The sequence below is a fragment of the Hyla sarda genome, chromosome 3, assembly GCF_029499605.1.
Source record: "Hyla sarda isolate aHylSar1 chromosome 3, aHylSar1.hap1, whole genome shotgun sequence".
NCBI classification, from domain to species: Eukaryota; Metazoa; Chordata; class Amphibia; order Anura; family Hylidae; genus Hyla; species Hyla sarda.
The window spans coordinates 325,878,624-325,950,712 of record NC_079191.1 but is presented as its reverse complement, the minus strand read 5'-3'; positions in this window follow the sequence as shown (position 1 = coordinate 325,950,712).

The window sequence follows — 72,089 nt, the reverse complement described above, 5'->3', positions numbered from 1 at the left end:
GTAGCCATCAGACAGTGAGGGTGGTGTACTAGAGCCACTTATAGCCAGGGGATAGCAGTCAGTGGTGGATTAGTGATACTTGTAGTCGGGCCTTGTGATGCCACTCCATGTGCTTACAGTTAGCTGTAATTCCTAAATTGCGCCCTTGCCTTGCCTTACTTTCTCTTTGCATATATGGCACTGTTCCTGGTTTTCGCCATCTGCTAAGGTAGAAAAGAATTTCAAAATAGAAATTCACCACTACTCAACTGTGCTACTCCTCGGAAAGTTTTTTTTTTTCAAGCCTACAAATACAGCAGTGTTGTCATCACCTGCTTCTGAGCTCATGATACTAGCAGGCCTAAATGTGATATGTTTGACAAATATTCTGGCCCTACCTATGCTCAGCTTTTCATCACTGACAGTACCATTACCCTCCTGCTCTGAGCATGTCATCTCCTCGTCCCCTGGTTTCCATGTCCTGTCCAAAACTGCATTATCGTCACTCATCCTCAGCATCCCTGCTACTCTTCTGATGTCTGAATATGGGCTGCTTGCTCCCCCTAAGCATATTCACCATGACGCATTACAATATCACTGGCACTACTACCACCAACAGTTTCACTAGTGTTAAGCTAGGCCATTATTTCTACTTCCACCCATCTTCTGTTGCTCCAGATGCTCCTGCTCTTTCTACTTCAAGTCAGTCATTCCACCAGCAATCCATCGGCAAAGCCATGTCCAAGAGACAACAGTATTCGCCCACTCATCCAACGGGGCAGAAGCTGAATGTGCTTCTGTCCAAGTTGCTGGTGCTGCAGTCCCTCCCTTTTCATGTGGTGGACTCTGCACCTTTCAGAGAACTGATGGCTTGTGCCGAGCCGGGGTGGAGAGATCCAAGCCGTCATTTCTTTGTGAAGAAGGCAGTACCAGCCCTGCACAATTTTGTGGAAGAGAAGGTGGGCCAGTCCTTGAGCACCTCAGTGTGTACCAAAGTGCATGGCAGTGCTGACGTGTGGAGCTGAAATTATGGTCAGGGACAATACATGTCCTTTACGGCCCACTGGGTAAATGTGGTTCCTGCACAGCCACAACAGCAACTTGGACAGGTCACGCCGATTCTACCTCCAAGGTCTCAGGCCGTTGGTCCTGTGACAGTGTGGGACTCCTCCTCCTCATCCTCCATCGAGTCCTAAGCCTCCACTGCACAGACAACTCTCAGTGCCCCTCCAGGATACCATGTGTGCAGGGCACGGCGGTGTCACACTGTTCCTCACATGGTTTGCCTTGGCGAACGGAGTCACACAGGGGAGGAACTGCTAAAAGTTATTCATCAAGAAATCGAATCATGGCTTACTCCACGAAAAATGGAAATGAGAACCATGGTGATCGACAACAGCATCTTGTCTACCCTGCTAAAGGAAGCCTGAGCCATAAGCCCTGCATGGCACATGTGTTCAATCCAGTTGTCAAGCGGTTCCTGAAGTGTTCCCCCCATCTGCAAGACATCCTAACAATAGAAAGGAAACTTTGCATGCACTTCAGCCACTCGTACATTGCAAAGCACACCCTTCTTGAGCTCCAGCGTCAGAGCAGCATCCCCCAATTGTTAGGATTCGGCTAGCTGGATGTGGATCCTCTGTGTCAGCGAAGGATTGGCGTGGACCTTGTCGGTGGACCGGTTCTAGGGTTGCTACTGGTTTGCATCAGAGCCCACCGCAAAGCGGGATGGTCTTGCTGCGGCGGTAGCAACCAGGTCATATCCACCGGCAACGGCTCAACCTCGCTGACTGCTCAGAAGGCGTGGGACAGAAGGACTAGGCAGAGGCAAGGTCAGACGTAGCAGAACGTCGGGGCAGGCAGCAAGGTTCGTAGTCAAAGAGGATAGCAGGAGATCTGGAACACAGGTTTGGACAACACTAAACGCTTTTACTAGCGCAAGGCAACAAGATCCGGCAAGGAAGTGCAGGGGAAGTGAGGTAATATGGACAGGGAGCAAGTGGAAGCTAATCAGGCTGATTGGGCCAGGCACCAATCATTGGTGCACTGGCCCTTTAAATCTTAGAGAACTGGCGCGCGCGCACCCTAAGGAGCTGAGCCGCGCGCGCCAGGACGTGACAGCTGGGGACCGGGACAGGTGAGAGACTTGGGATGCGATTCGCGAGCGGGCGCGTCCCGATATGTGGATTGCATCCCCGCCAGCAATGTCAGTGCAGCGCTCCCGGTCAGCGGGTCTGACCGGGGCGCTGCAGAGAGAGGAACGCCGCGAGCGCTCCGGGGAGGGGCAGGGACCCGGAGCGCTCGGCGTAACAGTACCTCCCCCTTAGGTCTCCCCCTTTTTTTGTCCGGTAATTGCTTCACGTGGGACGAGGACACTGGGAGCGATTGTAGGGTTTCCTCATCAAAGGCAGGTAGTTCAGAAGGAGTGGGAATGGGGAGGGAGGGCAGAGGGTGAAGCTTGGCACGGGGCAGAGTGTTACCAGGACGGGGGCTATGAGGAGGCAAAGCATAGTCCTGATAGGCCTTGGGGAGACCAGGTGTAGGAGGAGGCACTGAGGCTTGCCTGACGGGACTGGGAGCAGACGTGAGGCATTTCTTGCGGCAAGCAGGGCCCCAATTCTTGATCTTCCCGGTGGTCCAGTCAAGGGTGGGAGAATGATGCTGGAGCCATGGCAGACCGAGGAGGACTTCAGAGGTGCAGTTGGGAAGGACGAAAAATTCAATCTTTTTGTGATGGGGTCCAATGCACATTAAGAGTTGTTCTGTGCGGTAACGCACAGTACAGTCCAACTTCACTCCGTTGACCGAAGAAATGTAGAGCGGCTTGACGAGACGGGTCACCGGGATGCAGAACTTATTCACCAAAGAGTCCAGAATAAAATTTCCAGAAGCAGCCGAGTCCAAGCAGGCCACGGCTGAGAAGGAGGAGTTGGCAGAAGGAGAAATCCGCACGGGCACAGTGAGACGTGGAGAAGCAGACTTTGTACCAAGAGACGCCACACCCATGTGAGTTGGATGCGTGCGTTTCCCAGACGTGGAGGACGAATAGGGCAATCCACCAAGAAATGTTCGGTACTGGCGCAGTACAGACATAAATTTTTATCCCTACGGAGAGTCCTCTCTTCATGGGTCAGGCGAGACCGATCCACTTGCATAGCCTCCTTGGCGGGAGGCACAGGGGTAGATTGCAAAGGATACTGTGAGAGAGGTGCCCAGAGATCAAGGTCTTTTCCCTGGCGGAGCTCCTGGTGTCTCTCAGAAAAACGCATGTCAATGCGGGTGGCCAAATGGATAAGTTCTTGCAGGTTGGCAGGAATCTCTCGTGCGGCCAGCACATCCTTGATGTTACTGGATAGGCCTTTTTTAAAGGTCGCGCAGAGAGCCTCGTTATTCCAAGATAATTCGGAGGCGAGAAATTGGATGGCGTACTCGCCTACTGAAGAATTACCCTGGACCAGGTTCAGCACGGCAGTCTCGGCAGAAGAAGCTCGGGCTGGTTCCTCGAAGACACTACAGACTTCAGCGAAGAAGGACTGGACTGTGGCTGTGGCAGGATCATTGTGGTCCCAGAGCGGTGTAGCCCAAGACAAGGCCTTTCCAGACAGAAGACTCACTACGAACGCCACCTTAGACCGTTCTGTAGGAAATTGGTCCGACAACATCTCCATATGTAGGGAACATTGAGACAAGAAGCCACGGCAGAGTCTAGAGTCCCAATCAAATTTGTCCGGCAGGGACAGGCGGAGGCTAGGAGCGGCCACTCGCTGCGGAGGAGGTGCAGGAGCTGGCGGAGGAGATGGTTGCTGCTGTAGCAGTGGCAGAAGTTGCTGTAACGTGGCGGTCAACTGTGACAGCTGCTGTCCTTGTTGGGCAATTTGCTGCGATTGCTGGGCGACCACCGTGGGTAGGTCAGCGAGACTTGGCAGCGGCACCTCAGCGGGATCCATGGCCAGATCTACTGTTAGGATTCGGCTAGCTGGATGTCGATCCTCTGTGTCAGCGAAGGATTCGCGTGGACCGTGTCGGTGGACCGGTTCTAGGGTTGTTACTGGTTTTCACCAGAGCCCGCCGCAAAGCGGGATGGTCTTGCTGCGGCGGTAGCAACCAGGTCGTATAAACCGGCAACGGCTCAACCTCGCTGACTGCTGAGAAGGCGTGGGACAGAAGGACTAGGCAGAGGCAAGGTCAGACATAGCAGAAGGTCGGGGCAGGCGGCAAGGTTCGTAGTCAAAGAGGATAGCAGGAGATCTGGAACACAGGCTTTGGACAACACTAAACGCTTTCACTGGCACAAGGCAACAAGATCCGGCAAGGAAGTGCAGGGGAAGTGAGGTAATATGGACAGGGAGCAGGTGGAAGCTAATTAGGCTGATTGGGCCAGGCACCAATCATTGGTGCACTGGCCCTTTAAATCTTAGAGAGCTGGCACGCACGCCCTAAGGAGTGGAGCCACGCGCGCCAGGACGTGACAGCCGGGGACCGGGACAGGTGAGAGACTTGGGATGCGATTCGCGAGCGGGCGCGTCCCACTATGCGGATCGCATCCCCGCCGGCAATGTCAGTGCAGCGCTCCCGGTCAGCGGGTCTGACCGGGGTGCTGCAGAGAGAGGAACGCAGCGAGCGCTCCGGGGAGGAGCAGGGACCCGGAGCGCTCGGCGTAACACCAACATAGTCTGATTTGCGATGTTTCCACACATTGGAATTCCACCTTTTATATGCTGGACTGACTATTCGAACAGAGAAAAACCATCACCGAATTCTTGATGATCCAAGTGGATAGGGGGACTCCCCTGTGTAACCTCAATGTCAACCAGTGGCAGCTCATACGTAACATGACACCTGCCGTTTTCTCAGGCCGTTTGAGGAAGCCACATTATTAGTCAGTCACCAGGATTTCGGGATGAATGACATCATTCCATTGCTTCATTTACTACAACACGTGTTTGAAACGATGGCTGGTCAGGGCACTGTAGACATGGCGCCTACATCTCACGGCCACATGAGCCCTGTGGGGGCTGAACTGGAAGAGGAGGAGGAGGGGGGGACAGTGGAGTACAGTTTAGGTTTAGCAAAATGAGTGGTTTTTATAGTCATCTGACAGAAGAAGAGGAGCAGGAGCAGCCAGAGAAGTTAGAGTGTGATAAAGTAGATGAGACAGAGGACCCAGAAACACTGTGGCAGTATGCAGTGGAGATGGAGGCAGGGCGTCCCTCCAAGTCACTTGCACAAATGGCACGATGCATGCTCACGTGCTTGCATAGTGACCGCCAAATTGTCACCATTCGGCAGCAGAATGACTTCTGCACTCCAGCTTATTGGACCCTTGCTCCTGGCACAAAATGGGGCCTTTTTTACACCCACTGAGAGGGAGGACAAACTGACCTACTACAGAGACATCCAAGTAGTCAGTTGCCGTGGCCCCCGCGATCTCCTGTACGGGGCCGCGGCAATGTACAGGAAAGGGGGCGTTCCTTCCCCGCATGACGTGGCAGCCAGCACGCCCCTCCATGTATCTCTATGGGATTCACAGAGGGGTGTGCCAGCTGCCGCGTCATGTGGGGACGGAATGCCCCCTTTCCTGTACATTGCCATGGCCCCGTACAGGAGATCGTGCGGGGCTCCATCGCTCGGACCCCCCGCGATTTAAAACTTATCCCCTATCCTTCGGAAAGGGGATAAAGGTGAGAGCACTACAGATCTCCTTTAACTTTTCTTAGGATAAAACATATGGACCCCAATATTAAAACCGGATTCCTGTTACATGGCCCATCCAAGCATTGCGCCATTACTCATAAAGGGGTAGAAAAACCTATTAAGGTACTACCTATAGATCATGTTCCCAAGCACAGATCTAATAGATTTGAAATCTTAAAAAGACTGGATGTATTTTGGATATTCAAATTCAATTCACTCCAGCCCTCAGGACTCAATGAGGTCTTAGAAACCATTTTGGTGTAAACAGTAATCTAAGAAATAATGTCACTATTTACTATTGATAATAGTGTACTACAAGTGAATACCTCCCTCTTCAAAAACCACTAACACAAGTGACAACTCACTATACATATCCCCATAGTGTATATATATGATTTCCTCCCGTCTCTTTGGCCACCTGTGCGGTCCCTTCTCATAGATCCATCACACGACCTTGGGACCAGTCTCCGTTTTGCAGTCTCTATGTGCAGAAAAATGAACTGCCTCCTACTGCCCCAACTAAATACCGCTACTACTGTATAGCGATCCCAGCAGCTCTGCTCCAACTAAACACTGCTACTACTGCATAGCGATCCCAGCAGCTCTGCCCCATTTAAACACCGCTACTACTGTATAGCGATTCCAGCAGCTCCGCCCCAAGTAATCACCGCTACCACTGTATAGCGATTCCAGCAGCTCCACCCCAACTAAACCCCGCTACTGCTGTATAGCGATCCCAGCAGCGCTCAGTTGCAAGCACAAAAGAACTGAGTCTAGGACACAGCTCCGCTCCATTCTGACATTGTTACCCTGTATAGTGCAAACAGTGTCTACATTGTATTTAAAACAGTGTGCATAATACACTGTGTCTAAAACAGTGCGCATAATAGGAAGTTTTCATGTTATTAATTTTATTTAAATTTTCTAGTTCATAGTTGTCTTTTACAATACCAAACCTCCTCTCTTTTATTTGAATGTAAATAAGCGTGTTTTTTAATAGGAATTTTGTGTGTTTATTTTTGACCTACCTGTACTGGTTCCGGTGTAACAGCTGCAGAACCGGTCTGATTACAGCGGTCACATTGATTGCTGCCGAAGATTAACTTGACCTTTACAACCATATATTGAGTGTCTTAATTAATGTGACCTTTACAACCATGTACTGAGTGTATCTTAACTGCACTGTGCTGTCTTGTCACATATACCTTGCCTGACGAAGGGTCCGTTTCGGACCAGAAACGCGTAGCCTATGTATTCACAAATAAAGCCTTTCAAAGGAATGCGGATGTGTTCCTGATCTTCTTAATATTCAGAGTTCCAGCGCCAAAATTCATTTACTTCAAAAACCTGCTATTACGTTACACTGGGACAGCGTGCCTGCTACCAGAGGACTGAGGCTGCGGACCTGGGAATTGGTACCATACCACGCTCTTTAGGTGTTGTGCCCTGAGCGCAACGCCTTCTGGTGAGTTTAACCTTGAATACGTGTAAACTCAAATTCCTAAACGTACTTCACTAGGGGTGCAACTTCCCTCTTTCTTTTTTCCTCTCCCCTTATCTTCTTGCTGATGACAGCTCCAGGCTGTCTCATTCTGCCACCATATGTTATCCTCATTCTGATGCCAGCTTCAAACTGTCTCATTCTGCCACCAAATGTTATCTTCTTGCTGATGCCAGCTCCAGGCTGTCTCATTCTGCCACCTTATGTTCATCTCATGCCGACGTCAGCTCCAGGCTGTCTCATTCTTCCACCATATGTTCTCCTCAAACTGATGCCAGCTCAAGGCTGTCTCATTCTTCCACCATGTGTTCTCCTCAAGCTGATGCCTGCTCCAGGCTGTCTCATTCTGCCACAATATGTTCTCATCATGCTGATGCCAGCTACAAGCTCTTTCATTCTGCCCCCATATGTTCTCATCATGCTGCTGCATCCTCCAGGCTGTGTCAGTAAGCCACTATATGGTCTCCTCCTGCTTCCACCACCTCCAGGCTGTGTAATTCAGCCACTATATGGTCTCCACTTGCTGCTGCCATCTCGGGGCTGTGTCACTGTGCCTCCATGTTGTTTCCTTATGCTGCTGGCACATAAAATACAACTTTTTAGGTTCATCTATTTGAAATCTTCAATTTAAAGGTAAAAAAATATCTTTAATCTTTTCAATTGCAAGGCCCTATGGTCTCGTCAGGCTGTTGCCAACTCCAATTGTCACGATGCCGGCTGGCAGGAGGTGGATCCTCTGTGCCAGAGAGGGATTGGCGTGGACCGTGCTAGTGGACCGGTTCTAAGTCACTACTGGTATTCACCAGAGCCCGCCACAAAGCGGGATGGTCTTGCTGCGGCGGTAGTGACCAGGTCGTATCCACTAGCAACGGCTCAACCTCTCTGACTGCTGAAGATAGGCGCGGTACAAGGGAGTAGACAGAAGCAAGGTCGGACGTAGCAGAAGGTCGGGGCAGGCAGCAAGGATCGTAGTCAGGGGCAACGGCAGGAGGTCTGGAACACAGGCTAGGAACACACAAGGGAACGCTTTCACTAGGCACAAGGGCAACAAGATCCGGCCAGGGAGTGCAGGGGAAGTGAGGTATATATATGGAGTGCACAGGTGAACACACTAATTAGAACCACTGCGCCAATCAGCGGCGCAGTGGCCCTTTAAATCGCAGAGACCCGGCGCGCGCGCGCCCTAGGGAGCGGGGCCGCGCGCGCCGGGACAGGACCGACGGAGAGCGAGTCAGGTACGGGAGCCGGGGTGCGCATCGCGAGCGGGCGCCACCCGCATCGCGAATCGCATCCCGGCTGGAGGCGGTACCGCAGCGCACCCGGTCAGTGGATCTGACCGGGGCGCTGCAGTAACGAGGATGAGGCGAGCACTCCGGGGAGGAACGGGGACCCGGAGCGCTCGGCGTAACAGTACCCCCCCCCCTTGGGTCTCCCCCTCTTCTTGGGGCCAAAGAACCTGAGGACCAAAAACTCAATTTTTCCGTGATGAGGTCCGATGCACATTAGGAGGGGTTCCGTGCGGTAACGCACGGCACAGTCCAATCTTTCATTGTTAACACAATTGATGTAGAGGGGTCTGGCGAGACTGGTCACAGGGACGTTGAACCTGTTGATAAGAGAGGCCAAAAAAAAATTTCCTGCAGATCCGGAATCCAAGAAGGCCATAGTAGAGAAGGAGAAGGTAGAGGCAGATATCCGCACAGGCACAGTAAGGCGTGGAGAAGCAGAGTTGACATCAAGAACTGTGTCACCTTTGTGCGGAGTCAGCGTACGTCTTTCCAGGCGGGGAGGACGGATAGGACAATCCTTCAGGAAATGTTCGGTACCGGCATAGTACAGGCAAAGATTCTCCATGCGGCGTCGTGTCCTCTCTTGAGGTGTCAAGCGAGACCGGTCAACTTGCATAGCCTCCACGGCGGGAGGCACAGGAACGGATTGCAGAGGACCAGAGGAGAGAGGAGCCGGGGGGAAAAAACGCCTCGTGCGAACAAAGTCCATATCCAGGCGGAGCTCCAGACGCCATCCGGAAGAACGCATGTCAATGCGAGTGGCAAGATGAATGAGTTCATGTAGGTTAGCAGGAGTTTCTCGTGCGGCCAGAACATCTTTAATGTTGCTGGATAGGCCTTTTTTAAAGGTCGTGCAGAGGACCTCACTATTCCAGGACAACTCGGAAGCAAGAGCACGGAACTGAATGGCGTACTCGCCAACGGAAGAAACACCCTGGGCCAGGTTCAGCAGGGCAGTCTCGGCAGAAGAAGCTCGGGCAGGCTCCTCGAAGACACCACGGACCTCAGCGAAGAAGGACTGGACTGTGGCTGTGGCAGGATCATTGCGGTCCCAGAGCGGTGTGGCCCAAGACAAGGCCTTTCCAGAAAGGAGACCACGGCAGAGTCTAGAGTCTCCATCAAATTTGTCCGGCAGAGACAAGCAGGGGTTAGGAGCGGACGGACGCTGGGGAGGAGTTGCAGGAGCCGGCGGAGGAGATGGTTGTTCCAGTTGCAGCTGCTGTGTCTGTGACAGCAGCTGCTGTAACTGTGACTTCAGTTGCTGTGTCACGGTGGTCAAGTATGCCAGCTGGTGATTTCGTTGGGTGATCATCGTGGAAATGTCGGCAAGACTTGACAGCGGCACCTCAGCGGAATCCATGGCCGGATCTACTGTCACGATGCCGGCTGGCAGGAGGTGGATCCTCTGTGCCAGAGAGGGATTGGCGTGGACCGTGCTAGTGGACCGGTTCTAAGTCACTACTGGTATTCACCAGAGCCCGCCGCAAAGCGGGATGGTCTTGCTGCGGCGGTAGTGACCAGGTCGTATCCACTAGCAACGGCTCAACCTCTCTGACTGCTGAAGATAGGCGCGGTACAAGGGAGTAGACAGAAGCAAGGTCGGACGTAGCAGAAGGTCGGGGCAGGCAGCAAGGATCGTAGTCAGGGGCAACGGCAGGAGGTCTGGAACACAGGCTAGGAACACACAAGGGAACGCTTCCACTAGGCACAAGGGCAACAAGATCCGGCCAGGGAGTGCAGGGGAAGTGAGGTATATATATGGAGTGCACAGGTGAACACACTAATTAGAACCACTGCGCCAATCAGCGGCGCAGTGGCCCTTTAAATCGCAGAGACCCGGCGCGCGCGCGCCCTAGGGAGCGGGGCCGCGCGCGCCGGGACAGGACCGACGGAGAGCGAGTCAGGTACGGGAGCCGGGGTGCGCATCGCGAGCGGGCGCCACCCGCATCGCGAATCGCATCCCGGCTGGAGGCGGTACCGCAGCGCACCCGGTCAGTGGATCTGACCGGGGCGCTGCAGTAACGAGGATGAGGCGAGCGCTCCGGGGAGGAACGGGGACCCGGAGCGCTCGGCGCAACACCAATCTGTGTCAATCAGCCACTTTTTAGTCTCCTCTTGCTGCCAACAATTCCAGGCGGTGTCATTCTGTCAGATTATGGTCTCCTCATGCTGCTGCCACCTCCAGGCTGTGTCACTGTGCCACCATGTGGTCTCCTCATGCTGGCACATTAAATAAAACTTTTTTAGGTTCATCTATTTGAAATCTTTCATTTAAATGTTAAAAATATCTTTAATCTTTTCAATTGTATGTTCCTATGGTCTTGTCAGGCTATTGCCCCCTCCAGGCTGTGTCATTCAGCCACTATATGGTCTCCTCATGCTGCCGCTACCTCCACGCTGTGTCATTTTGCCGCCATATGGTCTCCTCATACTAATGCCACCTCCAGTCTCTGTCATTGTGCCGCTCTACTACAGCGATTCTATTAGTGACCCCTGTAATGTGCCTGTAATACTGAATAACAGTATTATTTCACTAACAGCACACTCCCTATGAGTGTTATGTCAAAGCAAAGTGTTCTACACCCCTATTGAGTGATTTTCTGCAAATAAATTCAGACTGAACCAAATTTTGGGGGGAAATTCGTCGAACCGGCCAAATGAAATTTAAAAAAAATCTGCTTATCTCTATTTATAGCCTATGCTGTTAAAGAATGAACAGACCGGAGTACTTCAGATGCATTGGTCATCTGTCAAATGATCCTATAATACTGTTAGACTGGGTTCACATGTGAATATAGGTGAACTCAGCCTAGATGTCCACGCAACTGATGCCATGACAAGTTGTCATCAGTTGTATGGCATCCGGCGTCCATGGTTTCTGGCGTGTCCAACCATCAGGCGTCAAAATTCAGACACTGGATGATTGTGAACTGTCCCATTTAAATGAATGGGATCAGTTCAAGCATTAGTTTTCCTCTGGTGGAAACTATGCCGGATGCCTGATATATGTGAAACCAGCCTTACTTCAACAGAAACCAAACAATAAGATTGCAAGTCATTGTTCAACTAGAATTTGTTGGTTTCACTACAGCATATTCCGTACGGAAGAGTATTTGGCAGTTATGGGTGCAGGATTCTGTTGCTTCACTTTGTTTGATCACAAGAAAAGTGGACTTTCAAATGGACTGGATTAAAACCCTCATGAAAAAGGAGAGACTAAGTAATTCTTCATCACATGAATATAAACCATCCATTGCCTCCCTTTGTCCATGTGCTCAAACTTCATAATTGCTTCCAATCAGGGCCTGTCCTCCAATAGGTCCTACTGGGTCCACGTCATAATCGGAAGATCCTCGCTGCTATAAGCAGCTGACATAGCTTCATAGTTCCATAGTTAGTATGGTCGAAAAAAGACATACGTCCATCAAGTTCAACCAGGGAATTGAAGGGTAGGGGTGTAGGGGTGTGGCGCGATATTGGGGAAGGGATGGGATTTTATATTTCTTCATAAGCATTAATGTTATTTTGTTCCAGGAATGTATCTAATCCTGTTTTAAAGCTGTTAATTGTTCCTGCTGTGACCAGTTCCTGAGGTAGACTGTTCCATAAGTTCACAGTTCTCATGGTAAAGAAGGCGTGTCGCCCCTTGAGACTAAACTTTTTCTTCTCCAGACGGAGGGAGTGCCCTCTCGTCCTTTGGGGGGGTTTAACCTGGAACAGTTTTTCTCCATATTTTTTGTATGGGCCATTACTTATATACTTATATATACTTATATACATTTATCATATCCCCCCTTAAACGTCTCTTCTCAAGACTAAACAATTGTAACTCCTTTAATCGACATCTGCCTGTAATGATCAAAATCAGAGCTGGCTCCGATGTCTGCCATTTAAATTGTTAAATGCCATGGTCAATAGCTATCACAGCATTTAAACATTAAATGCCGGTAATCCCGGGGGACTAGGGGACCCACCTGCAGCTCTGCAATCGCAGGCAGCAGATGAGTTGCTGGGGAAAATGGGAACTTACCCATCCTTCCCAGTTCTCCGGTGATCGGTTATTGCTTGAGGCTGCCAAAAACATAGATCAATTTAATGCAATTACATTGATCTATCCATCAAAATCCAAACGCCAAAATTACTACAATGGCATGGTACTTTTTTATGGGGGGGGGGGGGGAAGCATTTCACTCTTGGACCCTGGTAGCACAATGTCTTGGGCTGGCCCTGCTTCCGATTATGGATCAACTGATATAGATTTTGATACCAATACCGATAACCTGTGAGCTTTCAGGCTGATAGATAATAACTTATACCGATATTCCGAGCATTTTAATTCTCCCCCCCCCCCCTGGCGCTTAAAATCAATAAACTACAGCGGCTTTTGCTGGGCCAGAGACCACGGCCACTACCCGCTTCTCTCCCCCTGCCTGTCGTGGGGTCCAACAACTGCTGCTGCCAGAGACCGCCGCCGCCACCCGCTTCTCTCCCCTGCCTGTCTTGAGTCCAACCACCGACGCTGCCAGAGACCGCCATCCCATTGACTCCCCCATCCCCGATTTTATAATTACATGTTCCCAGGGTCCGCACTACTTCTGGCTCCGGTGGCGTCCTGAGCTGTCACTGTGCGCCGGACCACTGACGGTGACGTTGCGTTGAGGACATCACTTGTCATTCTGCAGCACACAGCAACAGCACAGGACGCTGCAGGAGCCAGAATTAGCGCAGACCCCAGGAACAGGTAATTATAAAACCGGGGATGGGGGAGGCAATAGGCGGTCTCTGGCAGCGGCAGTGGTTGGACTAAGGACAGGCAGGGAGAGAGAAGCAGTTGGCGGTGGTGGTCTCTGGCAGTGGCAGTGGTTGGACTCAGGACAGGCAGGGGGAGAGAAGCGGGTGGCGGTGGCGGTCTCTGGCAGCGGTGGTGGTTGAACTCAGGACCACAGGACAGGCAGGGGGAGTGAATCGGGTGGCGGCGGTCTCTGGCCCCGCAAAAGGGGCTGCAGTTCATCGATTTAAAGCGCCCACATTATCGGCATTTTCGGCAAGGTAATTGCCGATACCGATAACTTAGAAAATCGTGAATATCGTCCGATTATATCGGCCAAACCGATTATCGGTCGATCCCTACTTCCGATGCACTGAGCTGGTACATGAAGGAGTTGCTTATGGGCAGTTCTTCTATTCTACTATATGGAAGGGGAGTCCTTCTGATTTCTGTTTGGTTTTGTAGATGCCATGGTTAGGGGTAAGGGGAGGAGGGAGGAGTTTTTGGGTGTTGGGATTTCCTTAAAAAATTCAGTGCACCACTGTTTCTCTTTCACTGACTTATTATTTGTATTGCTATATTGGCAATTAATAAAAAGACAAGTATTTAAACTAATTTGGATATATAATATAAAAAAATTGTATTAATATTAATCATCAAAATTTGCTTTCTAACATTGTCTCAACCTGATAATGTAGGAAGGGTCAAATGGTTGACCCTTGGAATTATCACAGACAAAGTTATTTAGAAGCAATATTTGCATTCTAAAAAGTTCAAACTCTGCACAGAAATTAAATAACATAGTCTGCTATTATTACAATATATTCATGTCTGTGCATAACTGAAATGGTAATGCAGTTTCAAGTGCACTATTGACATATACTTCATTTAATGAAGGAAAACAATAGCGAGAATAGCTATTTTGCTCAAGTCAACATGCTGTCTCTAATAAACACACATTAGTTATTTCCACTCATACAGAACCCACTGACCTCAGTTACTTAGGTACTGTCATAGCTAAATGTGTATCAAAAATTGTTGGGGGATAAAAGCCATATTCCAAATTAGTAAAAAAAAAAAAAAAAAAATATATATATATATATATATATATATATATATATATATATACATTATTCTATTGAATCGAGGGGGGGGGGGGGCTGCATAGGAGCTTTCCATGTAAGGTCCTAAGAAAACAGGTAATACCTGCATATGTATGAGGAAAATGAGGACCAAAATGAGGCCTCTTATCCTACAAAAAACTTTCTAGTCCATTTCTGGCTTTTCATATCACCATCTGACACAGCAGGTTCAATCGTTGCAGAGGGGATTTACTGACATTGCAAGTTTCCTTTACCAGACATCTAACAGACTCCATGGGAACCACAGACAACCAAAGGCACTTTAGGTAGCATCAAAAATCCACCATGCACAGTAACTCTTCCATGTAAGCGCCACAGCCTTTACAAAGCAGGCAAAAACCCTTTCACAGAATCCCAATATATCTTCTATCCTTAGAGGATATCTTTTCACCTAAGACTCATGGAGAGGAGATGCATCTTTCTCAGGAGACTTGCTTAGCCAGATATCTCCAACCTGTTGCTCCAATGATCATGGGGACTGGGGAAGAAGTCCACCATCAAAAGAACTAATGATATAGTCTTCAAGGAAGTGGGTCAGGGAAAGACATCTACTCTTCTTCGATGGACTTGTATGGACTCCAGGTGTCATGTCCCACACACGCCAAACATTGGTAATGTTTATTTTGTAAACAGTAAAACAAGTGATGATGGCTCCTTGGCCTTTCACCAACTCATGTAGTAGTGAGTATGCTGAAAGGACACCCAATTACTGTTGTTGCTTGTAGAGACCAGAGGAAGACCATGGCTTTAAATAAAACCCTCAAATAAGAGGAAGCACATGATATACAATCTAGCCATTGTTTTGCCTTGCAGACAAAAGCCTTTAGGAATCTTAGAGTCTGAATTCCTGCTGACCCAGTGGAGGAATTTACAGTCATCCTTCCCCCAATGCTCCAAACTATCATACCTGATCTCACTTAAAGGGGCAATTAAAAAAAACTATGGCTAGGTAGGACATGTATTTTGAAGTGGAAAATTCTCCCTGAAAAATTTACTTCCCAGAGCTATTGTCGTTCCTAGAGCTTTCCTTGCCAAACTAGAGACAGTGCTGAGATGCTTCATATCAGCAAGAAATCCTTCCAAAATAGGTGAGAGCATACTAAGAAAAAAAAATTCTGAGAACCCACCCTACGTTTTTATAACTATGTTGCATCAGTCTTCAAACATTACCTCCCAAATACTAAAATATGCACCACAAATGGCCCTCAAGAAAAGGGGTAACTGACCAGGTCTAGAAGTGGTTAATATTTCCTTTATACAAGTAAAAAAACATAAAAAATATTTTTCCCCCTGTGGCAAATTGAACTGAAAACTACTATGTATTGTACCAATGGAGAATTATTTCTGTAACAATTGAAGTATGCTAAATTTATGTGAACTCTTTCACCTCACTATTCACTGAAGTACTTTAGATTTTAGGTGCTACCTAATATATGCAGGAGCATGTTTATGTATTTAATTGGAAGAGCGGAAAGAACACCAGTCTCCTGCTCCAAATTTTTGCATTTCAAAAGAGAAAACAATCTCGTCTTTTCAACAGTAACCTTTTTGTAGCTTAGCAAGCAATACAAAGGATATCATGCTTTTTATAAATGCAGTTCTGGATGTTTTATGACAGATATGTCATCAATTAAAGAACCTCTGTCATTTGATTAATTCATCAATACTTATCTGAAGTGTTTTGACTGGATTCACTATTGAGATTTAATTACATAGCTGCTTTTTTGTTTTGTTTGGCTTTTTATTAAATTAAGTATTAAATTTTTTATTAAGAAATAAAGAAGACACTACTGGTAGCAACTCAATATTTTAGCTGCTCTGGTATCTGACAAACTCCCATGACTGAATATGGGGGTTCAGAACTACAGTACATATAATGATAACTAAGAAGGCTCTGTTCCTAATTTATATTTTTATAATCTGCATTACAAGAATATCTTTTTAACATAAAATTTTTTAAAAAGTGATATACAGTACTATGCACTATTAGTGTACTTTATGTCAGTGTGGTACAATTTGACTGCAAATGTAACCCTGAGTTTGTAAAAAAATATGCCAAAAAATCCACACCCTAACCTCAAGTGTGCTAATTATGGTAAAAACTTGTGGATGTGGATTAGAACAACTGATCAGAAAAAAAAAAAGAATGATTGAAATCTGGGAAATAATCAAAAATGCATTGATTGTTAGATCAAGTAATAGTCTAACGTCTGAATGTTGTTTAGAAATAAGGTGCATCTTTTGGCTAGCTATTCCAACATTGCATCATTTATTTGCTTAGTTTTACATCAATATGTGCACCATAAACGAAACCAATTTTTGATGTATTAAGCCCCACCTCTTTTTTACCAAAACCATCTCTGCTCTTGGTAAGTCACAATTCCTAGGTGAGCCTTCAAAGTGTCTAAAACACATAAAAATTGTGGTGCACATCATGTTATACACACCGTTTGGAGGTAAACCATGCTAGTTTTAAAAGAGCATGGGGACTCAACTACAAAAATATACCGGCCCACACTTGATCCACTTCATTTTTCCCTAATGGGTCTTTCAAAGTTGGCCCTTACTGTTATTTAACTCTTTAAGGAAGCAGGGATTTATCATTTGTCCACTTTGGGTATATCTTTTTTGCCTTCTAATAGCTGTAACGCTTTACATTTTTCCCCTACAGACCCATATGATGGCTTATTTTTTTGTGCCATCAATTGTACTTAGTTATAAAAATATGTCATTTTACCTCAAAATCTTTGGTGAAACAAAAAAAATATATTTGTGGGGTGAGATAAAAAAAACATTTTTTCACTGCACTTTTTGGTAAAAGTTATTACAGTGATACCTAACTATTTATACAAAAATTAGTATGCCTAGTATTTCCATTGTCCCCCTCTGACGCCTAGAATTCTTATAATTTTTCGTACTTGGAGCTGTATGAGCATTTTTTGTGCTGTATCAGTATCCGTATATCCGTATCTTCTTTTTCTATGGGACCTTTATTTCCCTTTTTTTTATTTTTGCTGGAGCAGGACTATATATATATATATATATATATATATATATATATATATATAGATGTATGTATATTTATATATTGTGTATATAGACTATACATTCAATAAATAAACTAGTTGACTTCATTTGAAATTATTTTGAGCTAGTAATGAAAGCTACAACATAAAACAATCATTTACTTATCTGTAGGTAACAATATTATGATCAATGTACCATGTAATGCTACTATACAGAATGAACACACTTCTGATGTACGGTAATAAGGTTTGTGCTTCAATGGTTCTGTTCCATCATGCATGATGTGGAAATTCTACCGCTGCTGTCTAATGATGCTGTTAATCTTATATTGCATGACAGCACATGTTCTTTCCCTCAAAGCAAAAAGCACCTATGCTGTAAACATTATTAACACCTTCTGTCACCTGCTATTATATCATTCATTATTATTGCTTATACTCAACGGTATATACTGTATGTAAGAAGGCTCCTATTGTTACAGGAAATAAGTATGATTGCGTTTTAGTTCATGGACGTTATTGCAAAGCAAAAAAGGTATGGTTCTACATTTCACAAAACATATAAATTCTATTCCTTAGGAATGGTACAATTGGCTGCATTTACTAAGGCTATGTTCACACACAAGTTTTTCATTGTAATTAATAAATATAAAGCCATAAATGAGGAGCAGGCTTAGTGTTTCCCTAATATGTGTCCTCCATTTATTTGTCCCTAGCTTTGTGTTCAATACTTGCAATTACAAACCTGAACGTGTAAACACCCCCTAAGGCTGATATATATTTTAGTGTCCAAGAGGAGACGGGCACTCAATAGAATTTACATCAAATTCATTAAAAGGCAATGTTTAACAAATTTGGTGCATTTTGACCTCATAGACAGGTAAACATTTACACCATCATTTGTGCTGTTTTCCCTTACTCCAGTTAAAGGGGTACTCCAGTTGAATGATTTTTTTTTTAAATCAACTGTTGCTAGAAAGTTAAACAGATTTGCAAATTACTGTGCTCTCTGCTGACCCCTCTGTCCGTGTCAGGAACTGTCCAGAGCAGCATAGGTTTGCAATTGAGATTTTTTCCTGCTCTGGACAGTTCCTTATACCAGCATCAGGTGTCAGCAGAGAGCACTGTGGACAAGAAAAAAAAGAAATGCAAAAAGAAAAGATTTTCCTCTGTAGCATACAGCTGCTAAAAAGTACTGGAAGGGTAAATATTTTTTTATAGAAGTCATTTACAAATCTGTTCAACTTTCTGGCACAAGTTGATTTAAAAAAAAAAAATTGCCACCGGAGTACCCCTTTAATAAATATGGCCTTAGCAACAGCGCATTACAATTGTCTAATCTCGTCATTTATACAGATATTAACCCCTTAACGACGAAGGACGTAAATGTACATCCTGGTGAGCTGGTACTTAACGCACCAGGACGTACATTTACGTCCTATACATAACCGCGGGCATCGGAGCGATACCCGGATCATGCACGGCAGGTCTCGGCTGCTGATTGCAGCCAGGGACCTGCCGGTAATGGCGGACATGCGCAATTGCGCGATGTCCGCCATTAACCCCTCAGAGGCCGTGATCAATACAGATCACGGCATCTGCAGCATTACGGACACTAAAATGGGTGATCGGATCGCCCGCAGCGCTACCGCGGCGATCCGATCATCCAGCACGGCAGACGGAGGTCCCCACACCTGCCTCCGCTGCCTTCCACGTGTCTTCTGCTCTGGTATGCGATCAAAGGATTGCTAAAAATAATCCCCTATGGGGACTATTGAAGTGTAAAAATGAAAGTAAAAAAAGTAAAAAAAAAGTTTAAAAAATTTGAAAAACCTCCTCCCCCAATAAAAACGTAAATTTTCCCTATTTCACCCCCAAAAAGTGTAAAAAAAATATTTTTATAGACATATTTGGTATCGCTGCGTGTGTAAATATCCTAACTATTAAAATAAAATGTTAATGATACCGTATGGTGAACGGCGTGAACATAAAAAAAAAGAAAAAGTCGAAAATAGCTGCTTTTTTTTTTTTTATAACATTTTATTCCCAAAAAAAAATTAATAAAAAATGTATTAGAAGTTTTATGTAAGCAAATATGGTATCAATAAAAAGTACAGATCACGGCGCAAAAAATGAGCCCTCATACCTCCGCTTATACGTAAAAATGAAAAAGTTATAGGTCTTCAAAATAGGGGGATTTTAAACATACTAATTTGGTCAAAAAATTTGCGATTTTTTTTAAGGGCAACAGTAATAGAAAAGTATGTTATCATGGGTATCATTTTAATCGTATTGACCCAAATAACACTTCTATAACTAAATAACACTTCATTTTTACCGTAAATTGTATGGTGTGAAAACGAAAAAATTGCAGTTTTCTTTTAACTTTCCCCACACAAGTAGTATTTTTTTGGTTGCGCCATATATTTTATGGTAAATCGAGTGATGGCATTGCAACGGACAACTGGTCACCCAAAAAACAACCCCTCATACTAGTCTGTGGATGAAAATATAAAAGAGTTAGGATTTTTTGAAGGCAAGGAGGAAAAAACGAAAAGGTAAAAATAAATTTGTCTCAGTCCTTAAGGCCCAAGTAGGCTGAGTCCTTAAGCGGTTAAAGAGAATCCCCTGAAGTAAGATGGAGCTATAGGTACCTGATTTGTCCGCTTACATTAAGTCTTTAAAAGGGCAATTTTTCGATGCCAGAATTATGTTAATACTGTGTAATAGATGTGTACTCTTCATCCTGACAGGGACAGCCACAGGTTTACCTTTGTACTTGGTCCATGTTCCCTTTGGCTGCCATGCTTTTGCAGCTGATTATATAGGCTGTGCCTATAGGGTGTGCACACAACCTCTTACTGCCACCTAAAGGGGTACTCTGGTGGAAAACTCTTTTTTTAAAATCAACTGGTGCCAGAAAGTAAAACAGATATGTAAATTACATCTATTTAAAGGGTATCTTTCATAAGAAAAAACTTTTGATATATTGTAGATTAATGAAGAAGCTGTGCAATCCGTGTTCAGCTCGACCTCCTACGTCCTACTGCGCACGGACTGGTACGGACCGTACCCTGTGCTGGTAATGGCAATATGAAAGAGGAATGTCCAGTTCCCGTTAAAATCCAAACTTTATTCAAGCATGTGCACCAGGTACGAAGACAGGGTAGACACAGGTGACGCGTTTCAGCCCGTCAAAGGGCCTTAGTCATACAACATTTAATGACAGAGTGAGACCTTTATAGGGTGTAAGGAGAAGAGGAGGGAGATGATAAATGGACAATACAAATCAGTACGTCCAAAAAACGCTGCAGGGCGGGGAGGAAACACCGCCGCAAATACAAGGAGTTCGGCGAGGTAGCAACGATCCCCGTGTTTAACTTGTCTGCGAAGGTTTTTTCTGTCCATCAACTTAATATTCTTTCCAGAGGACTATCATTTGCCCCCTCATGACATTTTGATTTATACAGAACATTATTGGACATCAACAAATTTGTTCGCAACATTACAATCAAAAAGCATTTTTTGTTTTGTGCTGAACAGGATGGGGAGGAGTCCTCTTCTAACCGTAATACTGCAGAAAGTAATTGTGACCTGTATTTGAGTAATACTGATAATATATATAATTTTCATACTGAAAGACATGATGTGGTGCATGTTAATAATGCCATACAGGAGTACCCAAAAGTGAATTTTTTGTTTAATGATCTGGTTCACGTATCTGAATTGCAGGAATTGGCCCAAGATACAGTCATTGATGACAACATATTTTTTCCAACTCCCAATCCAGATTTCTACCCGGTGGCAAACCCCTGCACTGGACATTTTCCAGGATGCGGTGGAACGAGAACTCACCGATTTGTCAAAAAATTTACCCAAAATGAAACCTAATTTAACCTATCTAGAAAGGGTTGCTTTACAGGAAATCTCCCAGATGAAAGATGTAGTATTCCGCCAGGCAGATAAGGGGGGGCAATAGTTATTCTTGATGGGGGTCTGTACAGACAATTAAATCTGACAATTTTACAAGATACTGGTACCTACAGACCCCTTACAGAAAACCCCACAAACATCTTCAAGTCCAGGTTGGTGTCACTAGTGGAAATGGGGGCAGCAAGTGGAATTTTCACCAAAAACAAGTTGAATATCTGGTGATAAATGACCCAGTTATTCCGATATTCCACTCGCTGCCCAAAGTCCACAAGGGAATCTTCCCCCCTCCCATGAGACCAATAGTAGCGGGCATATCCTCTCTCAATGAAAGGTTGTGCTCATGGGTTGATGCGACTTTGAAACCCTTGATTTTGGCCATGCCAGGATATGTCATGAGAATCTTATCTGGATAACAGCAGATGTCATGTCTTTATACTCAGTAATCCCGCACCAATTAGCCCTGAGTGCCCTTTCATGGTTTCTTGAACGTTATTCGAATTACTCCAGTAACCTGCAGGAATTTATAATTTGTGTAGTGGATTTCTTACTAAAACATAATTTCTTTATGTTTGATGGACAATTTTTCCTGCAGATTGCCGGAGCTTCGATGGGGGCGAAATTCTCCCCCTCTCTTGCCAACATCTACATGTGTTGGTGGGAGAGGGGGACACTTTTCACCCTCAGTAACCCTTTCATTTCCTCCATTTTCTGGTATGGCCGCTACATAGATGATCTTCTACTCATATGGAGTGGAGATGTGGTGGCCATACCGGAATTCACACGGTACCTCAATGACAATGTGTGCAATCTCAGATTTACGGTATCTCATGAGGTTGAGTTCATCACCTTCCTAGATCTGTGTCTATACGGAGACAGACAAATGGGGAAGATGGTCACACTCACCCATAGAAAAGACACGGCAGTAAATTCCATTCTACACGCCACATCGTGCCATCCTGCACATGGGACTAGGAACCTGCCTATGGGCGAAATTATTCGCTCACGTAGGAATTGTTCTGAAGAGTCCGATTTTGTCAAAGAGTCGGTTCATATTAAACAACGACTTTTAAGTAGAGGATACAACGTGTGGGATATAGAAAGAGGCAGAAAGAGGGCCCTAGGCAGGGATCGCAATACATTGATTAACAAACACACGGGACATACCTACATTCAGAAATCACCAGATAAGCCAGCACCGATTGTTTTTTCAACACAGTATAGCAACGAATACAAAAGTATATGTAACATCTTATACAAATACATGCCAATAATCACAAGTGACCCTATGTACAAAAAAGTGTTCTCACATGGATACAAATGTGTATCAAGGAGGGCACAGACTATTGGACAGAAGGTGTCCCCTAGTCTGTACATAGATGAAGGAACAACACGCACGCCCACCCACTTGGCTTCGACATGTGGGATCTTACAAATGTGGCCACAACAAGTGCATATGCTGTAGTGTGATGCTTAATTCATCTATGGTCAAATCCTCATCAGATGGGGCTGCATATCCCATCAAGCAATACATTAATTGCAATACAGCATATGTAATTTACGTGTTTACGTGCCGGGAGTGTGAACTGTAGTATGTCGGATGTACCTCCAACCCCTTGAAGGTTCGAGTTAGGAAACACCTATCCGACATATTGCATTTTACTGCAGAAGCGCATGCAGGTAGCACAAAAACACTTACTGTACAAGGTTTGGAGAGGATTGCGGCACCAGTTAGAGGCGGTAATATTAAGCAAAAACTTCTAGATAGAGAGGTATTTTGGATTTTGAGGTTGGGAAGTCGAATACCGAAGGGTCTCAATAAAAGACTAGACACCATTTTACATTATTAGATTGTAAGAGATGTTTATAAATATCTTTCAAAGGTATTATTATTATGTCACATTAAATATCTGTTCCCTTCTCTCTCAGTCACTATATTTTGGGTCAAACGTATTGTTTCTCTAAGTAGTAGTTATTTTCTACATATACATACATCCTTTATATTGTTTTTTCATCATCTAGGTTTATACTCCAACTGTATAGTAATGTGGCCATTGTTAAAGTATATTATATAATATTTTTGTATGACATGTGATGGCTATTTACCATACTGTTCATGTGTCCCAATACCACAAGTGAACCTGCAGAGTTGCATGTGGCATCTTTTGAGTTAAGTATTATTAACAGACTTTTTGTCTATACATAAGTCAGAAATTAAATGCATTGATATATGAATAAGTTGCCGCATGCAATATGACAGTTTCACTATAGGGTTGTAATGACCTGTACACATTGTGCGGTTGTGTGTGCAGCAGAGAGTACTCCCGGAGGAGTTGGGTAATTATTTATGAAATATAAACCATTGCAACATATTAGGTCATCTGGGAGCCTCATACCATGACACACACCCAGCAATAGAATTTAAGGAAAGGAAACTATATTATGTTTCTATTGCAATTTTAAATTATGTGTTTTTGTGGTACAGAGTGGACCGGAGTGGGGAGTGGTATGCAAGAGGTTAATAGACCTTGATCCATACTTCGGATATGTGCACCTGAATGTGGAAGGGGAGGGATGATTACGCGGACTCCAGTAGGAGGTGCGCGTCGTCTCCCTCCTCTTCCCCTTACACCCTATAAAGGTCTCACTCTGTCATTAAATGTTGTATGACTAAGGCCCTTTGACGGGCTGAAACGCGTCACCTGTGTCTACCCTGTCTACATACCTGGTGCACATGCTTGAATAAAGTTTGGATTTTAACGGGAACTTGCGCTGGACATTCCTTTTTCACATTGCCATTGTAGATTAATGTATGCAGAATAACTTTCCAATAGCATATTATTAAAAATATGCTTATTTCTAGTTAATTTTCCATTTTGAAAAAATGACCACTAGGGGTCTCCCTACCAGTCCTGGCCACAAGCCTTTCTAATAGATTTCAGACTCATGCTGGAGTACAGGGACAGGGGGCAGGGCTGAGCTTGTATGCGTCCCAGCTGCAGTCTGAGATTTAGGACTCTAGCATGAGTCTGTAATCTATAAAAAAGGCTTGTGGACAGTACTGGTAGGGAGACCCCTAGTGGTAATTTTTTTTCAAAGTGGAAAGTTAAAAAGAAAGAAGCATATTTTTTAATAACATTCAATTGGAAAGTTATTCTGCATACATTAATCTATAATATATCAAAAGTGTTTTTGATGTAAGGTACCCTTTAAAAATCTTAATCCTTCCAGTACTTATCACCTGTTGTATACTACAGAGTAAGTTGTGTAGTTCTTTTCTATCTGACCAGAGTGCTCTCTGCTGACACCTCTGTCCATGTCAGGAACTTTCCATAGCACGAGCAAATCCCCAAATCAAACCTCTCCTGCTCTGGACAGTTCCTGATATGGACAGAGGTGCCAGAAGAGAGCACTGTAGTCAGACTGAAAAGAACTACACAACTTCCTCTGTAGTAGACAGCAGTTCTATACAGAAAAAATACACAAAGGTGGACCAATGCTAAACTTATCAGAAATAGCAAATGCGATTACGAATCAAGAAATACATTTATTAACCTCTTAAGGACGCAGGGTGTACCTGTACGCCCTGCACCCGGTCCCTGTATTTAAAACGGGATCACGCCGTGACCCCGTGTCATACCGGGTCGGCCCCGGCGGCTTATGATAGCCGGGACCCTGGGCTAATAGCGTGTGGCACAGATCGTTGTGCCACGCACAATTAACCCTTCAGATGCAGCGATCAAAGTTGATCGCCTCATCTAAAACGAAAGTAAAAGCTTCCCGGCAGCTCAGTCAGGCTGATCGGGACTATTGCAATAAAATTGTGATGTCCCGATCAGCTAGGAAGTGAGCGGAGGTCCCCTTACCTTGCTTCGTCGCACCCGATCGGTGTTTGATTGCTCCAAGCCTGAGCTACAGGCTTAAGCAATCAACCCCCTATTACGCTGATACATGCAAAGCTATGGCTTTACAGGGACCAGGGTAAAAGATCAGTGTGTGCAGTGTTATAGCCCCCTATGGGAGCTATAACACTGTAAAAAAAAGTGAAAAAAAGTTAATAAAGGTAATTTAACTCCTTCCCTAATAAAAGTTTTCATCACCCCCTTTTTCCCATAAAAAAAAACTGTGTAAATAAAAATAAATATATGTGGTATTGCCGCGTGCGGAAATGTCCAAACTATAAAAATATAACATTAATTAAACTGCAAGGTCAATGGCGTACGCGCAAAAAAATTCCAAAATCCAAAATAGCGTATTTTTGGTCACTTTTTATATAATGAAAAAATGAATAAAAAGCGATCAAAAAGTCAGATCAATACAAAAATTGTACCGATAAATACTTCACAACACGGCACAAAAAATTAGCCCTCATACCAGGCCGCACACGGAAAAATAAAAAAGTTGTAGGGGTCAGAAGATGAGAATTTTTAACATATAAATTTTCAGGCATGTAGTTATGTTTTTTTCAGAAGTACGACAAAATCAAACCTATATAAATAGGGTATCATTTTAACTGTATGGACCTACAGAATAAAGATAAGGTGTAATTTTTACCGAAAAAATGCACTGCGTAAAAACAGAAGCCCTCAAAATTTACAAAATGAATTTTTTTCTTCAATTTTGTCGCACAATGAATTTTTTTTTCCATTTTGCCGTGGATTTCTTGGTAAAATGACTAATGTCACTGCAAAGTAGAATTGGTGGTGCAAAAAATAAGCCATCATATGGAATTTTATGTGCAAAATTGAAAGTGTTATGATTTTTAGAAGGTGATGAGGAAAAAAAGAAAATGCAAAAACGGAAAATGCTGAGTCCTTAAGAGGTTAATACAAAAATAGACATGAAATCATCATCACATGGTAAAAACAGATTTAGTAGATTTCATAGTTCCAAAGATAATGTTCAAATGAACAAGAATAAAAGTTGTGGATAGGCGAATAAATTATAATAAATACAGAAGATCAAGGAATGATCACCATCTGGGTAACCAAATAACACTTGTGGTAATAAATAAGGTAAAACACCCAGAGTACCAGCTATCCAAAGTCATATATAAGCATAATAGCAAACATATGAAATGAATCCTAGGTGAAAAGATAGCATACCTAGCCACACGCCAAACCCAACGTTTTGCTATTGCTATATCCGGGTCGTGGTCATAAAAGGAACAAACCTCTTATTTATATAGCAATAGAGCCAATCATTTTTGGCTCCCTGCGTCAGCTGGTAGCGGCATGGAATGGCCGCACATTAGCAATGTCATCACTTGACATTGATGGTGCTAAACTATGAATCAAAAGGCCCATACAAAACATCAGAAGAGGCTGACCAATGAGAAGACCGCAAGTGTCTCACCTGGTTACAAGGGGTGCGCTAGCTGGATTACATGACACTGCCGCGTGATCACGCAGCCCAGTTGCCGAGGACGCGCTTGCTGAATCACATGACACGGCCATGTAGCCACGCAGCCGAATCAGTGCCGGCTGGGGACGAATCCTTCCGAGAATGATACATCACAGAGCTGCATGCATCGATGCCGCCCACTGGGAGGGCAATAGCAGGGTAGCTGGAAAAGAGTCATTGGCTATTAAAACTAAAGGGATATAGTGTCTGCTTGATATCGCAACGTACAAGGGTGCGACCTCTCCCAAACACCAATCCCAGTACAATCTATATTAAAGTGTGTCACGAACCTGGATGAAGGCAGTCACGAACAGGATGTGGATCCTCTACCTGTGTGGCTGATGACTCAGACCGTATCGGGGAGCGAAGTCTAAGGTGCCACTGGTCTTCACCAGAGCCCGCCGCAAAGCAGGATGGATTTGCTGCGGCAGGCGACACCCAGGTTGCTACCCCCAATAAGGCTCGACCACATAGGTAAATGGGCAAGACGAGGTACCAGAGGATGAGGCAGTAGTCAACATAGCAGAAGGTTTAGGCAGGCGGCAAAGGTTCGTAGTCAAGAAACGTAGTTGGAAGGTCTGGGTACACGGGTATGGCAAACAGGCAATAGGAAATGCTTTCTCTCCGGCAATAGGCACTGAAGATCCGGCAGGGGGGTGTGGGAGGTGGAGGAACTTATAATGTGTTGTCAGGTGCACATACTAATTAAGAGCACACTGGCCCTTTAAATTACAGAGCTCCGCCACGCGAGCGCCCTAGGAGACGGGGACGAGAGCGGCTGAGCTGAGTTCCAGAAGCAGCAGAGCGGGGTAACCAAATGCCTAGTATGTTGTAAATATTACCACAAAGTTTCAATTTGTATGAACAAATTAATGCACAATCATAATACCTAAAATAGTGATGAATATTCATACAGTGAGAACATGGTATCAGTCTAGAGCCACTGTGTCACTGGTAATCCTAAACAGTCTAGAAAGTGCAATGAAGCAAGTAGGGGGTGCCTAAATGTAGGTACCCAGAGTGCAAGTGCAAAACAATTAAGAGGACCAGAAACAGGATCCCTAGGGAAAAAAAAGAGAATTTAAAGAAAGAGGAAGAGGTGTGAGAGTGACGGTGAAAGGGTGCAATTGAATTAAACATGATTGATAGTGTGAGTAGATACTTACCCATGAGCATGTATGAAACACCATCAAAAACAACAAAAAAACAAGGTTAATAATTCCTGTATATACAAATACAAAAACCAATGATGACCAGTTCCAAAAATTATATATACTGTATATTAGGGTAAACATAACCCATTAGTAATATAATACCCAACAACTGTCACAATTGTGTTTGTCACGATGCCGGCTGGCAGGTAGTGGATCCTCTGTGCCAGAGAGGGATTGGCGTGGACCGTGCTAGTGGATCGGTTCTAAGTCACTACTGGTTTTCACCAGAGCCCGCCGCAAAGCGGGATGGTCTTGCTGCGGCGGTAGTGACCAGGTCGTATCCACTAGCAACGGCTCAACCTCTCTAGCTGCTGAAGATAGGCGCGGTACAAGGGAGTAGACAGAAGCAAGGTCGGACGTAGCAGAAGGTCGGGGCAGGCAGCAAGGATCGTAGTCAGGGGCAACGGCAGGAGGTCTGGAACACAGGCTAGGAACACACAAGGAAACGCTTTCACTGGCACGATTGCAACAAGATCCGGCGAGGGAGTGCAGGGGAAGTGAGGTGATATAGGGAAGTGCACAGGTGATAACACTAATTGGAACCACTGCGCCAATCAGCGGCGCAGTGGCCCTTTAAATCGCAAAGACCCGGCGCGCGCGCGCCCTAGGGAGCGGGGCCGCGCGCGCCGGGACAGGACTGATGGAGAGCGAGTCAGGTACGGGAGCCGGGGTGCGCATCGCGAGCGGGCGCTACCCGCATCGCGAATCGCACCCCGGCTGGAGGCGGTATCGCAGCGCCCCGGGTCAGTGGATGTGACCGGAGCGCTGCAGTGAGGAGAGTGTAGCGAGCGCTCCGGGGAGGAGCGGGGACCCGGAGCGCTCGGCGTAACAGTACCCCCCCCCTTGGGTCTCCCCCTCTTCTTAGGGCCTGAGAACCTGAGGAGCAGACTTTTGTCTAGGATATTGTCCTCAGGTTCCCAGGACCTCTCTTCTGGACCACAACCCTCCCAATCCACTAAAAAAAAGTTTTTCCCTCTGACCTTTTTAGATGCCAAAATCTCTTTGACAGAGAAGATATCCGAGGAGCCGGAAACAGGAGTGGGGGGAACAGATTTGGGAGAGAAACGGTTAATGATAAGTGGTTTAAGAAGAGAAACGTGAAAGGCATTAGGAATACGAAGAGAAGGAGGAAGAAGAAGTTTGTAAGAGACAGGATTAATCTGGCACAAAATTTTGAAAGGACCAAGATAGCGTGGTCCCAACTTATAGCTAGGGACACGGAAGCGGACATATTTAGCGGAGAGCCATACCTTGTCTCCAGGGGAAAAAATGGGAGGAGCTCTTCTTTTCTTATCCGCGAATTTCTTCATACGTGATGAAGCCTGTAAGAGAGAATTTTGGGTCTCTCTCCATATGATGGAAAGATCACGAGAAATTTCATCCACAGCGGGCAGACCAGAGGGCAAGGGGGTAGGGAGGGGGGGAAGAGGGTGACGGCCGTACACCACGAAAAATGGGGATTTGGAGGAAGATTCAGAGACTCTGAAATTATACGAGAATTCGGCCCAAGGTAGAAGATCTGCCCAGTCATCCTGGCGGGAGGAAACAAAATGACGTAAATAATCACCCAAGACCTGGTTAATTCTTTCTACTTGTCCATTGGATTGAGGATGATATGCAGAAGAAAAATTTAATTTAATCTTGAGTTGTTTACAGAGAGCCCTCCAGAATTTAGACACGAATTGGACGCCTCTATCCGAGACGATCTGCGTAGGCAACCCGTGAAGACGAAAAATGTGTACAAAAAATTGTTTAGCCAACTGAGGCGCTGAAGGAAGACCAGGAAGAGGGATGAAATGTGCCATTTTGGAGAATCGATCAACGACCACCCAAATAACAGTGTTGCCGTGGGATGGGGGTAAGTCAGTAATAAAATCCATACCAATCAGAGACCAAGGCTGTTCGGGGACAGGCAGAGGATGAAGAAAACCAGCGGGCTTCTGGCGAGGAGTCTTATCCCGGGCACAGATAGTGCAGGCTCGCACAAAGTCCACCACATCTGTCTCTAGAGTCGGCCACCAATAGAAGCGAGAGATGAGTTGCACAGATTTCTTGATGCCCGCATGACCTGCGAGATGGGAGGAGTGACCCCATTTGAGGATTCCGAGGCGTTGGCGTGGAGAAACAAAGGTCTTTCCTGGAGGAGTTTGCCTGATGGAGGCTGGAGAAGTGGAAATCAGGCAGTCAGGAGGAATGATGTGTTGAGGAGAGAGTTCAACTTCAGAGGCATCTGAGGAACGAGAGAGAGCATCGGCCCTAATGTTCTTATCGGCAGGCCGAAAGTGAATTTCAAAGTTAAATCGGGCAAAGAACAGAGACCACCTGGCCTGGCGAGGATTCAGCCGTTGGGCAGACTGGAGGTAGGAGAGGTTCTTGTGATCGGTGTAAATAATAACTGGAAATCTTGATCCCTCCAGCAGATGCCTCCATTCCTCAAGTGCTAATTTAATGGCTAGAAGCTCACGATCCCCGATGGAGTAGTTCCTCTCCGCCGGAGAGAAGGTCCTAGAAAAAAAACCACAAGTAACAGCATGCCCGGAAGAATTTTTTTGTAGAAGGACAGCTCCAGCTCCCACTGAGGAGGCATCAACCTCCAATAGGAAGGGTTTAGATGGGTCAGGTCTAGAGAGCACGGGAGCCGAAGAAAAGGCAGACTTGAGCCGTTTAAAGGCGTCTTCCGCTTGAGGAGGCCAAGACTTGGGATCGGCATTTTTTTTTGTTAAAGCCACAATAGGAGCCACAACGGTAGAAAAATGTGGAATAAATTGCCTGTAATAATTGGCGAACCCCAAAAAACGTTGGATGGCACGGAGTCCGGAGGGGCGTGGCCAATCTAAGACGGCAGAGAGTTTGTCTGGATCCATTTGTAGTCCCTGGCCAGAGACCAAGTAACCTAGGAAAGGAAGAGATTGGCATTCAAACAGACATTTCTCTATTTTGGCATAGAGTTGATTGTCACGAAGTCTCTGAAGAACCATACGGACATGCTGGCGGTGTTCTTCTAGATTGGCAGAAAAAATCAGGATATCGTCCAGATATACAACAACACAGGAGTATAGGAGATCACGAAAAATTTCATTAACAAAGTCTTGGAAGACGGCAGGGGCGTTGCACAGGCCAAAGGGCATGACCAGATACTCAAAGTGTCCATCTCTGGTGTTAAATGCCGTTTTCCATTCATCCCCCTCTCTGATGCGGATGAGATTATAAGCACCTCTTAAGTCCAGTTTGGTAAAAATGTGTGCACCTTGGAGGCGATCAAAGAGTTCAGAGATGAGGGGTAGGGGGTAGCGGTTCTTAACCGTGATTTTATTAAGACCGCGGTAGTCAATGCAAGGACGTAGAGAGCCATCTTTTTTGGACACAAAGAAAAATCCGGCTCCGGCAGGAGAGGAGGATTTACGGATAAAGCCCTTTTTTAAATTTTCCTGGACGTATTCAGACATGGCAAGGGTCTCTGGGACGGACAGAGGATAGATTCTGCCCCGGGGTGGAGTAGTGCCCGGGAGGAGGTCGATAGGACAATCATAAGGCCTGTGAGGAGGTAGAGTCTCAGCTTGTTTTTTGCAAAAAACATCCGCAAAGTCAATATAGGCCTTAGGGAGACCGGTTACAGGAGGAACCACAGAGTCACGGCAAGGGTTACTGGGAACCGATTTTAGGCAGTCCTTGGAACAAGAGGGCCCCCAACTCTTGATCTCCCCAGTGGACCAATCCAGGGTTGGGGAATGAAGTTGAAGCCAGGGAAGTCCAAGGAGAATTTCAGAAGTGCAATTGGGGAGGACCAAAAGTTCAATCCTCTCGTGATGAGATCCGATGCACATTAGAAGGGGCTCCGTGCGGAAACGTATGGTACAGTCCAATCTTTCATTGTTTACACAATTGATGTAGAGGGGTCTGGCGAGACTGGTCACCGGGATGTTGAACTTGTTGACGAGAGAGGCCAAAATAAAATTTCCTGCAGATCCGGAGTCCAAGAAGGCCACAGTAGAGAAGGAGAAGGCAGAGGCAGATATCCGCACAGGCACAGTAAGACGTGGAGAAGCAGAGTAGACATCAAGGACTGTCTCACCTTTGTGCGGAGTCAGCGTACGTCTTTCCAGGCGGGGAGGACGGATAGGACAATCCTTCAGGAAGTGTTCGGTACTAGCACAGTACAGGCAGAGATTCTCCATGCGGCGTCGTGTCCTCTCTTGAGGTGTCAGGCGAGACCGGTCGACCTGCATAGCCTCCACGGCGGGAGGCACAGGAACAGATTGCAGGGGACCAGAGGAGAGAGGAGCCGGGGAGAAGAAACGCCTCGTGCGAACAGAGTCCATATCCTGGCGGAGCTCCTGACGCCTTTCGGAAAAACGCATGTCAATGCGAGTGGCTAGGTGAATGAGTTCATGTAGATTAGCAGGGATTTCTCGTGCGGCCAGAACATCTTTAATGTTGCTGGATAGGCCTTTTTTAAAGGTCGCGCAGAGGGCCTCATTATTCCAGGATAATTCTGAAGCAAGAGTACGGAATTGTACGGCATACTCGCCAACGGAAGAATTACCCTGGACCAGGTTCAACAGGGCAGTCTCAGCAGAAGAGGCTCGGGCAGGTTCCTCAAAGACACTTCGAATTTCCGAGAAGAAGGAGTGTACAGAGGCAGTGACGGGGTCATTGCGGTCCCAGAGCGGTGTGGCCCATGACAGAGCTTTTCCAGACAGAAGGCTGACTACGAAAGCCACCTTAGACCTTTCAGTGGGAAACTGGTCCGACATCATCTCCAAGTGCAATGAACATTGGGAAAGAAAGCCACGGCAGAACTTAGAGTCCCCATCAAACTTATCCGGCAAGGATAGTCGTAGTCCAGAAGCGGCCACTCGCTGCGGAGGAGGTGCAGGAGCTGGCGGAGGAGATGATTGCTGAAGCTGTGGTAGTAACTGCTGTAGCATAACGGTCAGTTGAGACAGCTGTTGGCCTTGTTGCGCTATCTGTTGTGACTGCTGGGCGACCACCGTGGTGAGGTCAGCGACAACTGGCAGAGGAACTTCAGCGGGATCCATGGCCGGATCTACTGTCACGATGCCGGCTGGCAGGTAGTGGATCCTCTGTGCCAGAGAGGGATTGGCGTGGACCGTGCTAGTGGATCGGTTCTAAGTCACTACTGGTTTTCACCAGAGCCCGCCGCAAAGCGGGATGGTCTTGCTGCGGCGGTAGTGACCAGGTCGTATCCACTAGCAACGGCTCAACCTCTCTAGCTGCTGAAGATAGGCGCGGTACAAGGGAGTAGACAGAAGCAAGGTCGGACGTAGCAGAAGGTCGGGGCAGGCAGCAAGGATCGTAGTCAGGGGCAACGGCAGGAGGTCTGGAACACAGGCTAGGAACACACAAGGAAACGCTTTCACTGGCACGATGGCAACAAGATCCGGCGAGGGAGTGCAGGGGAAGTGAGGTGATATAGGGAAGTGCACAGGTGATAACACTAATTGGAACCACTGCGCCAATCAGCGGCGCAGTGGCCCTTTAAATCGCAAAGACCCGGCGCGCGCGCGCCCTAGGGAGCGGGGCCGCGCGCGCCGGGACAGGACTGATGGAGAGCGAGTCAGGTACGGGAGCCGGGGTGCGCATCGCGAGCGGGCGCTACCCGCATCGCGAATCGCACCCCGGCTGGAGGCGGTATCGCAGCGCCCCGGGTCAGTGGATGTGACCGGAGCGCTGCAGTGAGGAGAGTGTAGCGAGCGCTCCGGGGAGGAGCGGGGACCCGGAGCGCTCGGCGTAACAGTGTTGTTGTTTAAAGTGTTAAACAACAACACAATTGTGACAGTTCTCTCCTTTGCGTTAGAGGTATAGACCACGTACTAATTGGTCCACGAAAAGGCAACTTGCTCTGCATACTGGCACAGCGTGAGATTTGCTGGATTTTCCAAATTGGAACTATGACCCCTCAAGGATTAAATGAGGTGAATAGTTAGGCCCCCTTTCTGTACACGTGAGTTCATTTGGCTGATCCTTCATATTCTGAATTTTTTCTCCCTTTGTTTGACCTTTTCAACTCAGAATACTTCTTGTTTTTATTCATTTATTTTAATTGTTTTTAACTCATCTTATGTTTTTTAGTATGTTTGCATATATATATTTGCCATTTTTTTATATGACCACATAATTTGTGGGCATTCCATTTCATTTGATTATAATCCACTGGCTCACCATTGTAGGGTAGGATATTACTAATGGGTTATGTTTCCCCTAATATACAGTATATATAATTTTTGGAATTGGTCATCATCATTTTTGTATTTGTATATACAGGAACTATTCACCTTGTTTCTTGTTTTATTTGTTGGTGTTTCATACATGCTTATGGGTAATTATCTACTCACACTATCACTCATGTGTCACTCACTTGCACCCTTTCACCATCACTCTCACACCTCTTTCTCACTTTTTCTTTACATTCTCTTTTTTTTCCTTGTTTTCACTTTAGGGATCTTGTTTGGAGTCCTCTTAATTGTTTTGCACTTGCACTTTGGGTACCTACATTTAGGCACCCCCCTACTTGCTTCATTGCACTTCCTAGACTGTTAAGGATGCTATTCAACAGTGACACACAGCTCTAGATTGATGCTGTGTTCTCACTGTATGAATATTCATCAATATTTTACTATTTAAGGTATTATGATTGTGCACTAATTTGTTCATACTTAACTTTACAAATTGAAACTTTGTGCAAATATTTACGACATACTAAGCATTTGATATGTGCTTTTTACAGTCATGGCCTTAAATGCTAGCACCCCTGACATTTTTCTAGAAAGTGAAGTATTTCTCACAGAAAAGGATTGCAGTAACACATGTTTTGCTATACACATGTTTATTCCCTTTGTGTGTATTGGAACTAAACCAAAAAAGGGTGCAAAAAAAGAAAATTGGGCATAATGTCACACCAAACTCCAAAAAATGGTCTGGACAAAATTATTGGCACCCTTAACTTAATATTTGGTTGCACACCCTTTGGAAAAAATAACTGAAATCAGTTGCTTCCTATAACCATCAATAAGCTTCTTATACCTCTCAGCCGGAATGTTGCATCACTCTTCCTTTGCAAATTGCTCCAGGTCTCTCTTATTGGAAGGGCACCTTATCCCAACAGAAATGTTAAGATGTCTTTACAAGTGTTCTATGGGATTTAGATCTGGACTCATTGCTGGACACTAGGGATGAGCGAATCGAATCTGACGAATCTGAATTAGTTCCGAATTTCGGGAAAAATTTGATTTGCAACGAATGTGAATATCGCCGCAACATGTCAGATCCACATGTGAGGACATGGGGCAAGGAATCCAGGGAAGGCGGGAACAAGGGTAGGTGGGATGACCCTAAATCACATGCAGCATGCAGCCTATCAGCAGCCAGTCACCCCTGTGATGTCACAGCCCTATATAATCTGGAGCCATATTGCGGCCAGTCACTTCAGCCTTTTATTGCAGAGAGATAGATAAGGACAGACAGTGCTGTGTGTTGCCCAGAAAAGCATTTTTCCAGCAGTGATTCACCTCCTAGTCACATCAGCGTTCTGTTGCACAGAGAGAGGGACAGAGAGCAGTGTGTGTTGCACAGAACAGCAGCGATTCAGCTCAAGCCCAAATCCTGCCTGGAAGCACTGATAGGGAAGGGAGTGAGATTGAGAGAGAGTGCAATTTTGGGTGTAGTACACATCGACTGTGTGCTGCAGCACTGGGGTGTACTGCTGGTGTTGTACACAAATACTTTTTCCTGTTAAATTCTCAATGGCCTAGATACTGTGAAAGACTAGGCAAAAGTACACACCGACTGATGTTGTACACAAATACTTTTTTAAGCGTACTGGAGCGCATTGTCCTCCCCTCATAAGTGCATACCACATATGTACATCTAAGTGGTGTACTATTTTGTTCCTGTTAAAGTCTCAAGTGCCTAGATACTGTGAAACGCCAGCCAAAAGTACAAACCTGCTGGTGTTGCAGACAAATACTGTTTTAAACGTAGTGGAGCGTATTGTACTCCCCTCATATACGCCAGGATGTGCACAGAGGAGTGTCAGAGGCCTAAATTCATCAGGCAGAAGTCGCATCAGACTAGGGGCGAGTGGCAGCAGGAGTCGCAGTGAGAGGTCTGAGCTCCAGGTATCAGCTAGCGGTCGTGTCTCGACCAGCAACCCATCTGCCATCATCGATTGATTAACAGGGTCATCCACTTCATCACAAGTGACATCTGACACCAACAGTCCCTGAGTTCCTCAGACACGACAATTTAGTGAGGACGATCTATAGGACAGTCAGCAGCTACTGACCATCCAAGAAGTGGAGGAGACATCCACCAATTCCTCCGCTAGGCGGGCAAGTAGTGATGAGGAGAGTGGCGTGGGAGGTGGTGTTGCGAGCTTTCGGGGCCCTGAAGCAGACACTGTTGAGAAACCTGAGGAGGAAATCAGTAACGTGCAGACACAACTCAATGGTGATTAAGCCGACCGCACTTAGGAGCCGGGTGCAGAAGGGGCTTCATCATCATCAGGAGAAGAGGGATAAAGGTTGCCCGTGAGGCATCAGCTAAGCCAGCATGGAGGTAGCATAGTTGGCAGTCAGCATGGTTGCAGAAGTGGAAAGTCTGGAGACAAACATGCCCGGGGTATACCACCTGCTTCACGGCAGCCTACCTTCCCGGAGTCGGCAGCAGTAACAGTCAATCAGTGTGGCCTGTGGGTAGGAAAATAGCTACTCGGCGGTGTGGCAGTTTTTCATCAAGCATCTGGAGAAGGTCAACATAGCCACATGCAAGATGTGTCAGCAGAAGGTGAAGCGTGGCCAGGGTCCCACTCTGTTTCATCCAGCCAAGGCTCCACCACCTCAGCCGAAGGGAGCTATGTGTCATACCCATTTTCTGTCGCTCCAGATACTCCTGCTCCTCCTACTTCAAGTCAGTCATTCCACCAACAGCGAAGCCATGTCCAAGAGAAAACAGTATGTGCCCACTCATCCAATGGCACAAAAGCTGAATGTGCTTGTGTTCAAGTTGCTGGTGCTTCCATGGCCCTGCCTTTTCAAGTGATGGACTCTGCACCTTTCAGAGAACTGATGATTTGTGCCGAGCCGAGGTGGAGAGTCTCAAACCATAATTTCTTTGTGAAGAAGGCAGTACCAGCCCTGCACAATTTTGTGCAACAGAAGGTGGGCCAGTCTTTGAGCCTGTCGGTGTGTACCAAAGTGCACGGCAGCACTGACGTGTGCAGCTGTAACTACGGTCGGGGACAATACATGTCCTTTACATACCACTGGCGGAATGTGGTTACTGCACAGCCACAACAGCAACTTGGACAGGTCGCGCTGCTTCCGCTTCCACGCTCTCAGGTCGTTGGTCCTGTGACATTGTGCGACTCTACCTGCTTATCCCCCACCATGTCCTCAGCCTCCACTGCACGGACAAGTCTCAGTGCTACTCCAGCATACCATGTGTGCTGGGCACGGTGGTATCACACTGTTCTTCACATGGTTTGCCTTGGCGAACGGAGTCACACAGGGGAGGAACTGCTAAAAGTCATTCATCAAGAAATCGAATCATGGCTTACTCCACCAAAACTGGAAATGGGAACCATGGTGACCGACAACAGCAAGAACATCTTGTCTGTGCTGCGACAAGGAAGCCTGAGACATCGGCCTGCATGGCACACGTGTTCAATCTGGTTGTCAAGCGGTTCCTGAAGTGTTCCACCCATCTGCAAGACATCCTAACAATGGGAAGGAAACTTTGCATGCACTTCAGCCACTCGTACACCTCAAAACACACCCTCCTTGAGCTGCAGCTTCAGAACGGCATCCCCCAACAAAGGCTGATTTGCCAGAAGAAAATTGAACAGCCAGTCACTCACCATGGCCGGACGAAGCACTTAAGTGTGCGAAATGGAGATTGTTACCATTGTACCCCCCTGCTCTTCCCTTTGTGTTCCCCATGTATAAGAGTATTACTACTGGCATGAAATAAAGCCTGAAGCAAGAACTATTTGGTGAGTGACTGGCTGTTCAATTATCCCCTGACTTTTTGATGTGAACCTGCTATACATTTCTATAGCCAGAGCACCACCAATAAAACATTAGCAAGAACCAATACTACAAACGCCTGGTCCCGATATCCCCAGCAAAGGGGAATAGCCGCAGTGCCTAACTGACTATTTCTGTGTTCTTTGATTTAAAGTCTGATTTGCGACGTTTCCACAGGTTGGAATTTCATCCTCCATATGTTGGTCTGACTATACGAACAGAGAAAAGCCATCACTGATTTCTTGATGATCCAAGCAAATAGGGGGTCTCCCTTGTGTAACTTCAATGTCAACCAGTGGCAGCTCATACGTGACACCTGCCATTGAGGAAGCCACATTATTAGTCAGTCGCCAGTATTACGGAATAAACAATGTAATTCCACTGCTTATTGTACAACAGGACCTGTTGGAAATTATGGCTGATCAGGGCACTAGAGACGTGGCACCTACATCTCATGGCCACATGAGCCCTGTGGGATCTGAACTTGAGGAGAGGGAGTGGCACAGGAGAGCACAGTTTAGCGGCTAGAGGGTTATGAGGAAGGCGAGACAGAGCACCCAGGCACATTGTAGTAGTATGCAGCGGAGATGAAGGCAGGGAGTCCCTCCGAGTCACTTGCACAAATGGCACAATGCATGCTCACTTGCTTGCAGTGAATGCCGAATTGTCACCATACGGCAGCGGGATGACTTCTGGCTCTCCACCTTATTGGACCCACGCACCCGGCACAAAACGGGGGCCTTTTTTACACCTACTGAGAGGGAGGACAAACTGACCTACTACAGTGACATCCTACATAGTCAGTTGGCCGATGCCTATCTGCGCCATCATCTATCCTCTCGTAGGTCTGACTCAGGGGGCCCTCTGCGCTCACCTTCCACTCCCATGGCTGCTGGGGAAGGGTGGGGTGGCAGGAGCAGTACCAGCTCCATCAGCAGCAGCCTGAGTCTACAGTCGCTGATGAATAGTGATGAGCAGCATTGGCCATATTCGAGTTCGCGATATTTTGCGAATATATAAATGAATATTCGTCCTATATTCGCGAGTTTCGCGTATTCATTATATTCGCATATGTGAATATTTGCATATGCGAATATTCGCATATGTGAATATTTGCATTTTCACGTATTCGAATAAGAAAACAGTTAAGGGGTGGGCAACTTAACTATTGGTTGCTAGGGATGTTGTTCATAACCTCTGACAAGAGTATTTGCATAATTCTAATTGGCCCACAAGTGAAAAGAATATGCGCATATGCGGAAAAATGAATATTCGCAATTTCGAATATATAGCGAATATATTTGCAATATTCGCAAATTCACGAATTTCCGATATTCGCGATAAAAATTCGAAATGTGAATATTCGCGCCCAACACTACTGATGAACAGCAGCAGGTAGACCTGGAGCAGGACCTGAACCAGCAGGTGATGGCATACCTTGACATGACCATGCCAACACACCTTAACCCCTTAAGGACCAAGGACGTACTGGTACGTCCTGAGTCCTTTCACTTTCTATAACGCGGGGCCACGACGTGGCCCCGCGTCATAGCGGGTCAGGCCCGGCCTCTAACAATGGTAGAGGCCGGGACCCGTGGCTAATAGAGCGCGGCAGTGATCGCAGTGCCGAGCGCTATTAACCCTTTAGACGCGGCGTTCAAGGTTGAACGCTGCATCTAAAGTGAAAGTGAAACCATGCCGGTTAGCTCAGGGAGCTGTTTGGGATCGCCACGGCGAAATCACGGCATCCCGAACAGCTGTTAGACACGAGGAGGGTCTCCTACCTTGCCTCCTGGTGTCCGATCGCCGAATGACTGCTCAGTGCCTGAGATCCAGGCATGAGCAGTCAAGCGGCAGAATCATCAATCACTGGTTTCCTATGAGAAACCAGTGATCAATGTATAAGATCAGTGTGTGCAGTGTTATAGGTCCTTATGGGAGCTATAACACTGCAAAAAAAAAGTGAAAAAAAAAGTGAATAATGATCATTTAACACCTCCCCTTTTAAAAGTTTGAATCACCCCCCGCCCCTTATCCCATTTAAAATAAAAGTGTAAATAAAAATAAACATATGTGGTATCGCCGCGTGCGGAAATGTCCCAATTATAAAAAATATATTGTTAATTAAACCATACGGTCAATGGCGTACGCGCAAAAAAATTCCAAAATCCAAAATTGTGTATTTTTGGTCACTTTTTATATCATGCAAAAATGAATAAAAAGTGATCAAAAAGTCCGATCAATACAAAAAGGATACCGCTATAAACTTCAGATCCCGGCGCAAAAAATGAGCCCTCATACTGCCCCATATGTGGTAAAATAAAAAAGTTATAGTGGTCAGAAGATGACAATTTTAAACATATACATTTTCCTGCATGTAGTTATGATTTTTTTCAGAAGTACGACAAAATCAAACCTATAAAAGTAGGGTATCATTTTAATCATATGGACCTACAGAATAAAGAGAATGTGTCATTTTTACCAAAACATTTACTGCGTAGAAACAGAAGCCCCAAAAAAGTTACAAAATGGCGTTTTTTTTTCAATTTTGTCTCAAAATTTTGTCTCCGTTTCGCCGTAGATTTTTGGGCAAAATGACTGATGTCATTACAAAGTAGAATTGGTGGCGCAAAAAATTATCCATCATATGGATTTTTAGGTGCAAAATTGAAAGGGTTATGATTTTTTAAAGGGTCTCCTCATGCTGCCACAAACTCCAGGCTGTGCCATTCAGCCACTATATGTTCTATTCATGCTGCCGCCAACTCCAGGCTGTGCCATTCAGCCACTATATGTCTCCTCATGATTCAGCCACCTCCAGGCTTTGCCATTCAGCCACTATATTGCCTCCTCATGCTTCAACTAACACCAGGCTATGCCATTCAGACACTATATGGTCTCCTCTTGCTGCAACAAACTCCAGGCTGTGCCATTCAGCCACTATATGGTCTCCTAATGCTTCAACCACCTCCAGGCTGTGCCATTCAGCCACTATATGGTCTCCTCATGCTTCAGCCAACTCCAGGCTGTGCCATTCAGCCACTATATTGTCTCCTCATGCTTCATCCACCTCCAGGCTGTGCCATTTAGACACTAAATGGTCTCCTCATGCTGCCACAAACTCCAGGCTGTGCCATTCAGCCACTATATGTTCTACTCATGCTCTCGCCAACTCCAGGCTGTGCCATTCAGCCACTATATGGTCTCCTCATGCTTCAGCCAACTCCAGGCAGTGCCACTCAGACACTATTTGATCTCCTAATGCTGCCACAAACTCCAGGCTGTGGCATTCAGCCACTATATGTTCTACTCATGCTGCTGCCAACTCTAGGCTGTGCCATTCAGCCACTATATGATCTCCTTATGCTTCAGCCAACTCCAGGCTGTGCCATTCAGCCACTATATGGCCTCCTCATGCTTCAGCAAACTCCAGGCTGTGCCATTTAGCCACTATATGGTTTTCTCATGCTTCAGCCAACTCCAGGCTGTGCCATTCAGACACAATAGGGTCTCCTCATGCTTCAGTCAACTACAGGCTGTGCCATTCAGCCACTATATAGTCTCCTCATGCTTCAGCCCCCTCCAGGCTGTACCATTCAGACACTATATGGTCTCCTCATGCTGCCGTAAACTCCAGGCGGTCATTCAGTCACTATGTGGTCTCCTAATACTGATGCCACCTCCAGGCACTGTCATTGTGCCACCACGCGCCGGGGCCCAGGACAATAAAACTTGGGAGTGCAATCCTAAATTTCAATTTCAAAATCTTACATTTCAATTTCAAAATCTTAAATTTCAAATTCAAAAATTCGATGTAATCTTTTCAAGACTGAGGCCCTATGGTCGTCGACGTCATATAGTAGCTGTGGAATTACCAAAAGAATCCAATGAAACAGGCTGGAGCTATCACAATGAACCATTACTGATTAAATGAAACCTTTGCAGTTCCATGAAAGAATAAGACAGGTGGTAGCTCGCCTTGCGGCGAACCGCCAGCTCGATACTCACCAGAATGGGTACTCAAAAAATGTAAATAAATTCTAATTAAATTAAATTTACATTAAAAAAATCTATTTACTCTCTTCAATTTTGACGCCATATGGTCTACCTGTTACTACATTCAGATGCTCTGCCGCAGTGATTCTAATAGCAATGACTGCAATCTGCATGTCATATTGAATATCAGTATTAGTTCACTAACACAGCACACTGTTCTACACCCCTATTGAGGCTCTCTGTAGGCCAGAAATAGCTGTTTTTAATACAGATTCGTCGCAAATAAATTCAGACCGAACCAAATTTTTTCGGAAAAGTCGGAGAATCGGCCGAATTAAAATTTTTCTAAAGTTCGCTCATCTCTACTACCAACTGTAGATCTTGTTATCTATTTTTCCTGATGTTGGATAGGTGTCCAATAGTCTCAAGGAACACATCAGGAAACTCCTTTGTGGCCTGAAACCAAGAGCAGTAAAAATCCAAATTGCTCTAGTCACTAGAATTCCAAGAAATAAGCTAATAGAATACAGAAGATCTAAAAAGGAAAATATATTTCCTAATGTGAGAAATAGCATTTTCAGAGGCTTGCTGTCCTCTCCAACAGGAACATTTCCTTTTAAATAAAAAGAAAAAAAAATTACCTATACATAAGGACTACAAACAGGATAAAGATTCCCAACACACATAAGGATTACAAGATTCTGGGCTTTTTAACTATACTACATATGTATGGAGGTCTAAAAAAAAAAAGTGAAACAGGACCATGCAGTAAAAAAAAAAAAAAAGAAAAAAGGTCAGATCTGACATCAACAAAACATTTTATAGCCCTGACCACAGCATCTAAGACAGCTCTGGTATTAAAGAAAATTTAGAATGACAATAAGATAGAGGAGTCTAGATGTACAAGCTCATGACATTCACAACAGAAATTATTGGTAGTGTCACGTGGATTTATGTCGCTCTATTTCCCTGAAAGAAAGGTGTCCTTCAGACCTTGTGGGGTCACCACAGCCATGTATCAGATGTCAAGTGGAGGCCAATAAAACTCTCACACTGCTTGTTTATGAACTGCTCCATCAATTTTATTCCCCTTAACATCTTACAGTGCTGCTTAACGTTACTTGTCTATTTCGTCTCACTATTCCTACTGTACCTCTTTTTGTATAAATCTGTGACTCTTTAGATATTCAGGTAATCCATGTCTGATAGAGAGACCAAAGTAGTCTTGATAGCTTGATAGTTTTCAGTCAGCTATTAAAAGGTCTCAGCTACTGAATACTCTCACATTTTATCATTTTTCACCACTGGCTAATGTGGTACAAAGATATTTTGTGAATATTGATGTAGGGGGAGGGGATATATGGCCGGAGGATGTGAAAAGAACATTGCAAAAGAGCTCGTCTTTATTGCACACAAGGGAGCATTTGTATATTAGCCATAATAAGGATTCTATGAGAGCAATTCATATTTTGGAGGTCTTGCTCCATCCTTTTATTACATGGACTGCCAGTCACTTGAATGGCTTCCATATATTTTCCCTGCAGTAATCACTACAGGGTAAATGACCGACTGTCACAGCTTCTCACAGTATAATCAGCTGTTTGCTGGAGGTACCAGGGTTGCCCATAACCTATCCCCTAATCCCCATCTCCTCCCCTCCCTTTGTTGAATTTAATAGATGTGTCTTTTTTTCAACCATACTATGTATCTATTTAAAGATTTCTTCTGAAATGATTTTCCCAATTTTTGCAACCTTACAGTCAGTTTAATCCTATTGTACCAGGTGGAGGGGTAGGGATGATTAGATTACTAAAATATCCAAAGCTTAGTACAGGACTTTTTATGAATTTTAGACATAGTTATTTACGATTCTAAACCATGAATAAAAGAAGCACTCTAGGTTGTTGCTTTGTTTTTGCTCATATCATGCACACTCACCATCACTAGTCACACAGTGCCAGCTGCATCTATACCTTCCATTGCACTAATTTTGCCATATGATCACCAGTCAGACAAAAAAAAAAAAGGTACAGTGGTTGATGGTTCAAAAGGAAGTCAGTCCTAGGTCAGCTGACTACTTGTGAACTATAGCATGCCATCATCACTTAACAGATTTCCTCCTAGCAGCTCACAAACCCCTACTCAAATCTCTTTCCTTCTGCTACCATATATAAGGGATCAGGATATATAGTAATTATACACTTCCATTAAGTCTGTGTTCATACATAGATTTTTTTTATTTATTTATTTTGCTGTATTTTGTCAGTCTTTGCCATGATTTTCCCCAAATCACGGTAAACTATTTTAAAATTTTTACACAATTGTGCAAATCAAGGCAAAATTTGCCAAAATACTGTAAAACCGTGTAAAAAATTCTGTAAAAGTTCAAAGTGTGAACACAGTCTACTGTATAAAACACCTCCATTGGGATTAAAAGTCAAATCACATTTTGACTCATGGCAATATTTCCCTAAAAAACTTACTCTGAATGTATCAAAAATGCACATGATGAGAACCGACTTCAAACCACTTATAAGTCTAATGAGTTCACCTAGCTGAGCTCCAGCACCAGTAGCCTAACTAAAAGACCAGGTGCAATTATTCAGACACTACACTCAATTTCTAGTAGGAGCCTGAGGATACATGAGAAATGTAGGAAGAATTATCAAGTAATTTCAGTGATGGATTTGCAAGCAAGAAATGGAAAAAAAAAACTTTGCCTGCCACATCAGCTAAAACAGATAAACACAAAGCATACCCATAAACCTCTACATTATTCTTTAATAGCCTTTGCTACACTAAATAAGCTTTATTAGAAACTTCTCCACTAGGGGTCTCCCTAGCAATCCTGTCAGCAAGCATTTCGGACTCTCAGTGAGTGAGTCTGAAATCAGCTCAGCGCAGCTGCTCGTACACCAGCAGGGAGCGAACAGAGAGGATACATTCCCTCTTCTCTTTTTCTCAGTTCCTCTCCCCCTCTCTCCAGTTTCCCCATGGCTAATTATATATTCACTGCTTGCTCTCCGCTGGACTTGCGTTGCTATGACAACCACCCCTGCACTGTGCCTTCAACTGAGCTACTGAAGATAGAAAAAAAATATTTTTAGGGGGTTTTAAAGCAAAATAAATGCAGGGATACACTAAGTCAGAGTCAGGGACAGATGGGGACGCGGGATTAGGGAAAGTTTAGATGGTGATAGGTACTCTTTAAGAGATGTCCCAGATTGGTGCTTGTTTACTGAGCTTGTTGCATGACTTGATATTGGAAGGGCAGGGCCACAGATACATTCACTGCATCATTCATGCATTCCTGCCATTTGTAGTGTGTACATGCCCTATTTGTTTATTTGTCCACTAAATGCTGGCCCTATAACACTGGGCAATTATTTACCTGTTTGATCAGTAATCTTCCCATTGTCAGGATCCGGATACTGAGAGGATACTGGTGGTGGATCCTCTGTGTCAGTGGGGTGATGACGTGGCCGTACCAGGGGAACAGAGTCTAAGGGGTTACTGGTATTCAACAGAGCCCACAGCAAAGTGGGATGGACTTGCTGCGGCAGGTAACCCCCAGGTCGTTCCACCCGATAGCGACTCAACCCCGACTGCTGAGATAGGCGCAGTACAAGGGATTAGGCAAGAGCAAGGTCGGACGTAGCAGAAGGTCAGGGCAGGCAGCAAGGATCGTAGTCAGGGGCAACGGCAGTAGGTCTGGAACACTGGCTTGGGACATACAAGGAACGCTTTCACTGGCACAAAGGTAACAAGATCCGGAAATACAGGGAAGGGGAAGTGAGTTAATATAGACTAGTGCACAGGTGAAAACACCAATCAGCGGCGCACTGGCCCTTTAAATCGCAGAGAGCCGGTGCGCGTGCGCCCTAGGGAGCAGGGCCGCGCGCGCCGGGACTGGACGGACGGAGGACAGGACTGGTAAGCAGGCTGGGATGCGAACCGAGAACGGGCACGTCCCGCATCGCGGATCGCATCCCTGCTAGAGAGACTATCGCAGCGCTCCCGGTCAGCGGGTCTGACCGGGGCGCTGCGAGCAGGTAAACGCTACGAGCACTCCGGGGAGGAGCGAGGGACCTGGAGCGCTCGGCGTAACAGTACCCCCCCCCCCTTGGGTCTCCCCCTCTTTTTGGAACCCAAAAATTTGTGAATGAGGTCTTTGTCGAGGATGTTATCCTCGGGCTCCCACGACCTCTCCTCAGGACCGCAATTCTCCCAATCTACGAGAATTTTTTTTTTACCTCTGACCGTCTTAGACGCAAGAATTTCTTTAACAGAGAAGACATCAGAGGAACCGGAGACAGTAGCTAGAGCGGCAACCTTGGGAGAGAAGCGGTTAAGGACAAGCGGTTTAAGGAGAGAAACATGAAAAGCGTTAGGAATACGGAGAGAAGGGGGAAGAAGGAGTTTGTAGGAGACAGGATTGATTTGGCACTTGATTTTAAAGGGTCCAAGATAACGTGGTCCCAGTTTATAACTGGGGACACGGAAGCGGATATACTTGGCGGAGAGCCACACTTTGTCTCCAGGAGCAAAGACAGGAGGAGTTCTTCTCTTTTTGTCGGCATGCTTCTTCATCCGGGATGAGGCCTGTAGAAGGGATTTTTGAGTTTCCTTCCAGATGGTGGAGAAGTCCCGGGTAACTTCGTCAACAGCAGGCAAACCAGAAGGGGTGGGAGGGGGGAGGGGGGGATGGGGGTGACGGATGTACACCACGAAGAACGGGGATTTGGCGGAGGAATCAGAGTCCATGAAATTGTACGAGAATTCAGCCCAGAGTAGAAGATCGGCCCAATCGTCCTGGCGAGAGGAAACAAAGTGTCGCAAATAGTCACCAAGGATCTGATTAACTTTCTCTACTTGCCCATTGGATTGGGGATGATAGGAAGACGAGAAATGTAATTTGATTTTTAGTTGATTACAGAGAGCTCTCCAAAATTTCGATACAAATTGAACGCCTCTATCCGAGACGATATGCGTGGGAGGCCTGTGAAGGCGAAAAATGTGCACAAAAAATTGCTTCGCCAACTGTGCCGCAGAAGGAAGGCCTAGGAGTGGAATAAAATGTGCCATTTTAGAGAAACGATCAACGACCACCCAAATGACTGTGTTGCCATGGCATAAAGGCAGGTCCGTTATAAATCCATGGCAATCTGAGACCATGGTAGCTCAGGAACAGGCAAAGGATGAAGGAGACCAGTAGGCTTCTGGCGAGGAGTCTTGTCCCGGGCACAAACTATACAGGCCCGAACGAAATCATCGTCATCTGCCTCCAGGGTAGGCCAACAATATAAACGAGAGATGAGTTGGATGGATTTCTTGATGCCAGCATTGCCGGCGAGGTGCGAGGAATGTCCCCACCTGAGGATCTTGAGGCGCTGGAGTGGAGGGACGAAAGTCTTTCCAGGAGGTGTTTGTCTGACAGAAGCTGGAGAAGAGGAGATCAGACATTCTGGAGGAACAATGTGTTGTAGGGGGGCTTCCGATTCGGAAGCATCAGAGGAACGAGAAAGGGCGTCAGCCCTGATGTTTTTGTCAGCAGGGCGAAAATGAATCTTGAAGTTAAAACGGGCAAAAAACAACGACCACCTAGCCTGGCGTGGGTTCAGCCGTTGGTCAGACTGAAGGTACGAGAGATTCTTGTGATCCGTGTAGATGACAATTGGGTATTTGGAACCCTCCAGCAGGTGCCTCCATTCTTGGAGGGCTAGTTTAATGGCCAGAAGTTCACGATCACCAATGGAGTAATTTTTCTCTGCCGGAGAGAAGGTCTTAGAAAAGAAACCACAAGTAATGTTATGTCCAGTAGAGTTTTTTTTAGTAGGAGTATAGCTCCGGCTCCCAAGAGGAGGCGTCCACCTCCAGCAAGAAGGGTTTTGATGGATCAGGCCTGGAGAGTACGGGAGCAGAAGCAAAAGCAGCTTCGAGACGATTGAATGCCACATCCGCTTGGGGAGGCCAGGACTTAGGGTTAGCGTTCTTCTTGGTTAGGGCCACAATCGGAGCAACAATGGTGGAAAAATGTGGAATAAATTGTCGGTAGTAATTGGCAAACCCCAAGAAGCGTTGGATAGCTCGGAGTCCGGAGGGGCGTGGCCAATCTAAAACGGCTGACAGTTTGTCTGGGTCCATTTGAAGTCCCTGACCAGAGACTAAATTACCTAGAAAGGGAAGAGATTGGCATTCAAATAGACATTTTTCTATCTTGGCAAATAATTGATTGTCACGGAGTCTCTGGAGCACTAGACGGACATGGCGGCGGTGTTCTTCGAGGCTAGAAGAAAAAATCAAAATGTCGTCCAGGTAAACCACAACACAGGTATATAACAGATCCCGAAATATTTCATTCACGAAGTCCTGGAAGACAGCGGGGGCGTTGAAGAGCCCAAAGGGCATAACCAGATATTCAAAATGTCCGTCTCTGGTATTAAATGCGGTCTTCCACTCATCCCCTTTCCTGATGCGGATGAGATTATATGCACCTCTTAAGTCCAATTTGGTGAAGATGTTAGCGCCACGTAGGCGGTCAAAAAGTTCCGAGATAAGAGGCAGGGGATAGCGTTTTTTTTTATAGTGATCTTATTTAGACCGCGGTAATCGATGCACGGCCGTAAGGAACTGTCTTTTTTGGAGACAAAGAAGAACCCCGCTCCAGCAGGGGATGAAGACTTGCGGATAAATCCCCTCTTTCAATTTTCTTGGATGTAGTCCGACATGGCTTGAGTCTCAGGAGCAGACAGAGGATAGATCCTGCCCCGGGGTGGAGTAGTACCAGGAAGGAGATCGATAGGGCAGTCATAAGGCCTGTGAGGAGGCAAAGTCTCTGCTTGTTTTTTGCAAAAAACATCGGCATAGTCCTGATAGGCCTTGGGGAGACCTGGTATAGGAGGAGCCACTGGGGTTTGACTGACGGGACTGGGAGCAGACGTGAGGCATTTTTTGAGGCAAGAAGCACCCCAGCTCTTGATCTCCCCGGTGGTCCAGTCAGGGGTAGGAGAATGGCGTTGGAGCCAAGGCCGGCCGAGGAGAATGTCAGAAGTGCAGTTAGAGAGGACCAGAAATTCTATTTTTTCGTGATGAGGTCAAATGCACATTAACAGGGGTTCTGTGCGGTAACGCACAGTACAGTCCAAATTTTCTCCATTAACTGAAGCAATGTAGAGAGGTCTGGCGAGACTGGTGACTGGGATGTTGAACCTGTTAATGAAAGAGGCCAAAATAAAATTTCCTGCAGAGCCTGAATCCAAGAAGGCCACAGCTGAGAAGGAGGAGTTAGCAGAAGAAGAAATCCGCACAGGCACAGTAAGACGTGGAGAAGCAGAGTTCACACCTAGAGCTGTCTCACCTTTGTGCGGAATCGGAGTGCGTCTTTCCTGACGTGGAGGATGGATAGGACAATCCTTCAGGAAGTGTTCGGTACTGGCACAGTACAGGCATAGGTTCTCATTGCGGCAGCGTGTCCTCTCTTGTAGGGTCAGGCGAGACCGGTCTACTTGCATAGCCTCCACGGCAGAAGGCACAGGAACAGATTGCAGTGGACCAGAGAAGAGAGGAGCCGGCGAGAGAAATCGCCTAGTGCGAACAAAGTCTATATCCTGACGGAGCTCCTGGCGTCTTTCGGAAAAACGCATGTCAATGCGGGTGGCCAAATGGATAAGTTCATGCAGGTTGGCAGGGATTTCTCGTGTGGCCAGCACATCCTTGATGTTACTGGATAGGCCTTTTTTAAAGGTCGCGCAGAGGGCCTCGTTGTTCCAAGATAATTCAGAGGCGAGGGAACGAAATTGGATGGCGTATTCGCCTACAGAAGAATTTCCTTGGACCAGGTTCAGCAAGGCAGATTCGGCAGAAGAGGCTCGGGCTGGTTCCTCGAAGACACTACGAACCTCAGCGAAGAAGGACTGAACAGTGGCAGTGACAGGATCATTGCGGTCCCAGAGCGGTGTGGCCCATGACAAGGCCTTCCCAGACAGGAGACTAACCACGAAAGCCACCTTTGACCATTCAGTGGGAAATTGGTCCGACATCATCTCCAAATGCAGGGAACATTGCGAGAGAAAACCACGGCATAGTTTAGAGTCCCCATCAAATTTGTCCGGCACGGACAAGCGGAGGCTGGAAGCGGCCACTCGCTGCGGAGGAGGTGCAGGAGCTGGCGGAGATGGTTGCTGTAGCTGTGGTAAAAGCTGTTGTAGCATAACAGTCAGTTGAGACAGCTGATGGCCTTGTTGTGCTATCTGTTGCGACTGCTGGGCGACCACCGTGGTAAGGTCAGCGACAACTGGCAGCGGGACCTCAGCAGGATCCATGGCCGGATCTACTGTCAGGATCCGGGTACTGAGAGGATACTGGTGGTGGATCCTCTGTGTCAGTGGGGTGATGACGTGGGCCGTACCAGGGGAACGGAGTCTAAGGGGTTACTGTTATTCACCAGAGCCCACCGCAAAGCGGGATGGATTTGCTGCGGCAGGTAACCCCCAGGTCGTTCCACCCGATAGCGACTCAACCGACTGACTGCTGAGATAAGCGCGGTACAAGGGATTAGGCAAGAGCAAGGTCGGACGTAGCAGAAGGTCAGGGAAGGCAGCAAGGATCGTAGTCAGGGGCAACGGCAGGAGGTCTGGAACACTGGCTTGGGACATACAAGGAACGCTTTCACTGGCACAATGGCAACAAGATCCGGCAATACAGGGAAGGGGAAGTGAGGTAATATAGACCAGTGCACAGGTGAAAACACTAATTTGGACCAGGCGCCAAGCAGCGGCGCACTGGCCCTTTAAATCGCAGAGAGCCGGCGCGCGCGCCCTAGGGAGCAGGGCCGCGCGCGCCGGGACTGGACGGACGGAGGACAGGACTGGTAAGCAGGCTGGGATGCGAACTGCGAGCGGGCGCGTCCCGCATCGCGGATCGCATGCCTGCTAGAGAGACTATCGCAGCGCTCCCGGTCAGCGGGTCTGACCGGGGCACTGCGAGCAGATAAACGCTGCGAGCGCTCCGGGAAGGAGCGGGGACCCGGAGCGCTCGGCGTAACACCCATGAAGTAAGTCTTCGAATTTTCTGACTTTTAAAATGAAGATTTAAAACTATTACATGGGGTTGGTTCTACACAACACACACCAATTGTGTGTCCCTTATATAGCATAATGACCTGTCCTACTCGTTCTACATCCTAAAAGTATCCTCGCTTACTTTTCACAGGAACGATATGTTGGATTAGTTATTTGCTGCATTCCTTGTCTAGCCCCTTAAGGACACAGCCCATTTTGACCTTAAGGACACAGCCAATTTTATTTTTGCGTTTTCGCTTTTTCCTCCTCGCTGTCTAAAATTCATAACTCTTTTATATTTCCATTCCCAGACCCTATGAGGGCTTGTTTTTTGTGTGACCAGATGTAATTTGTAATGACATCATTCATTTTACCCTAAAATGTATGGTAAACCCCCAAAAAATATTCTTTGGGTAAGGAAATTTAAACGAAAATCTAATTTTGCAAATTTCGTCTTCACGCTGTACACTTTGCGGTAAAAATTACATGTTGTCTTCCATTCTCTGGGTCAATACGATTAAAATGATAGCCATGGTTACATACTTTTCTATTATTGCACTGCTGTTAAAAAATCTCAAATGTTTTTTTTTACAAAATCAGTATGTTTAACCCCTTAAGGACGCAGGACGTAAATGTACGTCCTGGTGAGGTGGTACTTAACGCACCAGGACGTACATTTACGTCCTAAGCATAACCGCGGGCATCGGAGCGATGCCCGTGTCACGCGCGGCTGATCCCGGCTGCTGATCGCAGCCAGGGACCCGCCGGCAATGGCCGACGCCCGCGATCTCGCGGGCGTCCGCCATTAACCCCTCAGGTGCCGGGATCAATACAGATCACGGCATCTGCGGCAGTTCGCGATTTAAATGAACGATCGGATCGCCCGCAGCGCTGCTGCGGGGATCCGATCATTCAGAACGCCGGACGGAGGTCCCCTCTCCTTCCTCCGTCCGGCTCCCGGCGTCTCCTGCTCTGGTCTGTGATCGAGCAGACCAGAGCAGGAGATGACCGATAATACTGATCTGTTCTATGTCCTATACATAGAACAGATCAGTATTAGCAATCATGGTATTGCTATGAATAGTCCCCTATGGGGACTATTCAAGTGTAAAAAAAAAAGTAAAAAAATGTAAAAGTAAAAGTAAAAAAAAAGTGAAAAATCCCCTCCCCCAATAAAAAAGTAAAACGTCAGTTTTTTCCTATTTTACCCCCAAAAAGCGTAAAAAACATTTTTTATAGACATTTTTGGTATCGCCGCGTGCGTAAATGTCCGAACTATTAAAATAAAATGTTAATGATCCCGTACGGTGAACGGCGTGAACGAAAAAAAAAAAGTCCAAAATTCCTACTTTTTTAATACATTTCATTAAAAAAAAAATTATAAAAAATGTATTAAAAGTTTTTTATATGCAAATGTGGTATAAAAAAAAAGTACAGATCATGGCACAAAAAATGAGCCCCCATACCGCCACTTATACGGAAAAATAAAAAAGTTAGAGGTCATCAAAATAAAGGGATTATAAACGTACTAATTTGGTTAAAAAGTTTGTGATTTTTTTTAAGCGCAACAGTAATATAAAAGTATATAATAATGGGTATCATTTTAATCGTATTTTATCAATTTTACCATAAATTGTACGGCGTGAAAACAAAACCTTCCAAAATTAGCAAAATTGCGTTTTTCGTTTTAATTTCCCCACAAAAATTGTGTTTTTTGGTTGTTCCATACATTTTATGATATAATGAGTGATGTCATTACAAAGGACAACTGGTTGCGCAAAAAACAAGCCCTCACACTAGTCTGTGGATGAAAATATAAAAGAGTTATGATTTTTAGAAGGCGAGGAGGAAAAAATGAAAACGTAAAAATTAAATTGTCTGAGTCCTTAAGGCCAAAATGGGCTGAGTCCTTAAGGGGTTAAAATGGCCCAATTTTGACCACCTCTAACCTTCTTATTCTTCCATATTCAGGGATGAGTGAGGGCTCATTTTTGCTCCATGATCTGTAGTTTGTTTTGGTACTACATTTACGCATCAAGAAAGAAAGAGCAAGTACAGCTCACCACCAGAACCGCCGTGTCTCAAACACGTATGGACCAACACGTAGAAGATAAGCAAAGGAGAAGTAGGCGTCCAGCACTCGGCATGCGGTAAAAACGACAGCTTTATTCTTCTTTAATAGGACACAAGCACTGCGGCATGAACAATAGTGACGCGTTTCAGCGGAACATGTCCGCCTTAGTCATATGGATGGAGGCAGGTGAGGGGACCTCCGTCTGCCATCTTGGCTGATCGGACCCCCCAGCAGTGCCGCGGGGGATCAGATCAGCCATTGTAAATGCTGCACTGCCGCAGATGCCGTGATCTGTATTGATCACAGCATCTGAGAGGTTAATGGCAGACATCAGCACGATTGCTGATGTCCGCCATTACCGGCGGGTCCGCAGCTGCTGACCCGCCGGGAATGAAGCGAGCGCATCTCCGGCGCTCGCATCACAGCCGCGTCATGAATGTACTGCACTGTGCGCTAAGTGACACTATGCTTCGCCCAACATTTATGGCGCATGTTGTTAAGGGGCTAGGTGTCCATTACATGTTTCCATAATTAGGACAAGCAGTTATTATTTAGTTATTATATCATGTTCTCATTATGATAGGTAAGACACATACATATATATATTGTATTACAACATGATCAAAATGCATATAGCAATTTTAAAGTGACTCTGACAGAAGATGGTTGTATGGATAAACAAGCCATTTATATCTATTAAATAGTCTGGTCTGCACACTAGACTGGTAAGCCAGATATCCATTCTCATGATAGCGTAAGACATATCAGTGGAATTCGTTTTTTTCCCATTGGGTATGCATGTTAGTGCTTAAAACTGAAACAGTTAAGGCGGAATAAATTTAATGTTGGAACTGAACTTTGGCAAAACGAATATGAGCAAGGATTTATTGAACAATCGCTGTTATTCATTATTGGAAGCTTGTAGAAGCAACTGTTAACAGTGTGTTTTATTCCTGTGGGGATGGTGAGAAGCACTATATGCTGGTTATTACTTCTACCATACTGTGTGAACCACTGACTTATTGAATATATTTCTCAACTGTGCATCACATTTTCAACCAGACTTCTTTTTATTAGAACATGTTATTAATGATGTGATCATGTTGCACTGGCACATTGGTATATTCAGGCAGGATACCACATATGCCTGCAGTACACTCACTCTCTTAGACCAAGATTACGAGATGTGACCTATAGCAACACTGATCTTATTTTGTGTTTTAATCTATACGTGCTTTTTTATTTTGTTTCTTATATTCCCTCTTACAGGTTGGGTGTAAGGGATTAATATGAGTGTTGTCTTTATTGCATATATATATATATATATATATATATATATATATATATATATATATTGTTTAATTTAAAAAATGTTAACAATTTTCCAGGAAAGGAAAAATAAAACAGATAAAATAAAGAGACATATCAAAGAAATGTGCATATAAAAAGGATAAATTATAACAATAACACAAAGGGGTGTAGTTATCACAGTGTGGAGGTGTTGGCAGCATGAGGAGACCATATAGTGGTTAAATGACACATCCTGGAGCTGGCAGCAGCATGAGTAGACACTAAGGCTTCACAATCCCTAAGATTAAAAGATGAATTTTGAAATTTAAATTGAAGATTTATGGTAGCTATTGCTACCATAAAAAAAAATGTTAGGCTCAGACCAAGGCCCAGCAGCAATAGTAAACCATATATTGAGTGACACAACCTGTAGTTGGCTGAGGCATGAGAAGACCATATAGTGTCTGTATGGCACAGCCAGAAGTTGGCAGCAGCATGAATAGACACTAGGATTTTCACAATCCCTAAGATTAAAAGATGAATTCTGAAATTTAAACCTAGCATTTTGGGTAGCTAGTGCTACCATAACAAAATGTTTATTCACAGGAGGCCCAGCAGCATCAGTAAACCATGTATTGCCTGAGTGACACAGCCTGTAGTTGGATGATGCATGAGGAGACCATATAGTGTCTGAATGGCACAGCCAGGAGTTGGCAGCAGCATGAGTAGACACTAGGACTTCACAATCCCTAAGATTAAAAGATGAATTCAGAAATTTAAACCGAAGATTTTGGGTAGCTAATGCTACCATAAAAAAAATTTTTATCCCAGGCCCAGCAGCATCAATAAACCATATATTGCCTGATTGACACAGCCTGTAGTGGGCTGAGGCATGAGAAGACCATATAGTGTCTGAATGGCACAGCCTGGAGTTGACAGCAGCATAACGAGACCATTGAAATTTATTATTTTTAAATTTAAATTTATGATTTTTAAATTTAAATTTATGATTTTTAAATTGATATTATGGATTTTGTAATTGAAGTTTCACTACTCTGCCTGACATACTTATTGCGTATATGAGGGGAGTACAATACGCTTCACTTCGCTTAAAAAAGTATTTATCTAGAACAGCAGCAGGGGTGTACTGTTGGCTGTCCATTCACAGTATATAGACCCTTGACAGATCAACAGGTACAAAATAGTACACTTACTTAGATGTACATGTGCAGTATGCACTTATGAGGGCAGAAAAATGCGCTACAGTGCACCTAAAAACTCTGTAACTTTTTAAAACACCATCCGGTGATTACTTTTGGTTGTCCTTTCACAGTATGTAGGAACTTGACAGATTAACAGGTACAATGATTGTGATCGGGAGAAGGGGACAGCAGAGAACGGGACAGCAGGGAACGGGACAGCGGAGAACGGGACAGCGTCCACACAGCACCAGGTATCGGGCATGGTATCGGGGGACATTAAACGAGTCCCCGATACCATACAAATGCCGAGTATCAGCCCCGATGCCGATACTAGTATCGGGACATCCCTAGTGAAAACTATATAGCTACATAGTGTTCTCATGCACCAGATGTTTAACCAGTTTTTGTATTTGTAGAATGTCTCGTCTGATTTAAGAATCACACAATTTTTTATTCGTTCACTCAATGGTTACTATATGTTTGTGCAGTCATATATAATGTCACTGGATCTGACCCCCTGCTTTCTGAAAAACAATAACCTGTAACCTAAATGCCTACAATGAAGCTACCTATATACACAAACCGGTACTAAAAATATTTCTTTAAACACTGTTTTATTTTTACTTCATTAGAGCAATAAAAATATTTATGCAAATTTAAAAGTAGCCTTAATTTGTGACAGAAAAATCCACACCTACTAATTTCAGGTGCCTCAACCATGAATGTGAAAATCAATATATGCTAAGATAATAAGATGCTGGGAATCAATAGTAGCCTTCTTTCCACTGTTGCATTGTGTCACAGCAAATTTAAGAAAAAAAGAAAAAAAAATTAACTCTTTGTATATCACACCTAACACTGATATTTTACTTAAGGCAATTTGAGCCGAAGATGCTAAATCATTGTAGATTCTTGATCGTATATATATATATATATATATATATATATATATATATATATATTTTACTCAGGTAATTTTTAAGAACTGTTTTTGCACACATAAAACTAAAACAGACATACACAGAACAAAAGGTATCCCAATAAACAGAGATTTTTCCCCTGTCACCATAATGAATGAGCACTGGCCCTATTGACAGCACAGCAGTTCCACACATTATTCCACCAAAAGAATGAACATGTTCATTCTTTCAGCAGAGACCAGAATTGGAATTTCTGAGTGTGCACAGAGCTTTAGAAACCCATTGAAAACAATAGGAGGCGGCTGCTGCTGCAACAAAATCCCCCAAAATATCTCAGAGCAGAAACTCTATAGGGCTATGAGTATAGATGAGCAGATATTTCCAATACTATTCTACTATTAGCCATAGAGTTCTCCAGCAAATAAAGAGACCATATTGCTTTCTAGAGGATTGAAACAGCTTATGAAACATTTAAATGTTCTAAATAATTTTGTATATAGACATACTATTTGAATACATGTTGTTTTTCATTCAGAGATTCTAGTGCAGGTGTCACAAAATGTCACAGTTTAAGCCAATTTCTTCCTGTATAAAAGGTGTGATAATTGCTTATGTAACTGGGGTCAATGGAGTTCAATGCTGCTAAAACAAAACATTTCTGAATACAAAACAAGGGATTTACATAAACACAAAAATGTGTTTTCTAGATATGCATTCCATAGGGATGAGACACTTTGCTATTAACCCCTTAAGGACTGTGCCCATTTTCATCTTTGCATTTTATTTTTTTCCTCCTCGCATTTAAATAGCCATAACTCTGTTATTGATCTCTACATACACCCATACAATGGCTTATTTTTGTGGTATTTATTGTTATTATTGACACCTTTCATATTACCATAAAATGTGCTGTGTGGGGGGGGGGGGGGCTGAGGTGGGAGGGAGGGGGTTTATGTTTGTTTCCATCTCCAGTCTACTTTTCCTTTGCCACACAGATCCCTATATAGTTTTTTTTTACTCCCTTCAACTTGCAGATTGTTTCATGAAATATTAAAGGACTAAGGTCCCCACATAAAAGGGGAATGGTTCTCTACCACCTCAAGAAATTGTCACCAGATATGGCGTTTTGTAGGAGACAAATCTAGAGGAAGCATACTTTTTCCGCATGAAAAAATGGTGGGTGGGGAAGGTGGTAGGCTCACCTCCAGTTGACCATAAAGCCGGGGTACTCATTCTTTTTCATAGGGCGTTTTTATATGACTTACTCTCGGTCCAAGACGATACTGAAGAGTGTCTGTGTAGTGTCTATATTAAGACTGCCTCCGAGGACGTGGAGCATACAAAATGACTGTTGTCTCAGATTTTCCCCAGGTTGCAATGCAGCCGAGATCTGACTCACTAGTCAGCTGATGACAGGGTGCCTGTCTGCTTCAATGGGTGGATGGATCACATGGGGGGAGAGAGCTCAATCTGCAACTAATGCAACAGCTGTAGGCACCCTGATAGAAAACCACATGTCTTTTGAATGGATGCAGCTCATTTATGTTTCAATGGGTGGGGTAGCTGATGTGTTGGAAGGAGGAAAATGGAATTATGGGATTTGTAGTCAAAAAAAGTCAAACAGGAAATACCAGTTCACAAAAGGCTAGCCACAGTGTTATGGTAATCTCACAACATAGCCATTTAGCCCCATGACAAGTGCAGATCCTTCCTAAGCATGTCCATTACTGCCTGCCAGGTACGTACTAAAATCACCTTATGGTGGATAACCCCTTTAACCAGCCTCTACCCCTATCAAAATAGCTGCTAATGATTTTAACGCAGTGATGCACACTCTGGAGGACAGACGGTGCAATAGGATATTTCAGCCCCCTTCTAGGCACTAAGACTCTCTGTTACCTTTGTGGGCATCTCAGGTGGGTCTGGTGGATGCCTAGAGAGCTTTGCATCCAGAAGCACAGGAATTTAGTTCATACTCCCATGCGCATGATTCATGGTCCCGTTTGGACTACTGCTTCCTTCCGAATGCACTTCCCAGGGTGCAGCATGTTTGCCTGGAAGACTTGGTGATTTCCAACCACGCTCCCTTATCACTGACTGACTTGATACCTAGGGCACTGATTTTTTGTGGAGGTTCCCGGGAGGATTAGCAAGGGAGGAACAATTTCTGGCCCTGCTGAAAGGGTGGTGGTTTGAATTCTTTGGAGACAATGCAGAACGTCAATCAACCCCCTAGATGGTCTGGGATACTGCTAAGGCAGTGTTAAGGGAAAAGATATTGACATATACTCTGTCCTTAAAAGGAAAATAAGTTCCCAGCTCAGATCCCTTTGGGGCGGCCCTCCACACTGCCTATATGGCTTTCCTATCATCCCCCTCTATTTCCAATAGACAAACTTGGAGTTTGGCTAAATCTTCTTATAACATGGGGTGGCTCGTAAAGATAACTTGTCCTGATCATAATTGGAAGCTTCTCTGTTTTGCTTCGGCAACAAACGGGGCTGACTTCTGGCTCACTTTGCCAAAGGTGCTATGCCCAATTACCAGATTCTGGTGCTTAAGGAACAATTGATATCCCTACCGAGAGATCCTTAAACAATTAATACAGTCCTGTAACACCATTTCCAGGGCCTTTACTTCTCGTCTAGCTCCCCTACACCCCCCATTAGGGATTTGCTAACTTCGGTCGATCTTCCCTCATTAACTGAGGAAGAGAGGGAAAAATGTAATGCTTCAGTAATGCAAGAGGAGTTGGAGTGGGTGAAATCTCTGAATCCGAATAAAGCACCCAGCCTGGACAGGTTTAACAGGGATTTTTATAAAATCTTGAAAATGGAAACAGCACTTTCACTTTTTGCTCTTTTTTTTAATTCCTACCTGCACGGGAAAACAGTCCATGAATACCATATATATCAGAGTACTTCCAAAACCTGGGAAGGACCTGTTACACCCTGACGGTTACCATCCCATTTCTCTTCTTAATATTATTAATAGTATCTCTTAATAATCTCAAACAAATAATCTCTAAAATACTGACGTACAGGCTAGTGGACATGATACCTCGCTTAATTTCCCCCCTTCAGATGGGCTTCATTAAGGGTAGATCAGTGCTAGCTAATATTAGCCCCTTAAGGACCAAGCCCATTTTCACCTTAAGGACCAGAGTGTTTTTTGCACATCTGACCACTGTCACTTTAAGCATTAATAACTCTGGGATGCTTTTACTTTTCCTTCTGATTCTGAGATTGTTTTTTCATTACATATTCTACTTCATGTGAGTGGTAAATTTTCTTCGATACTTGCATACATTGAAAATTTGTCTAAGGGAAATAGACATTCCAAATAAATTATACATTGATTCACATATACAATATGTTTGCATCATAAAGTTGACATGTTTTTACTTTTGGAAGACATCAGAGGGCTTCAAAGTTCAGCAGCAATTTTCCAATTTTTCACAACATTTTCGAAATCAGAATCTTTCAGGGACCAGTTTAGGGCCTTCATATTAGAAATATGCTATAAATGACCCCATTATATAAACTGCACCCCTCAAAGTATTCAAAATGACATTCAGAAACTTTTTTAACCCTTTAGGTGTTTCACACGAATAGCAGCAAAGTGAAGGAGAAAATTCAAAATGCCCCCCAAAATTTGTAACCAAATTTCTCTTGAGTAAGGAAATACCTCATGTATGTGAAGTGTTCAGTGGGTGCAGTAGAGGGCTCAGAAGGGAAGGAGCAGCAATGGGATTTTGGAGAGTGGATTTTGCTGAAAAGTTTTTTGGGGGACATGTCGTGTTTAGGTGGCCCCTATGGTGCCAGAACAGCGGAAAAAAAACACATGGCATACTATTTTGGAAACTACACCCCTCAAGGCACGTAACATGGGGTCCAGTGAGCCTTAACACCTCACAGGTGTTTGACGACTTTTTGTTAAATTCGGATGTGTAAAATGCAAAAAAAAATAATTTCACTAAAGTACAGTTCTTTCCCCCAAATTTACAATTATTTTTGCAAAGGGTAATGGGAGAAAATGCCCCCCAGAATTTGTAACACCATCTCTTCTGAGTATATAAGTATCCCATGTTAGGACATAAAATGCTCTGCAGACGAACTACAATGCTCAGAAGAGAAGGCGTTACATTTGCTTTTGGAAAGCAAATTTTGCTGAAATGGTTTTTGGGAGGCATGTCGCATTTAGGAAGCCCCTATGGTACCAGAACAGCAAAAAAAAACAGATGGCCTACTATTTTAGAAACTTCACCCCTCAAGGAACGCAACAAGTGGTACAGTGAGCCTTAACATCCCACAGGTGTTTGACAACTTTTTGTTAAAGTCGGATGTGTAAATGATAAAAATATTTTTTTTTCACTAAAATGCTGGTGTTTCCCCAAATTTTACATTTTTACAAGGGGTAAATGGAGAAAGTGCCCCCCAAAATTTGTAACCCCATTTCTTCTGAGTATGGAAATACCCCTTATGTGGATGTAAAGTGCTCTGCTGGTGCACTACAATGCTCAGAAGAGGAGGAGCGCCATTGAGCTTTTGGAGAGAGAATTCGTTTGGAATGGAAGTCAGGGGCCATGTGCGTTTACAAATCCCCCATGGTGCCAGAAAAGTGGATCCCCCACATGTGACCCCATTTTGGAAATTACACCCCTCACAGAATTTAATAAGGGGTGCTGTGAGCATTTAACTGGTGTTTGACAGATTTTTGGAACAGTGGGCTGTGCATTTTACGCCCACATATGGGGTTTTTCCGTACTCAGGAGAAATTGCGTTACAAATTTTAGGGTTCTTTTTTTTATTTTACCTCTTGTGAAAATAAAAAGTATGGGACAACGCCAGCATGTTAGTGTAAAAATGTTTTTTTTTTTACACTAACAGGCTGATGTAGACCCGAACTTTTCCTTTTCATAAGGGGTAAAAGGAGTAAAAGCCCCCCAAAATTTGTAGTGCAATTACTCCTGAGTACGGAAATACTCCATAAATACTGTTTCCTTGAAATACCACAGGCGCATTTGGGGACTAATTAAGGGGTTGACATAGGGGTATTCTACGCCAGTGATTCCCAAACAGGTTGCCTCCAGCTGTTGCTAAACTCCCAGCATGCCTGGACAGTCAGTGGCTGTCTAGAAATGCTGGTAGTTGTTGTTGTTTTGCAACAGCTGGAGGCTTCGTTTGTTAAACACTGCCGTACGATACGTTTTCATTTTTATTGGGGGGGCAGCTTAAGGGGGTGTATATGTCGTGTTTTACCCTTTATTTTGTGTTAGTGTAGTGGAGTGTTTTTAGGGTACATTCGCACTGGCGGGGGTTTACAGTGAGTTTCCCACTAGGAGTTTGCGCTGCGTCGGAAAATTTGCTGCAGCTAAAACTTGAAGCAGGAAACTCACTGTAAACCCGCCATGTGAATGTACCCTGTACTGAAGGCAAACCTCCAGCTGTTGCAAGATACAACTCCCAGCATGTACTGACAGAACGTGTATGCTGGGGGTTGTACTTTTGCATCAGCTGGAGGCACACTGGTTGGAAAACCTTCAGTTAGGTTCTGTTACCTAACTCAGTATTTTCAAACCAGTGTGCATCCAGTTGTTGCAAACCTACAACTTCCAGCATGTACTGATTGCCCAAGGGCATGCTGGGAGGTGTAGTTATGCAGCAGCTGGAGGTAGGCAACTACAACTCCCAGTATGCCGAGACAACTGTTTGCTGTTTGGGCATGCTGGGAGTTATAGTTTTACAAGATCTGAAGGGCCACAGTTTAGGGACCACTGCACATCCATCTCCAAACTTTGGCCCTAGAGATGTTGCAATACTACAAATCCCAGCATGCCCAGACAGCAAACTGCTGTGTGAGCTTGCTGGGAGTTTTAGTTTTGCAAGATCTAGAGGGCCGCAGTTTAGAGACCACTGCACAGTGATCTCCAAACTGTAGCCCTCCAGCTGTTGCAAAACTGCAAATCCCAGCATGTGCAAACAGCAAACAGCTGTATGTGCATGCTGGAAGTTGTAGTTTTGCAACATCTGTAGTCCTCCAGATGTTGCTAGGCAACTACTCACAGGCTTCCGTAGGATCATCGCACTAGGGAGCCGCATCGCCGTCCTCTGCCGTCCGCTGCCGATCGCCGATGGGTAAGTGGACCTCTGGCGCCGGTCACCATCGGTTCCCCTGTTCTGCCTGGACTACTGTGGGTGGGCAGAATGGGGAACCGAACTTTGACCCCCCCCCAACCCCCGATCTGCTATTGGTCGATCGCTTCTGACTGACAAATAGCAGGGATAGGAGGGGTGGCACCCCTGCCACCTCACTCCTATCCCTTCAGGGGGAGCGGGGGTGTCTTTGACAACCCCGATCCCCCTTACTTTCCGGTTCACCGGAGACCCATATGACCCAAAATCACTGCAAATCGCCTGTGTGAATTCACTGGCGATTTGCAGTGATCTCCGACATGGGGGGGGGGGGGGTCTAAGGACCGCCTGGGCATTGGCATGGCATGCCTGCTGATAGGTATCAGCAGTCATCCCGATCCTCACCCGGCGTGCATACCTGTACGCCCGTGGTCCCTAAGTGGTTCGAAAAGTAATAGGGTTCTGGATAATATTAGGCTATGACTATTCTTACATTGTCAAGTGGCCATATTATTTATCAACGCCAAAAGGGAGATCAATAATGTATCTTGGGAATGGTTATGGGCGGTCCTGCAACACATGGGCTTTGGAGGACCTTTCCTACAGTACTAACATTCTCTTTACCAAACAACTTTATCCAGGGTTCATATTTCTGTCCCTTCTGCCCCACAGAAGGGTACCCGCCAGGGATACCCCTATCACCCTACTCTTTAACCCTTTAACGACGCAGGACGTAAATGTATGTCCTGGTGAGGTGGTACTTAACGCACCAGGGCCTACATTTACGTCCTAAGTATAACCGCGAGCATCGGAGCGATGCCCGGATCATGCGCGGCAGGTCCCGTCTGCTGATCGCAGCCAGGGACCCGCCCGAAATGGCGGACATCTGCGATCCCACGGATGTCCGCCATTAATGCTGTGATCAATACAGATCACGGCATCTGCAGCATTGCGGACACTTAAATGGATGATCGGATCGCCTGCAGCGCTGCCGCGGCGATCCGATCATCCAGCACGGCAGACGGAGGTCCCCTCACCGGCCTCCGCTGCCTTCCCAGTGTCTTCTGCTCTGATCTGCCTTCCCGCAGACCAGAGCAGAAGATGACTGATAATGCTGATCAGTGCTATGTCCTATACATAGCACTGAACAGTATTAGCAATCGAGTGATTGCTATAAATAGTCCCCTAAGGAGACTATTAAAGTGTAAAAATAAAAGTAAGAAAAGTAAAAAAATAAAGTAAAAAAATGTGAAAACCCCCCTCCCCAATAAAAATGTAAATTGTCCTATTTTCCCTATTTCACCCCCAAAAAGTGTTAAAAAATATTTTATATTCATAATTGGTATTGCTGCATGCATAAATATCTGAACTATTAAAATAACATATTAATGATACCGTACGGTGAACGGCGTGAACGTAAAAATAAAAAAAGTCCAAAATAGATGCTTTTTTATTCCCAAAAAAATGGATAAAAAATGGATTAAAAGTTCTATATAAGCAAATATGGTATCATTAAAAAGTACAGATCACGGCGCAAAAAATGAGCCCTCATACCACCGCTTATATGGAAAAAATTAAAAGTTATAGGTCTTCAAAATAGGGGGATTTTAAACGTACTAATTTGGTTAAAAAGTTTGTTTTTAAGTTTGATTTTTTTTAAGCACAACAGTAATAGAAAAGTATGTTATCATGGGTATCATTTTAATCGTATTGACCCAAAGAATAAAGAACACGTAATTTTTACCATAAATTGTACAGCGCGAAAACAAAACCTTCCAAAATTAGCAAAATTCCTTAATGATAGCGGGGTGCTGCAGCAGCAATCCCCGGGGTCCCCAGCAGCAGGACCGCGGCGATCTGACATCTTATCCCCTATCCTTTGGATAGGGGATAAGATGTTTAGGGGCGGAGTACCCCTTTAAGGACCAAATGGGCTGCATCCTTAAGGGGTTAATCTGGCCATAGAGCCCTTATCCCATTTTCTAGCAAAGGCACTGGACGTGAATGGGATCCAAGTGGGCAGATCACTAGTAACTCATGCCTTCCTTGCTGATGACCTATTGGTATTTTTAGATAATCCAATTTAAGACTTGGCAGTGGTCTTTAATCATTTGAGGTACTTTGGGTTGACCTCCAGATTCAAGGTTAATGATGCTTCAGAGTGTGATCTCCCCCTTCCTGTTTCATTGTCTAGCGTTTCCCTAAAATACTTAAGTATATGGATAGGACGAACTCTGCACCTCTTTGTATACCCTTAATTCCCCGCCCCAACCTGCAATATATAATGTCGGAACTCAAGAGGTGAATCTTATTCCCTCTATCCTTATTGGCCAGATGTCATCTGATGAAGATGCTTAGCTTTTTTAAATTGTTATACTCGCTACAAATGATCCAGTCCTGTTGAAAAATAAGGATGTTGCCCTTTTTTTTTTAAGTGTAAATTTTTATTCAGTGATTTTACAATACAAAACAAGAAATCAAAATAAAAAGAGAACAGGAACATACAAGACCAAAGGGTCAGCAAGCATAATAAACAGCATAGAAACGGGCAATACATTTCCAGGGATCATGAGCCCTTAGGCAGCCCCTTCCCGGCCCAGCCAAACCGGGTGAGAACCCTCCATATGAGCACTGGCAGGACCATTTCCACATAAAGCTGGAAGGGGGGGCGGAAGGATGTTGCCCTTTTAACCTCTGCCCCCACAAAATGTATCTGGGCTAATAAATGCCCATGTATTTGCTCTAAAAAAGCTAATGCTGCCTAAGGAGAAAGGGGGTAGGTTTTGTGAATATTCGGCATTATAACCTTTTTCGTGTAGTACACAGCGACTGTGTGCAGCAGAACTGGTGTGTACAACAACTGAAAAGCTAATAGCAGCCAGCCAGTTAGGGTGAACAGAGCACTAAAAGCCAGAATCACCTGCTATTAGTGCCTAATACAGGTGCATAGCAAAGTCTATTGTCCTCTATTAAGTGTAACCTGTGCGTACATAGGTGGTGTACCATTTTGTTCGGCACTAGTTACTGTGAAAGGCCAGCCAAAAGTGCACACTTGCTGCTGTTCTAGACAAATACTGTTTTAAGCATAGTGGAGCATATTGTATTCCCCTCATAAGTGCATACCACATATGTACATCTAAGTGGTGTACCATTTTGTTCCTGTTAAAGTCTTAAGGGCCTAGTTACTGTGAAAGGCCAGCCAAAAGTATACACCTGCTGGTGTTGTAGACAAATACTGTTTTAAGCGTAGTGGAGCGAATTGTACTCCCCTCATAAGTGCATACCACATACGTACATCGTAATGATGTACCATATTTTTCATGTTAAAGTCTTAAGGGACTCATTACTGTGAAAGTCCAGCCAAAAGTACACACCTACTAGTGTTATAGACAAATAGTGTTTTAAGCGTAGTGGAGCATATCAACCTCCCCTCATATACTCACTAAGTATGTCAGGCAGAGATGTGCCGGGATGTGCACAGAGGAGTGGCAGAGGCCTAAATTCATCAGGCGCAGACAGAGGTCACAGCAGATTAGGGGAGAGTGGTAGCAGGAGTCACAGAGAAAGGCCTGAGCTCCCGGTATCAGCTAGTGGTCGTGTCGTGACTAGCAACCCATCTGCCATCATCAGTTGGTTAACATGGTCATCCACTTCATCACAAGTGACATCTGACATCCCCAGTTAACAGTTGCTGGGTTCCTCAGACACAACCCTCAGTTGGCATGGCCCGAGAGACCTCAATGTTCTCCCATTGCCTCTGTCCTATGCTGTTCCCTCCCCCACAGAAGTATCGTATGTTGTGGGTTCAGCTCCACTATTTAGTGAGGCCGATCTAATAGAGGACAGTCAGCAGCTACTGCCTAGCCAAGAAGTGGAGGAGACATGCACTGCTTCCTCCGCTAGGCGGGCAAGTAGTGATGAGGAGAGTGGCGTGGGAGGTGCTGTTGCAAGCGTTCAGGCTCCTGAAGCAGACACTGCTGAGGAACCTGAGGAGGACATCACTGCCATGCAGACACAACTCGATGATGACGAAGCTGATCGCACTTGGAGGTTGCAGAAGGGGCTTCATCATCATCAGGAGAAGAAGGTTGAAGGTTGCCCATGAGGCAGCAGCTGAGCCAGCAAGGTGGTAGCATGGCTGGCAGTCAGCATGATGGCCTACCTTCCTGGGAGGTAGTGGAACAGTGGTTCCTGGAGTCGGCAGCAGTAGCAGTCAATCAGTGCGGACTGTTGGTGTGGCAGTTTTTCATCAAGCATCCGGAGGAGGTTAACAGCCCACTAGCAAAATGTGACGGCAGAAGGTGAAGCGTGGACAGAGTCCCAATGTTGGCACCCCGGCCCTGTGTCAACATATGCAGCGTCACCATAAAGCAGCCTGGGAGAACCGTGGCTCCGATGTGGTGGTCCTGCCTGCTGCATCACCCATTGGCATGCTGCTCCCTGTTTCAGCCAGTCAAAGCACCACCACCTCAGCCAAAGGGAGCTGTGTGTCATACCCATGAAGGTGGGCCAGTCCTTGAGCCGGTCAGTGTGTACCAAAGTGCATGGCAGCACGGACGTGTGGAGCTGCAACTATGGTGAGGGACAATACATGTCCTTTACGGCTCACTGGGTTCCCGCACAGCCACAACAGAAAATTCGGCAGGTCACGCCGCTTCTGCCTCCACGCTCTCAGGCCGTTGATCCTGAGACAGTGTGTGACTACGCCTCCTCATCCACCACCGTGTCCTCAGCCTCCACTGCACAGACAAGTCTCAGTGCCCCTCCAGCATACTATGTGTGCAGGGCACGGCGGTGTCACGAGGTTCTTCACACAGGTAAGGAACTGCTAAAAGTCATTCATCAAGAAATCGAATCATGGCTTACTCCACGAAAACTGGAAATGGGAACCATGGTGACCAACAACGGGAAGAACATCTTGTCTGCTCTACGACAAGGAAGCTGAGCCATGCGCCCTGCATGGCACACGTGTTCATTCTGAATGTCAAGCGGTTCCTGAAGTGTTCTCCCATCTGTAAGACATCCTAACAAGGGGAAGAAAACTTTGCATGCACTTCAGCCGCTCGTACACCGCAAAGCACACCCTCCTTGAGCTGCAGTGTCAGAACAACATCCCCCAACATAGTCTGATTTGCAACGTTTCCACACGTTGGAATTCCACTCTCCATATGGTGGACCAACTATACAAACAGAAGAAAGCAATCACCGATATCTTGATGATCCAAGGGGATAGGGGGATTCCCCTGTGTATCTTTAATGGATAGGAGGAGCTAGAGGGTTATGAGGAAGGTGAGACAGAGGACCCAGACACACCGTGGCAGTATGCAGTAGAGATAGAGGCAGGAGGTCCCTCCGAGTCACTTGCACAAATGGCACGATGCATGCTCACTTGCTTGTGAAGTGACCGCCAAATTGTCACCATTCGGCAGTGGGATGACTTCTAGCTCTCCAACTTATTGGACCCTCACTACCGGCACAAAATGGGGACCTTTTTTACACCCACTGAGAGGGAGGACAAAATTACCTACTACAGAGACATCCTACATAGTCAGTTGGCTGATGCCTATCTGCACCATTGCCCATCCTCTCGCAGGTCTTACTGGGGGGGAGGCCTCTGCGCTCACCTTCCACTTCCCCTGCCATGGCTGCTTGGGAGGGGTGGGGTGGCAGGAGCAGTACCAGCTCCATCAGCAGCAGCCTGAGTCTACAGTCGCTGAAGAGTAGCTTTCTTCACCCACATAGTGAAGTAACTCATCAGCAGCAGGTAGACCTGGAGCAGGACTTGAACCAGCAGGTGGTGGCATACCTTGATATTACCCTAGCAGAGTTTGCCATGGAAAAGCTGTCCTGCCCGGCAAGTAGTGTGCCATCTGAGCTGGAGTTTAGTGTGGCGGGGGTCATAGTAACCCCAAGGACAACTCGTCTGTCCATGAAAAATGTGGAGAGACTGACCTTTGTGAAGATGAATCAGGCATGGATCAGCCAGGATTTCCACCCACCAATGCCTGATGCATCAGAGCAGATTGACCATGGTGCCACACCAACACTTCACAAATATGGATAGTGCAAAACATATTTAAGGTGCTGCTCCCCAGTTACAGAAATTCCTCCACATCAGACCACAAGTATGTATTGAGGATATGCATTAGCTAAAAGTTAACTTTTCTTAGGATAAAATATATGACCCCAATTTTTTTTATATCTAAGAAAAGGTATGCAAAAAACACCATGTGCCACCTACACCACCAAGTATTGATGTGATACAAAGAACTCCAAAAGGCGAAAGGGAACAATGTATGGTCCGGTCCATTGTAACCGGTGGGGATAAAAACTTCCCCTGTAAGACCCTACTCTCACATTATTAATTCCCTTCTTGGCAAGTGTTACTCCCCCTTAAGAAGGGCAGTATCACACAGGAACCTCTCCCTATTTCCACCTACACACACTGCCAGTTCCCAGGGTTTTTAGGTGGAAATAGGGAGAGTTTAATGGGGTGAGAGTAGGGGGTGAGAGTAGGGCCTTACAGGGGAAGTTTTTAGCCCCACCTGCTACAGTGGACAGTACGTTGTTCCCTTCCACCTTTTCAAGGAAAGTGTTACTCGTCTTGAAAAAGGTGGCCCCACACAGGAACTTCTCCCTATTTCCACCTAAAAACCCTGAGAAATGGCAGTGTTTGTAGGCGGAAATAGGGAGAGGTTTCTGTGTGGGGCCGCCCTTTTTAGGGCAAGTAACACTTGCCAAGAAGGGAATTAATAATGCGAGAATATGCGCATCGCATATGCGGAAAAATGAATATTCACAATTTCAAATATATAGCGAATACATTTGCAATATTCGTGAATTCGTGAATTTGTGATATTTGCGATAAAAATTTGAAATGCAAATATTTGCGTCCAAAACATTACTGCCTACCTTCCTCAACTATTATTCTGATCTTGCCACCCACCTTCATCACCGGGTACTGGTATTGCTACCCACCAGCCCACAATGTCACCGGGTCACTTTCAGGACTCCTGATGCTGCTGATGCCACCTATAGGCTGTCTCATTCTGCCACATATGTTCTCATCATGCTGATTCCAGCTCCAGGCTGTGTCATTCTGCCACCATATGTTCTCATCGTGCTGATGCCATCTTTAGGCTGTCTCATACTGCCACCATATGTTCTCCTCATACTATTGCTAGCTTCAGGCTGTGTCATTGTGCCACCATATGTTCTCCTCATGCTGATGCCAGCTCCAGGCTGTCTCATTCTGCTACCATATGTCCTCCTCATGCTGATGCCAAATCCTGGCGGTCTCATACTGTCACCATATGTACTCATAGGCTGTTTCATACTGCCACCTGTTACGCCGAGCGCTCCGGGTCCCCGCTCCTCCCCGGAGCGCTCGCTTCACTCTCCCCGCGGCAGCGCTCCGGTCACGTCCTCTGACCCGGGGCGCTGCGATTCCGCTGCCAGCCGGGATGCGATTCGCGATGCGGGTAGCGCCCGCTCGCGATGCGCACCCCGGCTCCCCTATCTGACTCGCTCTCCGTCTGTTCTGTCCCGGCGCGCGCGGCCCCGCTCCCTAGGGCGCGCGCGCGCCGGGTCTCTGCGATTTAAAGGGCCACTGCGCCGCTGATTGGCGCAGTGGTCCCAATTAGTGTGTTCACCTGTGCACTTCCCTATATCACCTCACTTCCCCTGCACTCCCTTGCCGGATCTTGTTGCCTTAGTGCCAGTGAAAGCGTTCCTTGTGTGTTCCTTGCCAGTGTTTCCAGACCTTCTGCCGTTGCCCCTGACTACGATCCTTGCTGCCTGCCCCGACCTTCTGCTACGTCCGACCTTGCTTTTGCCTACTCCCTTGTACCGCGCCTATCTTCAGCAGCCAGAGAGGTGAGCCGTTGCTAGTGGATACGACCTGGTCACTACCGCCGCAGCAAGACCATCCCGCTTTGCGGCGGGCTCTGGTGAAAACCAGTAGTGGCTTAGAACCGGTCCACTAGCACGGTCCACGCCAATCCCTCTCTGGCACAGAGGATCCACTACCTGCCAGCCGGCATCGTGACAGTAGATCCGGCCATGGATCCCGCTGAAGTTCCTCTGCCAGTTGTCGCTGACCTCACCACGGTGGTCGCCCAGCAGTCACAACAGATAGCGCAACAAGGCCAACAGCTGTCTCAACTGACCGTTATGCTACAACAGTTACTACCACAGCTTCAGCAGTCATCTCCTCCGCCAGCTCCTGCACCTCCTCCGCAGCGAGTGGCCGCTCCTGGGATACGCTTATCCTTGCCGGATAAATTTGATGGGGACTCTAAGTTTTGCCGTGGCTTTCTTTCCCAATGTTCCCTGCATCTGGAGATGATGTCGGACCTGTTTCCCACTGAAAGGTCTAAGGTGGCTTTCGTAGTCAGCCTTCTGTCCGGAAAAGCCCTGTCATGGGCCACACCGCTCTGGGACCGCAATGACCCCGTCACTGCCTCTGTACACTCCTTCTTCTCGGAAATCCGAAGTGTCTTTGAGGAACCTGCCCGAGCCTCTTCTGCTGAGACTGCCCTGTTGAACCTGGTCCAGGGTAATTCTTCCGTTGGCGAGTATGCCGTACAATTCCGTACTCTTGCTTCAGAATTGTCCTGGAATAATGAGGCCCTCTGCGCGACCTTCAAAAAAGGCCTATCCAGCAACATTAAAGATGTTCTGGCCGCACGAGAAATTCCTGCTAATCTACATGAACTTATTCACCTAGCCACTCGCATTGACATGCGTTTTTCCGAAAGGCGTCAGGAACTCCGCCAAGATATGGACTCTGTTCGCACGAGGCGTTTCTTCTCCTCGGCTCCTCTCTCCTCTGGTCCCCTGCAATCTGTTCCTGTGCCTCCCGCCGTGGAGGCTATGCAGGTCGACCGGTCTCGCCTGACACCTCAAGAGAGGACACGACGCCGTATGGAGAACCTCTGCCTGTACTGTGCTAGTACCGAACACTTCCTAAGAGATTGTCCTATCCGTCCTCCCCGCCTGGAAAGACGTACGCTGACTCCGCACAAAGGTGAGACAGTCCTTGATGTCTACTCTGCTTCTCCACGTCTTACTGTGCCTGTGCGGATGTCTGCCTCTGCCTTCTCCTTCTCTACAGTGGCCTTCTTGGACTCAGGATCTGCAGGAAATTTTATTTTGGCCTCTCTCGTCAACAGGTTCAACATCCCGGTGACCAGTCTCGCCAGACCCCTCTACATCAATTGTGTAAATAATGAAAGATTGGACTGTACCATACGTTTCCGCACGGAGCCCCTTCTTATGAGCATCGGATCTCATCATGAGAGGATTGAACTTTTGGTCCTCCCCAATTGCACCTCGGAAATTCTCCTTGGACTTCCCTGGCTTCAACTTCATTCCCCTACCCTGGATTGGTCCACTGGGGAGATCAAGAGTTGGGGGTCCTC